Source organism: Anoplophora glabripennis, unplaced genomic scaffold (genome assembly GCF_000390285.2).
Source record: "Anoplophora glabripennis isolate ALB-LARVAE unplaced genomic scaffold, Agla_2.0 scaffold602, whole genome shotgun sequence".
Taxonomy (NCBI): Eukaryota; Metazoa; Arthropoda; class Insecta; order Coleoptera; family Cerambycidae; genus Anoplophora; species Anoplophora glabripennis.
This window is the reverse complement of record NW_019417005.1, coordinates 205,183-277,271: the sequence shown is the minus strand read 5'-3', so window position 1 is coordinate 277,271 and position 72,089 is coordinate 205,183. Positions and strand designations below refer to the sequence as shown.

The following is a 72,089-nucleotide window of genomic DNA, read 5'->3' as shown; positions in this document are numbered from 1 at the left end:
ATTAACAATAAAACAGACGAAATTCGTAATAATGATTTAAAGTCAGTGTTCGAAGAATCGACCGTTGACACACTTTAAACAACGTTTTCTGAGAGATCTTCGAGTTTGAATCAACATATTGGGATTGGGTTTGACTTCGTTGGCAGCGATTTGTATTCTTTGCCACAACTCTTCAAACGAACCAATAGATTCTTCCAAATAGAAAAATGAAGAGGATTGAAGTCCGGACTTCTGGGTGGCCAAATAAAAATGCTTCCACGGCTTGAAGAAGTTCCACTTTATTTAAGAAAAGACATGTGGTTCATGCACGACGGAACTCCACCGCATTTTTCTTGTCCAGTGCGTGCATATTTAGATGCAGTTTTTCTAAATCGCTGGATTGGCCATGTAAGCATTTTTGTTTGGCCATCCAGAAGTCCGGACTTTAATCCTCTTGATTTTTCTATTTGGTCTCGAATGAAAGATATAATTTACAAAGAATCTATTGGCACGTGTGAAGAGTTGTGACAAAGAATACAAATCGCTGCCAACGAAGTCAGACGCAATCGCAATATGTTGTTTCAAACTCGAAGATCTCTCAGAAAACGTGTAAAATGTATCAGTGTCAACGGTGGATTCTTCGAACAATTACTTTAAATCATTATTACGAATTTCATTTGTTTTATTGTTAATTGTTGTAATAACACGAAGAAACACTTGGTTTGTTTCGCTTTTAATTTCTCATATTATCAAAACATAGTGTTCGTTAAATCGATTTTTCTTGAAAACGGATCGAGATACCGAAATGAAACAAGAGTATATAATTAATGGAAAAATGATAGCTCTTTCAGGTTTTGAATCAAGTTTCATGTTCAATATACAGGGTAAAACGTTATTAACTAAATTTTCGGTAAAATTGGTCGTAAGTGGCGCCCTCTATGAGCAATGCTCAAATTACAACACGCATCTTATTCGTCGCCTAAAAATATATAGTTTCTCACATTTTCAAGTTCCTAACCTACATATTTTCAGAATAATCGTAAAAAAACGATTTAAAATTTTAACTTTCAACACCCTGTATTTCCGAAATTATCAACTTTCGGATAAGGCATGTTTGCGCCAGTGGTCACCATTTCACGTGTAGTATCTTCAGCGTTCGACTTTCCCATTGTTATTGAATCACCCTGTATGTTCTCTATAAAAAAATAACACACAGGGCTTTCAAAATCTACATATCTGAAAATGATCTACATTTTTTGATTAATTTTGAAAACCTCGTATTTAGAAAGTGATGCGGACACTTATAGAGGCTTTTTGATAATTTACCAAATAAAATCTACTATTAAAGTTTGGTCAGTCTCCTATACGTTTGATAATAATCTAAGAAATATATCTGTAATTCGACATAATGCAAACTATCTTGAATGCAAAGCTTTTGCGTTTTATCCAACATTTCTGCTTGTTTTCTTGCTGTTAAAATTGAAGTAAACTCCGGAGCTGAAATATATTCGCGACATAATACCAAGAAAATTTCCATGTAAAAAGAGTTTTTACCAACCATACTATAAGAAACGGAATACATAATACGTCCTGCACTTAAACTGTTGCTATAAATATTAAATTTTCCTCAGTATCAAGGCGGCCGACGCTGTTAAAGATTAAAAATAAACTCACCGAAATGTGTTTCTCTTTATCTCGAAATATGCAGTCAATGCTTCAGGTAAGATGTTTCTTAATCAATTGTTTGACAAATTTAGACGACTGAAACTTGTGTTTATCCTACACGAAATGGTCGTAGTTAAGATGTTGGTAAATATAAATTTGTTAGGTAAACAATAATATTTTTAACGTATTTGCTTCTCGTTGAGTGGTTCCAAGCGTTAGAAACAATGACTACTGTTTAAAATGGAACGAATATTTAATANAGATGCAGACACTCTGATTGTGCAAACAGACCAGTCCCTTGGTGAAGAGTACGAAACTGTTGTAGTGGAATTAATAAAAAGTATATTTCTTGCAGAACGCAAGCTGTCAAAAATATTAGTAATAAATTATCTATCATATATGAAATTCCACAAGGAACAGTTTTAGGACCTCTACTGTATAATATTTATATGTGAAGTAGACATTAAAATTATTAGGCAATAATTTTTAAAGCTTATGTCTGGAATGCGGTTAACGAAAAAGTAGAGACAAGCTTGATCATGGGCAATGAATAATGTGCAATAATTTACTTTTAGTGAACATAAAGAAAACAAATTTTATTATACAGTGTGTCCCCGGATGGGGTACCGTAGACTTGTGTATTTTTTTATTGTTGACTTTTCGAGAAAAAGCTATTCTTGATAACTGTTTTGCTTATCTTGGAAAGCCATGGGCAGTAATCAAATATGAAATAAATTATATAGGGCGTCCAAAAAATTGCAAAATATGAAATTCTCCCCAGTAAAGTGCCTTTAATTTTTGTTTCCGTTAAAAACTGTATTTAACAAAGTTGTTCGACTCAACTCAAAAAATTCTTAAATACGGGGTTTAGTGAAAAAAGAACATTGATAGTGAATAATCACATTTTGCAAATAAGACGCGATTTTTAACTATCTTAAAGCAGACAGAAATTGTAAAAAATAAGTAAACTTTTATTTTAAATTTAATATAATACAAAAATAGCTTGTAGAACCATTTCCGGGTTGGTTGTCATGTCGTCGGTTTAGATTTCTTGACGTTTCGAGAGACATAACGCTCTCTTCATCAGAAATAACTCTGAAAGTTTTGAGTTTTTGAAAAGAGCGATATGTCTTTCGAAACGTCAAGAAACCTAAATCGATGACATTGCAACCAACCCGAAAATTCTATAGCCTGTAGACCAAATGAAAGTAGCTTTTCTAATTAAAAAATAGAACTAGAATAGAATAACAAATTAGAATAGGAATTAACAACAACAACGAAGCAAGTCCTATTCAACTTGTAAATCTCCAAGTAATACACATTTTTCTAATATTTTTCTAAATTCCTTGTACACAGGCGATATCACTTATTCGTTTATGGTGGCAACGACTTCCTGAATTGTTTGCTTGAAGTAAATCAATGTTATCGCCAAAATAGTTTGAATACAGTTTCTTCTTTAGGTATCCCCATAAGAAATAATCTAATGGGGACAAGTCGGGTACCCGTGCAGGCCAAGGTATTTGGATGTATTTAGAAGTTACAATATCCAACGGGACAAAGTCCCAATTACAGGATAAGGTAAAACAGAAAACCTTAACTAAATTTTAAAAGAAAAAGTCAAACTAACATTAAATATAAAAATATAAATACTACATAACATAGAGCAATCAAAATATAAAATTCAGACAAAGAACTTAAGGATAAACAATAACAGACAAATAAAACAAATAAGCTAACTAACATATACAAGATAAGGATTACATTTACTAGGCGAACATTTTTTTTATGTCATTCATACAATGAAAAAATATATCAACTCGATCTTCATACTTCTGGTAATTGGAAATCATTTGATATAGGGGAGAGGCTATTAGTAAATTGGTACGAGGTGTGGGTAATTGTAAAACGGAGTGAAATCTGGAATTAAGCCTAGGAACATGATATAAAATCCTTGAGACTAACGAGTCTGCATTTATCGTGTTATTTATGATTTTAAAAAGGAATATAATTGAAAACATAATTCACCTACGACAGAGCCTATTAAAATTAAAACAAGAAAGCAATAAATGTTGAGGTGTACCACGAGGAGGATAACTAATGAAATGAATAGTTTTTAAAAATCTCCGTTGTACTTTCTCTAATTGAATATTATAAATATTATAAATGGGACTCCAAACAACCCATGCATATTCAAGTTTGCAACGCACAAATGCTGCATACAACATATTTAGAACCTTTACGTTCTGAAAGTCCTTAGAATTATGCAAAATAAAGCCTAAATTTTTATAAGCAGATTTGGTTACTAAACTAATATGGTCGTCAAATGATAATCTGATGTCGAAAGTAACACCAAGGTCAGTAAATTGCGTAAAAAAGATTCACCAATTTTATAATCAAAATCTAGATTAGTTTTGCGTCGACTGTAAGTCATAAATTTACATTTACTTACATTCAGAGGTAGATTATTATATGAACACCAATTGTTTAATCTGTCAAGATTATCTTGTAATGTAGTACAGTCAGTAGAGGATTTAACTTCCAAGAATAACTTCAGGTCGTCCGCATAGGGTAAATAGTTGACATCGAGGCATTCAGTTGTCATTAATAAAAATAATAAATAACAGTGGTCCCAGGATTGACCCTTGCGGAACTCCTGGAGATTGATGGAATTTAGATGATTGAAAGCCTCGATACTGCACAAATTGGTACCTATTACTAAAATAGGAGCAGGGGATATACCATATGACTCCAATTTCAAAGTTAATAAATTATGATCAAGCCGATCGAAAGCTACACAACATCAACCTGACTTCCTGCATCCAAAGCTTCAGCAATAAATTGGGTTTTCTCAACTAGATTTGAGATAGTTGAACGACCACTCATAAATCCATGTGGTGTGGAAATATAGATTTTTCAATATGAAAATAAAGTCGATTGTGTAAAATTATTTCTAGGATTTTTGAGAAGTAACTAATTTAACTTCAGTTCTTATTTCTCTAAATCTGCTGCAATCATCAATATTATTTATAGATTTATATTTACGCCAAAGTTTGTTGTTCCATAACATCCGATCCACTCGTTCGGGAAGTGAACGTCAAGCAAGTTGCTCACTAGAAGTGTAGAGTTTCCAGGGCATCCGTCTTGTTGAAATATTAGTTTTCTTCTGAACTCTAAATTTTCACTATCTATTCATGCCAAAACAAAAAAATTGAGTATTTCCAAATACGAATATTGATTAAGCTTTTCTTCCAAAAAGTAAGGATCAATTATTTTATGCTACATTATGCCACACCAGACATTTACTTTTTTAAAGTTTTGACTATTATCAAATAGAAAATTTGTATCTACAGTTTTGAGAGGAAACCACGCCACTAGTTGTGAATGTTGTTTCGTCAGTAAACAAAGTGTATATTGTGATGAAATAATCTATTTTCAGTTAGTTTCTCGTCCATTGTTAAACAAAAGTCCAAACGACGACCATCATCTCCATCAAGCAATTTATGATTAAACACTGGTTTGAATGGATAGATTTTGTTCTTTGAATATGACATCCGCTCATGTCTATGTTTTCTGATCTTGAATTACATCTTTGGATTGTCTTGTACAGAGTCCATAACTACAACAGTAGCAGCATCGATATCATTATATTATTTTTTTTATCTTTTTATTATTCTTTACATCACCAGTGTTATCGACTTTTATAATTGCTTGAGAACTGCTCAACACGTTACAGTTGCATATGGATATTTTTCATTAAAAATTTGTATTGCAACCTATATGACATTACCGATTCCATAACATTTCACAAGATAAATTCGGTGCTCCAGGGTTGGCATTATTAATAAAAATTATTCGGTGGGCAGTTAATAAAAATAAATATGTTGACTTTGACATTGATGCGGTACCCCATCCGGGGACATACTGTATGTTATTTAAAAGAATCGTGATCTCCGAAAGTTGAATATTTGAGGATGCCGAAAAGGATATTATTATTACGGATGTGGAACATACAAAGTATCTTACCGTTATTATAGATAAATACCTTCGCTCGAATGTCTAAACATATACAAAAATTAATAGGTATAATAATTAAACTTTAAATTCAAAATATTCTTTCGAGTACGGAACAGAAAAAATCTATATCACTATCACTACATATTATAAAACAAAGTCCTCCGTCGCGTCTGTCTATCTGTCTGTTCGCGACAAAGTCAAAAACTACTGCACCGATTTTCATGCTGTTTTCACCAATGGATAGAGTGGTTCTCGAGGAAGGTTTTAATATATAATTTGTTAAGTTTTTGTATACATTAACGATATTTGTTGGAGGCGTCGGAAAAAAATAAGCCGTCTGGGAGCTTTCAACGAAAACGCTGCCTAAACCCTTTGAGATATAACAAAATAATGTATGGTGGAATTGTGTATCTTATATAGGTCTACAGAAAAGTCCGCGATGGCATATGTCTATCTCTTAAGGATAACATACTATATCCATTTTAATACTTTAAAAAATGGGCAATTATAAAGCGGTAATTGGAAAGCTATTTACACAAATACGGTATTAATCCTTATCATTTTAAATACGTTAGTTGGCTTGAGCATTTCATGAAGATTATTTTTTCCCTTTACACCATGCAAATTAAATGAATACCTTAGGAGATATAGCAAAATCAAAATAATGCGCAACGAAATTAATTTCGTGTCGCCGTGATTCGACCGGGCCGCGCGGGCGCCCCGTGACCCCGCGCCTCGCGTCCGAGCCGGGGGGGTCCGAAAGTTTATGTAGTGTATCAATGTATGGTGGAATTGTGTATCTTATATATGCCTACAGAAAAGTCCGCGATGGCATATGTCTATATGTTAAAGATAACATACTACCTATATCCATTTTAATACTTTAAAAAATTGGCAATTATAAAGCGGTAATGTAAAAGCTATTTACACAAATACGGTATTAATCCTTATCATTTTAAATAAGTTAGAGGCTTTAAGCATTTCATGCACATTATTTTACTCTTTTACACCATATAATTTAAATGAATATCTTAGGAGTAATCGCAAAAAAATTACGGACGCGAGAATAAAATTCAAGCGCCTCGCTTCGCTTGATGCGATCGCCGACCCTCCCCCCGCACCGTCTTGCCTACTGTTTAGCTAATAAGCCGAACGATAACGCGCGCGTGATCCTTTAATAAACTGACTTGGAGCGAATGGAGGTGACGACTGACGACTGTGTTTTCTTTCTGGGTGTTGTTGGAAAGTTATAATTGCGTTCGATATTTTAAGGTCACATTTTTGTTTTGTATTTGTTGTCTTTAGGTAGTCGGAACATACATAGATACTTGCAAACATACTTTTATTTCATTGAGTTTTAATAATTTGTTTGTTTTTTTCTTATTGTGAATCATTTAAAACTTCATAGTCGCATTTTTGTTTCGTGTTTGTTTTCTTTAGGTAGTTAGATACCTAACTACTTACTTATTAATTAAAATTGATAGTCCTGAACATAGGTACTTTAATTTAATTCGTTTTGTTTTCACATTGTTGGTAGTTACCTATATTGTTTTAAATTTAAAGGTTTTGCATTTTTAGTTTTGAGTTCGTTTGTTGTCTTTAGGTATATAGATATATCGTGAATTATTTTAAAATTAATATTAGGGTCGCATTAGATGAAAGATGATTGATTTTTTGTTTGTTACGATTTAACTCAAAAACTACTCAACCAATTTTACCGAAAGCTACATCTCCTCGGAGTAACATAGGCTATTTTATATTTGCCCGTGCGAAGCCGGGGCGGGTTGCTAGTAATACCTATATAATTTATCATGTTTTGATGATTAATGTTACAGTGTGGTTTAATTGGCGGGGGTGCCACTTATCCCTTCCTCCATAATCCATTTAAGACTATGTAATTAAAAGGATAAAACGTATCATTCAGATCTACTGTTTTAAGATACTAAAATCAAGCTAGAGCTACATAAAATATTTAAAATTAAATACCAAGTAAAAGAGGTTGCCACATTTATAGTAACTACAGGGTGTCCCAGTACTTGATACAAAAAAGTCGAGTACAAATAGATGAGGTCAAAATAATATCAATTCTTCATATAAATTTTTTTCATACGGGCCTTCGTTAACAAGTTACGGGCCCTCAAAGGTGAAAATTAAAAAGTTATTTTTATTTACAGTCTCTAAACTATTAACTTTAGCACGATGCAAATTTGGTGATCGATAACACATGAGTACAGCTTGTTTTTTATGTTGTATGTGCAATTTCATTATGCCCAGAACGCCAGGGACGGACTATGTCCAATGGTTAACAGCCCAGAATTTTTACATAGAAGATGATCGCAATCTGTCTGTATCAAAAATCAGTTCCGTAAAGAATTTGCCAACGATAATGTCCGCTTGGTTCAACTCGGTAAAATTAACAGTTTAGGATATTTGTGATTTTATGTCAAGTGCTCATCGAGCTGCGCCTCCACCATTTTCTGTTTTTAATTTTTAATTGGACATAATTACTATGTTAGAAGCGTATATATTTTTAAAATAAAAAACTAGAAAATCTTACTGTCTGCTAATGTAATTTTCACTAACAAATTTTGACAAACACACTTTACACATAACACAAAATAGAAAAACTAAACAATAAGTTAAAGTTAAAAAAATAATTTAAAAGAAAGAAATGTCCATTCAGATGTTCCTCCTATCACCCTTTTCAAGAAACGCACTTATTTCAGAACCACACCCTATATAAATTTACCAAAGAATATAAAGGACCCTTCACCGTCTTTATGAAAGTGAGGGCTCGGTGAAATTGGCTGAAATTGTGGTAAGTTGTTGGTTTTGTGTTAGCGACCAAAAGTCTCCACAGTACTTCAGTCCAAAAATCAATTATTTCCTATTGCAATAAAAACAGTAACTTTTCTAAAATGTTTATAGAAAAAATTAATCGGAGGACTCGAAAAGTTGCCAATTGACATTTTTGACATGTGCCAAATATCAAACTGACAGCATTGTTTGTTGGCAACAGTAGTTTGTAGCTTGCATTCATACATCTATATGAAATAATTGCTCATAGGTTTACCTAGGTTACTCTGGCTCTGACACACATCAAAAATATTAATTAGCTATTTTTCGAAGTTATCCGATTAATTTTTTCTATAAACATTTTACAAAAATTATTATTTTTATAGCAATATTCTACTCATACTACTTTACAACCATCATCAGCAGAACTGACTCAGGCCGCTATAAGTAGGAAAGATATGATTTTCGGACCCAAGTACTGTGGAGACTTTTGCGCAGTAATACTTTATATGTTTGGAAATGGATATCCATCAATATATATGTTTATATTTTTGCTGTTATTAAACTTCTGAAAAATTATCTATATATTGTTTCGCCGTATCACAAATTCCTTTATTATCTCTCTGGGAAGTTTTGCAGTCACCCCTAAAGCTATATATCTAATACTGATCCAGATTGACATGATGTACTATTATACAAAAAAAAAGAACATACGATTTATTTTAAGTATTTTTTAGAGATAATAAAAAAATTCGTATAAAGTTTCCAAATAGATTAGGGCTGTATTATTTCTAAAGCTTCCAAATAGATTAGGGCTGTATTAACTAATCAGATTTTTAATACCAAATAATCATATCTTTATGTTAACGGCTTACAAATTTATATACCACAATGATGTTTTATAAATATTATCTCTATATTTACCTTACAATTGTTCTTTAAACAAGGATTATAGGTAGGTAACTCTTTTTTTGGTTAATATTCTACCGATTAATAGCTTATATTGATGCAAACACAATTTTGTTTTTGCAGTCACATTAATTCCTTGGAAAAATACGTATCTTGAATATATTACTCAATAATAGTTAAATGTAGAGAAAATTTCAACCCTTAACTGGTTTTACATACTCAGACTGGAGTCAACAGTCACTTACTTGATAGTTAGCAGAAGTTTGAGTCAAATTCACTCACTTCTGTTGTAATAGTTTCATTCCTAAAATTTAGTTGTACTCACACCAATATAGTGGAAATTTCACTCAATCGGATGTGGATAGAAATTGATACATTATTGAGTGAATTTTTTTTACATTGTATCTCTCATATAGCACTGTTCAGTGAACTAATAATCAAATTGAGATGCTGTTGTGTATGGAATTATTAAAATTAAAATGAAAACAATAATATTCAACATTTTAACTAATGATATTATGGGAAACTCTGTGGATAAAAACCGCGACCAGCATTGAATTTCACACCTGTAATATTCAAGAAATTGCTAAGTTTTATGAAAAAAATTTTTTGTATGATATATTACCCTGGATATTTTTTCAAATTTGGTGCACGCCTTCTATTCATCGAGATGTATTTTTTGATGTACAAACAATTTTATTATTTTTGCCAGTGGCGTCTTAAAATTAAAAGTTTTGAATGTGTTTGAAATATATCCTGCAAAGTATGTTATATCTTCATTGTTACTACTGCTTATTGCCTACTGGTACAAAACATTGCTCGATATACCGGCAGAGAGTGATCTACTAATAGCAGATACTATGAAAGCGTGACTGGGTTACACTGGGAAAAATAAATGTGGTAGTAGGAAATAGGTAACAAAGCTATCAGAGTGTTTCTTAATAACGTGCTAATATTTAAGGAGCATATTCTTGGGTCCATTTTAAGATAAAAAACTTCATATGAACATATATCCTAAAAGTCTTAACTTTTGAACTTACAGGGTGCTAAAGTTTTATGAAAAATCTCTTTTTTATGATAACTTTGGTATTACTCTAGATATTTTTCCAAATTTGGTACCCTTTTATTCATCAATATGCATTTTCTGATGTACAAACAATTTAATAATTTTTGCCAGTGGCGTCTGTATAGGTTTTGTATTGAATATTTTTGAAGAAAAATATGTTACGCCACTGATTTTTCTTAAAGTAAAAATCATTTTTGAAATCCTCATTCCTTTCCAATAATTTATTTAAGATAATAACTTTTAAACGTTGAACTGATGAAATTACAGTAATTTACATACATTTTGGAATGGTAAAAGAAAATTACCCTGAATGCACAAAGAAATAAATTAAATCAGATGTTGGAAATGTCCACCTCCTGCATGCAAATATGCATGCCTCTACTCTTCTTCTCATGGACTCACGTACTCTTTGGAAAATGCCGGGAGTGGTTCTAATAGTTTCGCAACAAACTATTATGCGATTTCTCAACTGCTCTTCAGTATGAATTTGTGTGCTGTAAACCAATGTTTTGAGATGACCCCACAGGAAGTAATCTAAAGCATTGAGGTCCGGGGACCTAGGTGGCCATGACTGTGGTCCGCCGCGACCTATCTAGCGATTATTGTAATTTTGGTTTAAATATTCGCGCGCCAGAGCACTGAAGTGCGCTGGTACTCCGTCATGCATAAACCATAGTCGATTTCTTACTAAAATGGGAACAACCTCCATCAAACCTGGCAATTCTTCTTCGAGAAGTAATTATGTCCATTTAACCTCTCATGAAGAAAATAGGGAAAAGAAATCATTGGCAAAAGTTTATCCGTAATGGAAAGCCGCGAGGTAGTAAAGCTTGAACCCGTTGGATATGGTAGGGATATAATAAAAAGTCATGGAGAATTTTCCAAATAAGAATATGTGAGACATTCAAATTTCTCCCAATTTTTCTTATACTTAATGCTGGATCTTCCTCAATTGAATTCAAAACCGCTATAATAATAATAATAATAATAATAATAATAATAATAATAATAGCTTTATTGCTCAACAGTTACCCCATTTACAGAGCAATTTTATTTTACTTCTAAAAATTATAAAGAGTTACTTAATCTAAATACAGATACAATACAAACTTAGTACATTAATTACGAAACAATTAGGTATAAAAAAAAAATACGAAGATAATCCACATATCATCAAAAGATACGTTCCTGACTTAGTAATTGTATAGCAACAACCAATATACGTTCAAAATTATCAAAATGAATGTCACACAAGTGGCATAATTTATTAAAGTTACAACACATTACATATAAAGGTGATTTTAAAGTAAGATTCGTTCTAGGAATGTTAAGAAAAAAGGTTTTCGTATGTCTTGAGTGTTCTCTGGGTATATTAAATTGAATTTGAGACAGAAAAACAGAGCAATCAATACTATTATGTAATATTTTGTATAAAAAAGACAGTGAAGAACATTTTCTTCTTACGTCTAAACTGGTAATATCAAACCTTGTCAGCAACGTATTGTATTGAGTATCAAATTCTGGATAATTTCCAACGTCTTTAAAATACAAAAATTTTAAAAACTTTCTCTGAATTTTTTCAATACTGATTTTATAACACTGATAATATGGATTCCAAATGACGCAACCATATTCTAATTTAGACCTGACAAACGAATAATATAATGTTTTTAAAGTTTTAATGTTGCTAAAGTTTCTACAGTTTCTTAATATGAAGCCATACGATTTTGCTGCCTCATTTATTTTAGTGAATATGTGTTCCCGAAAAGATAAACTATAATCAAAAAGTACACCAAGGTCCTTAACGGTTTCATAGCGAGAAAGTGCAATGTCAGTAATAACATAATCAAAAATAATAGGTAGTCTCTTCTTGGTATAAGAAACAATTTTACATTTGGGTATATTAAGATGCAATTTATTATTTGAACACCAAGTTTGCAAATTGGTTAAAGACTTCTGTAATTTTAAGCAATCACCTATGGAATAAATCGATGTAAAGATTTTCATATCATCAGCAAATAATAGCTTATTGCAGTCAACTACTTGACAAATGTCATTAATAAAAATTAGAAATAATAAAGGCCCTAGGTTTGAGCCCTGAGGGACTCCTGAAGTTGCAAAATAATTCGGTGACACAAACCCATTATATGAAACAAATTGGACTCTATTATTTAAGTATGATTTAAATAGTGATAACGCGTTGCTATTGAAGCCAAATTCGACAAGTTTCTTTAAAAGGATTTGGTGATCAAGTCTGTCAAATGCCTTTGCAAAATCTGTATAAATGGTGTCCACTTGACCGCCTTTATCTAAAGTATCAGATACAAATTGAGTAAATACTATCAAATTTGTAACAGTGGACCTGTTCATCATAAAACCGTGCTGTTCCACCACTAACTGACCTCTAATAACATTGTATATACGGTTATACAGTATAATTTCAAAAATTTTAGAAAAGTTGGAAAGGATAGATATAGGACGATAATTTTCAATATTCACTTTGTTGCCATTCTTAAAAATTGGACACACCTTTGCTTGTTTCCAATCAAGTGGAAATATATTTGTCTTCAAACATAAGTTAAATAATATTTTTAAAGGAACAACGAACACAGATATACAATCTTTTATAATGAATGAGGGTAATTTATCTGGCCCAGATGTCATCTTATTTTTTAATTTTTTGGAAGCTAATAAAATTTCAGATTCAGATATAGGTTCAAAATTGATGAATGCTGAGTTATTGTATGAATTATTAGAAATATTGAGTTCAGAAGTAGATGGAATAAAAACACTTTCAAAAAATTTTGCAAAAGCATTGACGATGTCTTGAGAATTATCTAAACAAAGATTTCCATCCCTCATTTTGCCGGGTATTCTAGTACATCTTTTTTTTGAATGAATAAAAGACCAAAACTTTTGAGGATTGTATGAAATTGAATTTTGAACATTGTCTAGATACTCCTTATAAGCTTCCTTAATCTGATCTTTTATTAACCTTCGCAAATGTTTAAATTTATTTAAAATGTGTGAGCTCTGACGTTCTTTATGCTTTTTAAAAAGTTTAGCCTTAGTTTTGATATTTTTTATAATTTCAGGAGTATACCAAGGTGGATATGTATGACTATAGTTTCTATATAAAGGCACATGGATATCAAATATTTCATACAGACGTTCATAAAAAATTTTTAAGGCCGCATTAATATCATCATAATCATTTAAAAATGACCAGTTGGTATGAAATAAAGTATTATACAAATCTGGGAAATTAGCTTTTTTAAAGTTATAGAGTTTTTGATTAATATTAGTTTGACAGGCACTCTCATTGATAAGTATATACTCGAAATCTATAATTAACGCAGGATGATGCAAGTCCTCAAGAACAAGAGGTCTATCTCAAGTTCTGGAGTTCTTACAGTACGGTGTACTCCTTTTAGATGATTGTCTGGTTTAAAACTTCCCTTTTCGCACAACCTTCTATGAATGTTGGCGCATCTTCATACAACCGCCTGGCTTCCAGTGCCTTACCATCAGCAAGCCCATACATGTAGTACATGTCTGCAAACTCAGAATTCGACTTTTTACCTACTAGATCGTTATTAATTTTTATTAGTAGGTACCTAATTTCATACCAGCGTACAAATGAATGAATTTTACTTTTTTATGCGAAAACTGTACCTCAAACGAAAAGAATTCAAGACACCACATTTGCTCAGAAAGGAATGAGGATTTCAAAAATGATTTTTACTGTGGCGTAACATATTTTTCTTCAAAAATTTTCAATACAAAACCTGTACAGACGCCACTGGCAAAAATTATAAAATTGTTTGTACATCAGAAAATGCATCTTGATGAATAGAAGGGTACCAAATTTGGAAAAATATCTAGAGTAATACCAAAGTTATCATAAAAAAGAGATTTTTCATAAAACTTTAGCACCATGTAAGTTCAAAAGTTAAGACTTTTAGGATATATGTTCATATGAAGTTTTTTTCTTAAAATGGACCCAAGAATATGCTCCTTAAATATTAGCACGTTATTAAGAAACACTCTGATAGCTTTGTTACCTATTTCCTACTACCACATTTATTTTTCCCAGTGTAACCCAGTCACGCTTTCATAGTATCTACTATTAGTAGATCACGCTCTGCCGGTATATCGAGCAATTTTTTTTACTAGTAGGCAATAAGCAGTAGTAACAATGAAGATATAACATACTTTGCAGGATATATTTCAAACACATTCAAAACTTTTAATTTTAATGTCAAATATTTAGGACCAAAATCTGTCTTGTTCAGTACTCGCCGTTTAATAAATTTCTCTTGTCAATGCATCATTGCAGAACTTCGCTGAGACTATAACAGTATTTTATGCAAGATGCATTCTCATTTTCTTCGTAGATATCGCTGGGTCGTTGTTTCAAATAAATCATTAGCACGTAGACTTAGTTTGGGAAAGTGCGCAATAAGTAAAGTGAAATGTGCTCCTGATTTACAAGTTACGCATAAAAAAGAGCTTCAGTGTAAACCGAACGATATTAAGTTCTTGTTTGTTCGTCCAGTATTTCCGATAAAAGAATCGGTATGGGTAAAAATTATGTGATAGCTAGGGCCTAGAAAGGTTGGAAAAAAGTACGTCTTTATAGTTTAAGTTCAAAAGAACAGCAAATACAGTTACGAAAATTTTTGCCATGCTGGTAAGACACTGACAGGTGCGTAGGTTCGCAAAATCTAGATGCTTTATTATTTGTTTAAATATAACAATTGCAAATTTCAGACTATATTTCAGTAGGTTTATTTCAAGATCACGTCTGAAATTATATTACTATTTGCGGCTGTTTATTTGGGTATTTTGCCGCATACGAAAAAAGGTTAAATCTCATAAAAACAATCTTTAACTTATAATTTTAGCCAAGGATTATTAGATTTAAATAAGTTTTATTTTTTTCCGCTGGTAGCAAAATACCCAGAGAAGAACAAAACAGAGAGATAAAATGTTATAAGGTCATTGTTTTAGTTTCGAGTATTTTTAGTAGAAAATAACTATGGTCTATAAATAATTTAATATTTTCGATTTCTTTAAAATTCAATCTTTCAAACAAACTCATTATTTTTTTTTTAAATTTTTACTGTTAAAAGGAACTTACAGAACATACTGGATATAACTTAAGTTAAAGAAAAAGCATTCTAGGTTATTCTGTCAATCATTTTTCACTGAGATTTGGAAAAATAGAATATTAAATTTCTATGAAGATGTTTGACGTACTCTAACAAAATTTAAGTTGATAATTTGACTTAGTAAAGAGAAAAATTTACTGACCGGAATTTGTGTACAATTATGTCAACCAGTGGTGGAAATACTGTGGGACATCGTCAATAAAACCCCAGAAATTTCGTCGATATATTTGGCTCCTAATAGTTTTTCTAAAAAATATTGTTTGAAAAACCGATTATACGATTTTAAATAGAATGTTATTATTAAAAGTTCAAGTATGGAAATTTTGAATTTTTGTAAGGAATATTGCCCCAAAAATAATTAAAATTTCTGTAACAGTTTTATAATTCTTGACAATTTACTGTACTTTATAGTAAATTTAATTTAAATGAATAATAACTTGATAGTGTTATCGTTTTCGAATTGAATTTCTAAAATACTTTTAGGCACACGAAATTTGTCTCCCATTTTCTCCACCACTGTTTGACATATATCAGTACAGTAAATAAACTGAAGTCTTAACTCTCATCACCCAAACCTATTTAGAGAAATTTTTTGTAAACGTTATTTTCTAATTTAAATACTAAACTCTTTAGAACCAAAGAATCACAACATGTTAATATTTTTACCTACTTCAGATTCGCATTATATTATTTAAAGGTTAAGATGACTCGAATTACATTTTTCTAAAAATTCTCGTCTTAAATTATCATCAAATGAAGTCAAATATACTCATAGCATCAAAATCTAAATACGAGTAATTATCTTTAATGCAAGAAGTAACTTTTTTTGTACACTTGCTTAAAAAATATAAAAAAACAAATCCTTAAAATCTAAAAGAATTCAAGATAATTTTTCTTACAATTTTTTTATAAAATTTGCGTCTACCAAGCGGCCCATTTTGGCGATGCATATTTTGCGAACATTTTAAACCATTATATTACCAACTTTACTTAATTACTGCTTATTTTAATCATTTATTATTAATGATTATTTACTTAATGGGGTTTGTAGTACGAGTTTTCGAGTTATTTATAAAAGGGAGATAATTTCTTTTATTTTTATACATTTTTTAAATATGGAAAAACGTTCTACCATCAATATTTTGTAAATAATTTCTCTGGGAATTAAGTTTTCTCTTTCAACGTTGCGGTTTCAAGAAGCTCTCATTTCCTTTTCAACTTTATTTTTTCTTAAGGGTGTCCTATTCCTGAACGAAAAGAGCATATTTAAGTTTTTCAGTTATGTATCAAAGGTACAAAAATAAAGAAAGTTGCAAAGAATGAGAGAGTTTCTCGGAATATGCAAAAAGTAGCTGTAATAAGTTTTTGGAAGAATTAAAAAAAAACCTACAGTGACCGCCTTTAAGATATCAACGGAATAATACAAAACTTTTTCTTTTATAATTTTGAAGATCCCAATAGGTACTATAAAAAGAATAAAATAAACATAAAATGTCGTTGTTAAGTCGGCGACTTCCTAAAACGCACAAATTATTAAAAAAGTGTTTAGAGAAAAGCATAATCCGACATTAACAGAAATGTGAACTCATGTACAGCGAATCTACTAAAACGCGGTATTGAGCAACTAGATTACCATGAATTGAAATCTGTACCTTATCAATAAATCCGCCGAAATTCCTCAAATTCTAACAATAATTTATAAGCGCTGGGCTGAAAAATCAGAAGCCAGTAATCGTCCGTGTTAACAATAGAACGAGTGAAAATTTAAATTCACGCTCACTGTTAATTGTTCTCTGTGAAGAGAACAGAGCAAAAAACCTGTTATTATATAGTTTAAATCTCTACGTATACTTTCCCATGCTAGTCTAATAGAATCCATGGTTACACCGTTATAGTATATATCTACAAGAATCTTGGGTTAATATTTAAAAGATAAAAATTAAGAAATATTATACCTCCGTAATATTTGAATAGTTCGCATTAGTAACTACGGATTTTCAAATTGGAAATAAAATGATCTGAGCTGGTCGTTGTAACCGTGTCGAAATTAAGTATAAACTATACGAAGAGAGTCAACTGAGAAGCAAGCGATAAAGGTTGTGTGCAAGAAAACAAGACATGTGGGCGCCAATCAGCTATACACTCGTTTGTGTTGTCACAGGTAAGTGTGGTCATATATTGTTATACATTTAAGATATCGCACAGCTTGGTCTATACTTTACCGGGTTTAGATGCTTGATGCACAAAATGCTCCTAAGTTGCAGGAAAAAAACGGTTTATCGCGAATAGAATGAAGCCGATGCCAGACCAGTTTCGTTTCTTTTTAACAACGCCGATTATCCGTTATCGTTAGATCGAGACCGGGACTGCTACTTATATCATAAATAATTAATTAATTTGAAAATGTTATTATCTAACAATGCTTTTAATTAGTTCAAAATTTATAGAGATAAATAAACTGTTTATATCCGTTTTTTTTTGTAGAATTGAAGGAAGATGAATCGTTTCAAAATTAAATAAATAATAATCTTCAAAACGTGTGTTAATTAGTTTTTTACACAATGTATTACAGTGCGTGCTTAAGTTACAATATTTTTGTTGGGAAAAACGTTAAAACACATGAATTTTAATTTTTAATTGTCCATTTATTTTTATAGACGTTTGAATACAGGGTGATCCATATTTAGATTGATTTTGAAAAATTGTCCACTTATTTTTATAGACGTTTGAATACAGGGTGATCCATATTTAGATTGATTTTGAAAAATTCCCTTAAAGATATTGTATCATTTTAGTATACAGGCTGTTATAAATTCGCTTCTCACTACAGGGATCTTGGAAACGGTAAGAGATACGAACTAACTTAAATGGGGGCAAAGTTGTGTAATCAGGGGACCATCTTTTACCTCTAAAAAATCATGCTAACATGATTAGTTTTCGAAATATTTGAAAAATATCCGTTTTTGTTTTCAACCTTGTTTGAGGTGATATTGGAAAAAGAATAATACATTCTCATGGCAACTTTTTGCCCTCTATCGAATGGCATAATCAATTCTTATATGTATCATAATCATCATCATCTTCATTTTTTTAAATACGACTCTGGAAATTTTATTATATTTTTTGCAAGCCTCATGGCCCCCAAAATAATCATAATTCAGGATTATTAGGGATGAGGAAACAAAAAGTTATCAGATAATATAAATATTACTGTTAACCTGTTAACGAGGAATAATTAGCTGAAATATTCCAGTTGCAATTTAAAGAAATGATAAGCATATATATAAATAAAATTATTGATGATCATTGGGATTAGGGAAACTCAAAAAAATATCAGCTGCATATTAAAAAAAGATAAATACTGGTATTAAGGTAAACGAGGAACAACGAATTGATTTATGCTAGTTGCATTTTAAGAAAGCGAGAAACATGTACTAAATTAAATACTTCGGGCTAATTAGGATTATCAAGATTAAAAAAACATTCGGAGAATATGAAACAAAAATACAAATACGAGAAACAATGAACTGAAATATGCTAGTTGCAATTTAAGGAAGAGATAGGCCTACATCAAATTAAATCCTTCAGGATTATTAGGAATGTGCTACTAAAGTTAAAACAATTGGATAAATATTTTATAGTTCAATTTGGAACTCATTAATTGATTGATTGATCGGAATTTTAAGTTACTTAGGCATTCTGTGTGCGTTTTTTTTATGTTAAGCCAATCCAAAGATTATTAACCTTAATATGCTTCCCATGCGTTTAATTTTAATTACTCATTACATGGAAAATTCCATTACCATATAAAGACGCTACAAGACTAGATAAATCAGTATGTTAATATTGCTTTCATTATTTTACGTCGGCAGCATAGATTTCTTTAAAAAATGCGTACATAATTTTATATTTAAACGAAAGCTAAGGAATTAGAAGAAAAAACAATATTTTTCTTATTATTATTTTTTAAACATCCATCACAATGTATTATATTTTTCCCATACCCATCTAAGACATTTAGAATAGCCTTCAAGGGATCAAAATATAAAAAAATTGGAATCTCCGCTAATATACCTAAATAATTTTTTCACGTCAAACAAATGTCAACGTTAATAATTAATAAAGCAGTACAATTCAAGAATCCACTTGTTCCGAACATTGATCATATCTATTAGGCATTCAAAAGTCGGGTTACGTAACACCAAAAAAAAATTGTCGGAATGGTTTTTTAAATGCCTTATTAAATTTGGTCTGATGACTGCCAATTTGCCAGAGGTAATAACCGGTTACAGTCATGTAATGAATATCCTGTAGCTAATATTTAGTTTAGATGTCCTCTTAGAAAAGCCAAAATTAAAAAAATAATATTTGATAGAAAATTAATGACAGTAATACTGTTTGAAACCGATACTACGTCGTTTCATGTTTCAAAATAAATAATTTCAGCATCTGAGGAATATTTTCTACTTTTAATAAGGATTGCGAAAGCATAACATATCGAGTCTTCTGAATTTTTCCGTTTGCTGTACAGGGTGATTCACAAACCGTGACCAAAAGTGAAACCTCGTATTCTTTGGTGAATTTTAGGACACTTCGTTAAAAAGATGCAGGGTGTTAAACTTAAAAAATGTTTTCAATTTTTTTACATAATATAGTAAGTATAGTAGTAGTAAGTGAAATAATTTGAAATTGGGCACATGTATATACAGGGTGTCCCTGAAAAGGATGGACAACGCTTGACCACAAGTTCCTTGGACTATTTAGCCTAACTTACCTATATACAAAAGTGCACGCCTACTGAGATATATAGCCTTCTAAATATAGAACAGAATAGAACCTAGTTTTTATCAAATAATTTGAAAACTGCTTTTCTTAGAAACTTCAAATTTGGTACACATATTTTTTTTATATAAGGGCAATGTAATGATAGAATTTGGTGAGAATACATATACAGGATGTTCTCTTTCTAGTGCCTGTGCGACACTGGTTATCCCGTAACTTTTTTGTATGTGCGCCAATGACGACAGAATTTGCCTGTTACAAAATTTCGATATCGTTTATGGATTTCGAGTAAAATTGACATTTTTTACACATTAAATAATATAAAATCATTTTAAGATAAATAGAACATTTTAGTACGAGGTGCCATATAGTAAGAGAGTAGTAATTTGTAGAAAATTGAAAGACGAATCCGAAAATATCATGATTGTTACCGTAAAGCAGTGGCGTACTATTTTATTTAGAAAAATATGCCGCCGACACCCCGTATCTCCGCCACTAAATTTTAGGAAAAGGCCTCAGATTTTGGACAATGTTTACGTAAATACATGTGCCCCATTTCAAATTATTTCACTTACTAGTTTTTAAATTATTTAAAAAAATTAAAAACATTTTTTTAAGTTTAACACCCTGCATCTTTTTAACGAAGTGTCCTAAATTTCACCAAAGAATACGAGGTTTCATCTTTGGTCACCGTTTGTGAATCACCCTGTATATGATTACATTCAGGAAATAATATATATATATATTCGAAAGTAACACTTTTTGAATAAAGCGAAAGATACCATTTCTCTTAGAAAACATTTTTTATTCAATTCCCAAAATACTCATCGAAATTTAGGGGTTTTAGTAACAGTGCATAACAGCATCTATTGAGCGATTTTTTGGTCTTAATTAAATAGTACGAATATAATCATTCTAGGTCAAACAACTTCAGAAATAGCTGAATAAATTTCAACACCCCGTATCTCCTAACTTCATTATTTTTGCTAGTTCTACATAACAAAGTAATTTCATTTTACCTGTTAATTAAATTAATAAGATAAATTGTAACTGAGTGGCATGATTATGGGCGAAAGTTGAAATTTTCTTACAATATTAACCAACCTCGAGAGTAGCAACTAAAAAGAATTAAAAAACGTAATTTTATTTTTGACTGACTATTCAACAGCAAGGCAATAAAACAATTTTTATCCAGACGTCCTCGAAGTTGTCTTGCAACTATTTGCCAATTTAAAAACTCAAGCGACAAGAAATGTTTAAATATATTAAAATAGTTTTTAACGCGAGAAGGAGAAGAAAAAGAATCTATAAATCTACTTATTATTAAATATTTGGTAGCCCTATGGACAATTATTTTCTTTATCTTGGACAAGACATTAGAAATAATATACCAATTACATTTATTTTGATTTTTATTACCGTTTGGACAAACATATATGTATATTTACTATATAATTAATAAAAAAGTTAAAAATCATTTAATTTGTTTTATATAAAACGACTTCTACTACTGTCAAATAACAATCACCAAAAAGTTGACTAAGTTAGAAGGTGACTACCACAATTTAGTAATTTAGTCAATTTTTTCAACGTTTGGGTACCATTTTTGTTCTTCTCTGGTATGGATTACTAACAAGATATAATTAATGCTTCCAATACGATTACTAACTATAAAAGTCACATTACAATCACCGATTGAGTCACTACGAGTATTACACTGTAAGAAAAATTGGACTTATTTTCACTCAGTTTTACTCAATAATGTTTCTGTCCACACCGAATTGAGTGAAATTTTTCTCTACTAGTACGCATACAACTAAAATTGTATGAGTAAAACTATCAGTTTTAGTTCAAATATTATCAAAAATGTATAAAATTATCAAAATGCCCAATATTGACTGAAAATGTAGGTACTGTTATTCTTCGCCCTATTGAGGAAATTATTTCGAAGACATTTTGGTGAAATCTACTTAATAGAGACTTTTAAGGCTAAGCTTTCATAGATAAGAAATCACACTTTTAGTGAAGACAGTGACGGAACAAGAAAATCCATCTAAACGATAAAAATGTTGAAATACAAAAATTCTTTTAATCTTTTGCCTTGAAAGATCATGTAAAATATGTAATAATTGTGATTAATGAATATGTTATATGACAGTGATTGTGTTTATAGTACTGTACGCGCTTTTCTATACGGGGTGGAGACTAACTGGAATAAATTCGCTACCGGGGAGGTGAATAAATTTTCGAAAAATTCCCGAGACATGTCAACGTTTGAATGTATTTAAGTACCTACCCTATTCAAGCAATATGCGAAATGTAGCCCTGCAAGGAGGGCGGAAACCACCCTCAAATGACAGAAAGGCTAATCTAGCGTACTGATCACATTTATTATTTTTCAAGAGTTTGAATGTTGCATAAATTAAAATGTAATTGTGAAGTTTATTACTTAATTCAATGTAACAATTGCTCAAAATGCGCGATGTGTCGGGAATTTTTCGAAAAATTATTCTGCTCCCCGAAAACGAATTTATTCCAGTTAACTTCTTCACCCTGTATATTCGACTGGCTTGTAAAGTTTAGGAAATGTAATGATAAACATAAGAGGTGAAAATATGATCTTTTTCCTTATTCTGAATGTATTGTTAGCTTTTAAACCAGCCCTGGAGAAAACTTGTATAACTGATAGGTACAGTGAAGAGATATTGTTTCTAACTTCCTTAGATTTTCTAAAACTTCCGTCAAAAAAATATTAATAAATTCACTGAAACTTGCGCATAAAAACGCCCTCCTTCAGGAGAGGGGACTTTAAGGCAATTTTCAATTTGAGGAATATGATTTTGAACGAGTCTTGTAACTACTTTATATGACAAATTTAAAGCAACTTTGATATTCTGGCGACGGTTGTTAAAAACCGGTAATATATTTTTTCGTCCAATGAGGCATTTATAGTTTTAATTCTTTTCACAGATCTGTGTTAGTTGGGATAGAATCCAAGTCTGGACAAGTTTTTTAGTTACACGCTTTACATAAAATATACTTTGTTTACATAAGGCTTATTAATAGCAAAACAACATTTACCATTAAAATTGTTTCGATGCATGTTTTTCACAACAAATTAACCTATTGTTTTCAATATCGAATATTCATTATATATACAATTAATTTGATATAGTCTATTCTGGTTAGAATCACGGAAATTGTATTCCAATTTGTTTAGTGTCACGAACTGTGAAGATCCGGCTATAACATTGATTAAATTAATTAATTCCCTATCCATTGAACTGGTGTAAACAAACATATTATAAACATTATATATTGCTATACAGGGTCATAAAGGGTGTCCAACAAGGAAGTGTACAGATTTTATTTTAAAAATAAGTAAAATGGTTTCTTACGAAATGAAATTTGTGAAGACATGTATTTTTTTAGATAGATACCACTAAATTTAACTTTAACCTGGATTATAAAATGTGCCACGTCATCTTAATATAATTTTTATTTTAGATACGTAGTTATTCTAGAAATTTCCCTTTATTTCGGCAATTTAAGTCAAGTTCTAGCTAAGGGCATAATTTTGAGTTAACAGTATAGTGCATTTCATAACTATTAAATGATAAAAAAAGTGTGCCTTCTACCTGCTGTGTACGTCTTTGTGATGGAAGTAGTAAAAATAGAAAAAAAAAAACAGATTTAGTAAGAGAAACTAATTTCCCCCTAAAATTAATATTTTTTGCATTTTTATTTAGTTAATTTAACTTAAATATTTCCAAGAGTCACATTTTTGTGTACCAACTGTTATTTTACTATCTTCTAAACATTACTATTAGCATTTGCTTTAAAACTCTGATTTATACAGGGTGATTCACAAATGGTGACCAAAAATGAAATCTCGTATTCTTTGGTGACTTTTAAGGAGAGTCTTTCCTATAAAGTTTTAACTTTTTAAATAATTTAAAAACTAGTAAGTGAAATAATTTGAAATTGGGCACATGTTGTTATGTAAACATTGTCCAAAATTTGAGGGCTTTTCCTAAAATTTACATGCTCCAGTGGCGGAGATGCAGGGTATCGGTGGCATATTTTTCTAAATAAAATAGTACGCCACTGCTTTACGGTAACAACCATAATATTTTCGGATTCGTCTTTCAATTTTCTACAAATTACTACTCTTATGTTTTTCGAAAAAAAAACAGATTTTCGAGTAAAACTTAAAAAACGAACTGAGAACATGCTTCGATATTCGAATATAATACTTTTTAAAATTACATAGTGAGCTGCGATAGCAACTTTGACATTCTGAGCAGTTAGAAGAAATAATAAATAATGCTTTTCATCAGATAAATTTCAAACAAATTACATTTTCGTTACTAAAAAGATGTCGGGCTTGTGTTCGTGGAAATGGAGGTATTTTTTAGGATTTACTCAAATAAAATGATGACTTATTAATTTCTTTATTCGAATAAATAACCGAATGATTAGTCATGTCGTTTAAGTAAAACTGTTTTCAGTTGTTTTTTTTCAGTTTTACTCAAAAATCAGGCTTTTTTCGAAAAACATAAGAGGGTAGTAATTTGTAGAAAATTAAAAGACGAATCCGAAAATGTCATGTTCTTACCGTAAAGCAGTGGCATGTACATTTTAGGAAAAACCCTCAGATTTTTGACAATGTTTACATAAATACATGTGCTCAATTTCAAATTATTTCACTTACTGGTTTTTAAATTATTTAACAATATTTTTTATCTTTTTATCTGTATCTTTTTAATGAAGCGTCCTAGATAAAAACTTTATAGGAAAGACTCCCCTAAAAATATTAGGTTTAATTTTTGGTCACCATTTATGAATCACCCTGTATAAGAGAATTATGAACGGACGACGAAAGGCTTAGTTTTTGATTGACAACTCCTTTTCAACAAAAAAAAAATACTGACTAAAACTTATATAGTGTTTTTCTTATCATACCTAATATGCAATACACGACTGTACATTTGTTATATCTATATTTAATCTCACTGCATTTTTAATACGAAAGTCCATATCGTTAATGATTTATTGCTTTATTCAGTAATACATATGTCACTAATGAAGTGTTGTCACGCGCCAAGCGTGAAGGCCTTGTTAATCTAGTTGGTAACGGTTACGACTACTTTGATTAGATGTACATGAAGCCAAATTAAAAATCTAAAAATGTTTAGGTAGAGGTTTCACGATATGTTGTCTTAGGACATACCGCAAATAGCCGTCAACGTCATTATTTTAAATGGAACATCCTCCATTTTTGTATTCGAAACAAGCACAAAATTTGCCGACTCTGGTTTCCTGCTCTCTTGCCGGTAGAATCTGCTAACATCTTTATTTTCAATGGGATACACAATACAGGGTATGGGGTCAGTTTTTTAGGGGTGTTCCCTAACTATACGAAATTATTTTTTCAAATAAATAGTTGAGTTATAATTAGTTTTTTAAATTTTTGTTGTAAAAAACGAACATAAATAAAAATAGTAATCCGATTTATATAAATTATTTTTTAAAATCGTTTCAAGTTTTTACAAACATTTATGTGATTCTATTTGTTTCAAGCAGTGTTTATATTTAATTTTTGATTCTCAGTGTCAATGACTTCTGACATTGACCTAGTAGTTTAGCTGAACCATAGACAATATAGCTTATAGCCACAGACTGCGTATTAAATGCTGGAAATTGGCAGCCTAAAATGGATGCAGGCTCTTGTTAGCCGGCGTTCAGCTATAAAATTTAGCTTTTCTACTTGGTAATAGGCGGCAGTTCTAGCGGTGGCTTTGTTGCCAAATAATAACTGCCAAATAAATTTGATGCATTCAATTATGTAATTAAAGAGATATGGAACTTATCTTTTGTTTGGAAATCACATTTGTGTTAAATACTAAATAAAATAAATCAAGTTAGAATTAAAACTATGAATTTACCTAATTAATTATTTATTTTATATCACCTTGGAATGGGAGAATTCAAAAACTTGAAATTAATGTTTTTAGATTTGTGCGTCGACTTGCAATTTGGTACGATATTAACACCTATGTTTAAAAAAATTGCATTATACAGGTTGTACATCTTTAGATGGGTACTGCTCTCTTATTGTTGATTTCTTTAGTTAGGTATAAATAATTATTGACACAAGTGTATCATGGATGCCATTGGTAGTGCTCATATTTGTGGTACAAGGTGTTCAAAAATATTAACACAATGTAAAATTGCTGGAACCTCAAGGAGTAATTGAATACGAAATTTATTTAATAAAAAAACAACAAATCATCAATCATTGATCCCTTACAGAGATAAGATAATGCGTTCACTACTGGTGTTGCAGTTTTTGACTAATTTTTTTGTTTTTCGACATACGGACTTCGGACCTTTTCCATTCAACGCAGAACGGACAATCAGATCAGAACCAGGGGTGTAGGGGAGATTTTTTGATTTTTTTTATTATAATTTCGATTCAACGCACCGAGTTATAAGACCTTTTTACTGTGTCACCTCACACACCTCTTGTTTCCGAAATTTATTTTCCACATATGGACTTTGAATCTTTTGCATTACACGCAAAAGGGACAATCAGAACCAGGGGTGTGAGGAGATTTTTTCAATTATTTTTTCGATTGAACGCACCGTTTCCGAGTTATACGGTTTTTTATTCTATGACGTCACACATCTCTTGTTTCCAAAATTTATTTTCGACATACGAACTTCGGACCTTTTGTATTCAACGCAGAACTGACATATAGAACTAGGGGTGTGGGGAGATTTTTTCGATTCAACACACGTTTCCGAGTTATAAACACTTTTTTATTCTATGACGTCACATACCGTTGGTCCCGATTTTTTTTTTTTTTTTCGACATGCGGATTTCTTACGTTTTTCATTCGATCACCAATCAGAACCATGGGAGATTTTTCAATACTTCGAGTTATTTCCGAGGTACAAGCAAATACTGTTTTTTTTTCTTTCATATATTGAGACACCCCGCTTTGCGTCACCCACCGCGAATGCACTCCTCATAACAACCAAGGGGAGATTTGTTTATATTTCCAGCCATTTTCGAGTTACGAACAAAAACAGTTTTTTTTCTCATACGTTGTGACAACATAGCTCGATGACGAAGGCTAAAAAGGCCACGCGTTCTACCCCATACTCCCACTCTAGGTGTTCTGAAATGCTGGGGAAGCCCCAGAGACTCCTAACAACGACAGCAAAGAGAGAGACAGAGAGAAAAGCCCTCTATGAGGACAAAGTCACACTATCTATCGCATACTATAACACTATCCCTCTTGCACACAATCAGACAAAAATGACAGAAACGAACTTTCCTTTAAAAATACGTGGGATTTATCAATATTAGAATAACCAATTTTAGTTTAAAAAAAATAAATTGTATTATTCAAATAACAATAATGTGCAAAGGTTCTTCAGGAATATCGGCAAGTTTATTTTTGAGGACGAATCCCGTCAACGAACAATGTAAAAAATGTGGCCAGAAAACAGCCCCGATCTCAGTCCTTTAGACATATCTTTGTGAGGACACTTCAACAAAATATATTATTAAAGACCTCAAAATTTACAAGTATTGAAAGAAAAAATACAGGACGAAATGTTTGATAATTCTGAACTTGCATGTTGATTTGTAAAAATTGTAGTTATGTTAATGTTATTTCGTTTTTAGGTATTGTCCTTATGTTGTTGTAAAGGTTAATTATACAAATCGTTGTTTGTTATTTCAATAAGGATGAATTTTAATTTTTTTAATGATGCCAGCAGATTTTGATGAATTTTGATGTCAAAAGAAAGGAAAAATCGTACATTTGTATTTAAAGTTTATTTTATCTTTATCTATAAGTGGATGTCAAAATACAAAAAAAAAACTGTACCTACATTCCGCGACCTACTAATAACCCACCCATATTAAATAAATTTATCATCATCATCAAATATTAAAAAAATTATATTACAAGCTGTGTAAAATATCATTATGAATTTTGTTTATTTGGAAATATATTTTCTGCAGTATTTCAATACCAAAAAATAAAAATAGTAGCTAATTAACGAATGATTAAATAACCTAACTGTGACACTGCTGCAGAATATCATATGAAACTACATAGATATTCGTTGATTCTTTAAAAACATTTTTATTAATATCTACATTATACGTTTAAGCAAATACAGTAACGCAAAAAACAGATATTGATAAAGAAGTGTACAAAAGAAATCCGTCAGTACGCCTGGCAACATTACCAAAGTTTTGTTTATATGTTGCTAGGATACGCGTAGGAATGCGGACCGCTGCATTTGATTCTTCCTAAAATTCTGCTGGTGGTGTACTCTATCGGTAATTTGGAAATTTAAAACTGCTTGCCTATTCCAGTAGCGGTCTGTGAAGATAGCTATTTTGTCTGTGGCTAAACTATACAACTGTCACTGTTACAGTTTAAATTTAAGCGGAATCCCACCATGTTCCGAACGCTTCCGTAGTGAACGGAGGATGGCCACAGTTGTGCTGCTGAAATACCATACCGTATATGAGAGGCGGCAACTGTAAATTGTCTTCACACCTGGAATAATATGACAACATTTTTTTTATAGTTTTCGACTTTATCGGTTTACGAGAGGATGTTCGTAAAGTGCCATTGTGTTGTGTAAATGTATAACCTTATAAAGTGATTTATTTCAGTATTTAGTAACGTATTTTTTTTAATTTTAATTTTCAAATTTTTGTATATTATGAAAAAGCATGTATACGAATCAGGAAAAAGTTGATATGGATAAAGCTTACTTTTTGTCCAAAGAAAACAGAAGACGACATAATATGGGTTATCCCGATACCGAATAAGAAAATGTTTGTAAGATTGGTTCAACATTATTTATGAAGTTATGGGAGCTTTGAACGGTAATAAGCTAATATGGGATGGGAACAAATTCAGAGAATGAGAAGTGAGAAAATAAGTGCCATATGATGTAAGAATTAGGTGAATAAACAGATTATTTACTTATTTTTGTGTATTTCATTTATCATTATTGTTTACTGTTTGAGTTTTCTGTTAGATTACTTGTTAAATACTGTTTCATAGTTCATCTTATTTAAAATAAGTATCTCACGGCGTGTGGTGTAAAAATTTGCTTTTTAATAATCTTGACTTTAAATTATGAGATTTGACAACAATGCATAGCCCAGTTCTCAATTGTGCATGCGCTGAGACTAACGCGTGCCGTTGTTTACGGTCTACGTAAGGTGGAGTATACAGGGTGTTAATGATAAGTTTCGGCAAACTTTAATGGCTTATTCTGCCGATGAAAATAATCAACTATTTCCCTATAAAATTTTTGATAGGACGCTTCCCTACGTAGATACAGGGTGTTAAAAGTTTCAAATATTTATATGATTTTTCCTGTAATTTTACTGGCAAAAAATAATTTGTGATAAAATTTGGGGGATGAAATTTTTTTAGTAGGGACTATTTTTTATGGATAACTTATTCCAAAATACACTCCAGTCGTGTAGCTATTGGGGGAGTAGGGGACCTTTTTTGAAAAAAAAGAAAATCGTACGTCACTGGTTTTTTAAGTAATTTTAAATGTTTTTAAAATGTACATTCAATTTGTGGCAATAAAGTATTCTTGTAAAGTATTCGTAATATTTACTGGTCTTTAGATAATTGGGAAATTAAATAAGAAGATACTTGAGTACCTACGTTGCTATTTGCCATTTTCTATTGATTGCTAAATGTGTAACAATAAATTCAACATCTAATATTTTTGAGAGATTTCAGAACATTATACAACGCCACTGTTTTGTGTTGCAAAAAGTTTGTTATTTTTCATACAACTAAAAACAGATTTTAATAAAAAAAAAAATATGGTATTCAATTCATTTCAATTGTAAAGTACCAATACCGTTGGTGACAAGTTGTTGCTAGGAAATTTTGAAACTGTCACACACTTTTGTCGCGTTTGTTGGCTAGTATGTTGCGTTATATCCAATTAGTAGATATACATTTTACTTACGGTTGAGCGAATAGCAATGCTAAACAATCTGAACGATTTTATAGACAGACTTTTCCAAATCGAAGCGTTCACCGTCGAGCTCGTGAAACTGCATGTTTGTCGCTACCAAAACGTCGAGCAAGAGAAAGATCTGTTCGTACAGTTCATTTACAAGACAGCATTTAGGAATCTCTAGATGAAGACTCATCTACCAGTACCAGACAAATATCAACAGATTTGGGTGTATCGCATGTAACAATCCGGAACGCCTTACGTGAGCAGCAATTACGCCCATATCATATTCAGCGAGTTCATGCATTAAATGAAAATGACTATCAACCGAGGATTGAATTTTGCAAGTGGTTTTTACAACAATGTGAACAGCCTGATTTTCAGTTATTAATATTATTTACCGGTGAAGCCAGCTCGTTCCCTGACTTGAATCCTGTGGAATACTTTTTTGGGGCTATCTCAAAACTATGGTATATTGTACTCCAGTTCCAAATGTAGAAGTACTTCGACATCGCAACCATACACAATACGGCAGGAATTATGAGGCGTGTAAGACGATCAATCAAAGACAGCATTTTGAACATTTCTTGTGATGTTATATAGTGTTTTGAAAACTCTCAAAAATTTTACGTATTGAATTTATTGTTACACATTTAGCAATCAATAGAAAATGATAAATAGTAATAGGTACTTAAATATCTTCTTATTTGATTTCCCAATTATCTAAAGTCAAGTAAATGTTACGAATACTTTACAAGAATACTTTATTGCCACAAATTGATTGTACAATTTAAAAACATTTTAAATTATTTAAAATCCAGTGACGTATGATTTTTTATTCAAAAAAGGCCCCCTACTCCCCCAATATCTACGCCACTGGAGTGTATTTTGAAACAAGTTTCCATGAAAAAATAGTCCCTACTACAAAAATGGCATCCCCCAAATTGTAACACTCAATCTTTTATGCCAGTGAAGTTACAGGAAAAAAAAATAATAATAATAATAACAATAATAACAATAATATTAGTAATAATAATAATAATAATAATAATAATAATAATAATAATAATAATAATAATAATCTCTATTCCTCATTCTAACTACGAGAATTAGTCCAGAAGTCGGAGACTTGTGCGGGAGAGGAGGCGGCATATTATTATTAAGCAGGCCGTATTTGCGCCCAGGAACGACTTATGTTGGTAGGCCCTAACCACCATTCAGTTCAGGAATGAGGGAGACTTGGATAACCTCATTAATTAGGGGGGTGGTCAAATGCCAACTGGTGTCAATCTCTCACATTGACCCAAGCTAACATTCTGCCACCCTACCATACCTGCACAGAGGGTGCCAATCCTCCGTACAAGCATAGCTAAATATTATAAATATTTGAAACTTTTAACACCCTGTATCTCCGTAGGGAAGCGTCCTATCAAAAATATTTATAGGGCAAAACTTGATTATTTTCATCGGTAGAATACGTCATTAAAGTTTGGCAAAACTTATACAGCTATACCGTTATACAGCTAAACAAGAAAAAATATGGAGATTCTTGCAAACCATTCACATCTGTCCAAATTTTAACAAAGTTGTAAATATCTCTAAAAAACTGAAATTTTATGCTTCTTCTAAATCTCCAAAATATATCAATACAAACATATTTATTATATCCACATTTTACAATTACAGTTGTTATTGTTAAACCAGGTCATTCATAAAAAAACTAGACAAAGATAACTAGTATTTAAGGCATATATAATGTTTTCTAAAACATGTGCAAGATGCATACATATAACAGAAAACCAAAACACCTAATTAGGTGATTAAAATAAGTTGATTTTTGTTATCCTTTAGAATTTCTTTATTACTGATATTGTGGACCCTCAGATCTAAAGACGTTAAATTTAAAATTATTGTATATGACGCAACATTAGCTACTGATGTAAAGAAATAAAAATATAATGCCATTCGCAACGTTCTAATATGAAATCCTCTGAACACACTCTAGGATAAAACCTTGTATCATTCATGATTTAATTCTTTTAGATTCTACCACTTCTGGTTTCTGGTATAGTAACAGCAAGTGGGCAATATTTTCACTGAAGAGAACATATCGAGAAACCACCGTAAAAAATTTTACGTATCAACATTAGTTTCCTTCTCATGTACTTTTAACCAAAGTTTGTCATATACGGTTGTAATGGAAAATGTTAACACCAACCGGTACCTAATAAGAAATAAGCATACCTATAAATTATTGCTTCCGGTTTTAGCTTCAGAAGTTTGTTCATATATCCTCTTTTAAGGAACTGTTAATTAAACTTGGTGACACTTAACATTTCCTGTCGTTCACCTTCGCCAACTTAAAACTATTTTATGGCATCTTTAATATTCAGCTTTGGTACGGAGGACGATTTTGATTTGTCATTAAACAAGGTTATAATGTCACCTTTTATTTCTACTTTTGGTATTCTTTAATAGCTTAATAATAGTGGATAATAACAACAAGGCAAAAACAGAGGAATCCTTGAAAAATATATTTGCGCAAGCTTTGTCTCTTTGTTTCTATCAAATTACTTGCAAAGTACTTATGTAATTATTCAAATCTAATTTCATGCAGAGTTACACAAGTCACGTGTAATCTGGACTGGAATATATGAAAATTTTCCGCTGTTACGTGAAAGTGCATAGGAGTTTCGATTTGCATTCTACAAAAATACTCTCTGATTGCTGATATAAATTACTATACAGAATGAAACTACTATATAAAAACTTGTAAATCTTGAAACATATTATACTCTACCAATCTCTAGTGCTTCGTATTAATTTGATTATACACAGTATGTTTCATATTTAGCCAGCAATTCTGCGTTAGATTATCGGAAATAATTTATCTGCTGATTAAAGTACAATACACAACCAATGGACAATTAAAACTTGTCATAAGTATAATGTGATAGAAACAGGCGAAAACAAATACGAACTGGGGCCTGAGAGACAGGCCCCAGTTCCTGTTATTGGTGAAATGTTGGTTTAATAAAAATGTGCAGGGATGGCCAAAAGTACGGAATAAAATTCATATCATTTGAATGAGTTAATTTTTTTTGAAACGCCGAAACACGTTAACTGATTTTGATTTTTTCCCATCTTTTGGTTTGATAATATCTCATTTTTCTTCAACCCCCTAACCCCCAGCTACCCTTACTTTTTTTTCAAATGGAAACATAAGGCATAACAAGTGTTTTTTTCATTTAGAAATTGAAACAACTAGATAATTTACAAAAATAAACTCAATGTCGCAAATGCTGAAAATGTCCTCCATTCACTATTTGGCATTTTCCAAGACGATAGTAAAAGCTGTCCACAGCATTCTGAATGACTTCAGCTGGTAAATTATGCATCTCCGCCCTAATCTTGTTCTTTAAATTCTCAATATTATCCGGTCTGTCCTGGTAGACTCTTTCTTTCAAATATCCCCAAAGAAAATAATCCAGGGGTGTTAAGTCGGGGGATCTTGGCGGCCATTCAACTGTACCCCGTCTACCAATCCAGCGATTTGGAAACATTTCATCTAAGTATCTTCGAACATCAATACCAAAATGTGGGGGAGCGCCATCTTGTTGGAACCAAATTCTTTCATTCGGTATATCTGGATCAATTTCATGAGGGAAAATCACAGCTAGAGCAGGTATCAGGTCAAATGTTAGGAAATCCAGGTAGCGTGCGGCAGTAAGATTTTCTTCAAAAAAGAATGGGCCCAAGATTCTGTTGTTGATGATACCTGCCCATACATTAACTTTTTGTGGATGCTGCGTATGCGATTCGCATGTCCAGTGTGGATTTTCCTGGGACCAAAAGCGATAGTTGTGCCTGTTAACCACTCCATTTAAATAAAACGTAGCTTCATCCGAAAAAAGTACGTCTCGTTGAAAACCATTATTGTCGTCACACCGTCTCATCATTTCCTCACAAAATTGTAATCGCCTATCATAATCGTCTTCCAAAAGCTCTTGGACAAGACATACCTTATAGGGGTGGTATTTCTCTTGTTTCAGAAACATTCGAATTGCAGTTCGAGAAGCATCGTGATTGCGGGCCAATGAAACAGTTGAAGTATGAGGATTTTCAACAAGTTCTAATGCAATGTCTAATTTCTTTTCTTCATTCAAAGCACGTGCCCGTCCAGTTTTGGGCAAAGTCTGTACTGTACCGTGTTCCTCAAATTTGTGAAATATTTTACTAACTGTCCCTTGCGAGATTTGGTTTTCGGGATATTTCGCATTAAATAAATCGCGCACTTCAGCCTGACTTCTTATTTTGTCTCCACATCCAAGCAATATCAAGATTTCGATGCGTTGCCTTTCCGACAATACCATTGCAATTCAGTAAATAACTTGATTTTGACACAATAGTAACGTTTCGAACTCCAATTTACAACTAAAGCGAAAAATTAACCAGAAAGCCTGGCAAGTAAGTGGTGCCAAAAAAACGCAACATAAAAAATATATCTTTTTTGCGTTAGCAGTGATAGGTACAGTTTCAAATTCTTTATTTTATTCTGTGCAAATTCATGGAGGATAACACTGAAGATAATTAAATTTTATTTCACTTGTTAAGTAGGTGTTTTATACAACCCTAAAAACCTTGCTATTGAAAAAATAAAACTTGTTTATTTGGTATGGCTGGATTCGGTTTTCTATAAGCTTTTCAACGAGCCCCCTCATGCCTTATGTTTCCATTTGAAAAAAAAGTAGGGGTAGCTGGGGGTTATGGGGTTGAAGAAAAATGAATTATTATATAACCGAAATATGGGAAAAAACCAAAATCAGTTAACGTGTTTCGGCGTTTTAAAAAAAATTTACTCATTCAAAAGATATGAATTTTATTCCGTACTTCTGGCCATCCCTGTATAGATGATACTGCGACCATCACTATCTGTCTTTGCGTTAATTCCATTTGCCTCCCTTAAAATATAACACATTTCTGAAAAAGTACGTTTTTATGTTTTTTTTTAAATCTAATACTGTTGTTTCGTCAAAATTGATGACGAACAATGATTAGCCTGCACACAACTGTGTTTGTTCAGTCTTACACCACTTTGTGTGTAGTACTTCTGTTTTTTTAGTTTTCGATTTATTTGACCTATACATGGTGTCTCATAGTTAGTGTCCAATAATTTACCACTTGATTCTATTGCCAAAAATAAGAACATTTTTTCATATAAACATGGATCGATAAATGCTTCCTATAGTCCAAGCATTATAGAGAAATGTTTACAGAAATTATTACCTGGACAAAAAAAATATGACCGTATAGAAAATTAAATTTTAAATTGAGTTTCTTGTTCTTTAAACTCGATCCAATATGGCGAACATGGTTAAAAAAAATCGCAAAGTTGAAAAAAACGGTTTTTCTAAAATAACTAAAAAAATATAGCACGGATTGAAAAATTTTAAATGAGAAAGTTGTAGGTTTTAAAAAGATCTATCGACTGATTTTTTGAAAGTATCGATTGCTTTGTTACTTTTCGAGATATATCGAAAAAACCGTTAAAAATCTTCTCTTTTCTCTTCTTCTATAACTCGTTTACATTTACGTGCCCATATTTGCTATTTACTGCAAGCATAGCCCGCGGCAAGCCAAAAAAGTACATTTTTGAAAAATTTAAAAATATTAATTATTTTTCGAGATATATCGATTTTTTGAAAAAAAGGCGCTCTCGAAAATTGGCTAGATCTTCTCAGCGGATAGCCCTACAGTAACGATTTTCGGTTTATTTTCTTCGTAAAGAGTTATATTATCATGCTGTTAAAAAATGTTGACGATTTTATTAATTTTAAGGATCAAAAAATGACTTTGAATAAGTTGCACTTTTTTGGGTATGTTTTTTTCAAATTACTATTTCAATTTTTATTTTATGAAAATGACTTTTAAAGAAAGAAAACTAAACATTTACGGGTCTATTTTGCTTCTAAGGCGAAAATGCTATAATATTCGTGTTTAGCTACCCCAGATTAAGTACAAAAAAATAATAAAAATTGAAATAGTTATTTGAAAAAAACATACCCAAAAAAAGTGCAACTTTTTCAGTCATTTTTTGATCCTTAAAATTAATAAAATCGTCAACATTTTTTAACAGCATGATAATATAACTCTTTACGAAGAAAATAAACCGAAAATCGTTACTGTAGGGCTATCCGCTGAGAAGATCTAGCCAATTTTCGAGAGCGCCTTTTTTTCAAAAAATCGATATATCTCGAAAAATAATTAATATTTTTAAATTTTTCAAAAATGTACTTTTTTGGCTTGCCGCGGGCTATGCTTGCAGTAAATAGCAAATATGGGCACGTAAATGTAAACGAGTTATAGAAGAAGAGAAAAGAGAAGATTTTTAACGGTTTTTTCGATATATCTCGAAAAGTAACAAAGCAATCGATACTTTCAAAAAATCAGTCGATAGATCTTTTTAAAACCTACAACTTTCTCATTTAAAATTTTTCAATCCGTGCTATATTTTTTTAGTTATTTTAGAAAAACCGTTTTTTTCAACTTTGCGATTTTTTTTAACCATGTTCGCCATATTGGATCGAGTTTAAAGAACAAGAAACTCAATTTAAAATTTAATTTTCTATACGGTCATATTTTTTTTCCAGGTAATAATTAATTTAACATTAATCCGTGACAGAATGCTTAGACTACTAAGGCAGCTACGCCTCCCTAATTGAGGCTTCAAAAAATTAATTTTGTAAATATTTTTTTCGAAATTAATACCTATTTAACAATCATTCCTTTACAAGATCAGCCATTGCATACTGTGCAAAGATTAGAGATACTTGATTGTCCATTGGGATGCCCAAAATTTGTTTGTAAAAAGTATTAGAGATGTTTTAAAATCTTTCTTTGACCTTCATATGCGCAGAAACATAATTCCGACCGTCGCCTAAATTATTCTACGTTCTAAAAACATTGCACCTATTATTCACAATCTCTCTCGAGCTCTAGCGTAAACAAGCCTTTGATCCGATTACAAATATCATAATAAAATGCCCTATTCTTTATTATTTTAATTTAAACAATAAAAATATATACATATAACGAACGTTCGCCAGTTGACTTTATTGATGCCCGAGCGCCTTAGTTCATTTCTAGTTGTAATGAGGCATGTCGTCTAATTCTGAGTCAATGTTTTCACAACGTGCTTATTAGAAGAATTATGGGGATACGCCACGCCTTTCGCGCATTTCGCGTCTCATGAGATATTAAAGATCTCTACCATAACTGAAAACTGTGGTGTCAAATAAGAAATTTACCAACTGTAAAAATTTGGTTTTAGTTAATTTGCAATGTTTATTGATTGATTGTTTAGATAAATCTAATGTGAAATTGTTAAAAAGAGCTTTGGCATTTAAACTGACAATAACATACTTTTTAAGTAGACGTTACATAATGTTGCAATCAAACGCACCATCAAAAGCAACACTTCCCGCAAACACACAGTATACTCTGCATGTGTCATATCTTAATGTTTTGATATACATTAGTCTTAAACCTTAAAATAGAATACATAAAACTAAAGAAGGTGCTTATCTGAGGTCCCTTTTGGCTTGGTACCGTGGATATACAGGTGGTGCAGACTACATGGAGGAAATGGCCAATCTCCAGTGATGTGGTACAGGAACTGATTCACTGGTGAAGTTGGAAATCTCCTTTGCCCATGGTGATAAAACAATAGAAAAATGACTTTAGAACCTAAAATCTAAAGTCGCTTACGCACTTACGAACATATCATTTGATGAACATATAATTTGTATGATGGAGTTGAACGCTGTACCCTGCCAAATGCCTTGTGGGAACAAATTGTTAATCTACTTTAGGACAAAGCGATCAATGACCCTGAAATCAGTAACCTCTATGTAAGGTCGATATTTTCAACTGTCCACAACTACGCCAAACATTCTTTTTCGGTAACGATATAATAACGTTAATTTGGATTCAGACAGCGGCCAATGTAGCTATTTACCACTTTCCTATCTTCGCATCCACCTGAGTTTGGACAGTTCTTAATCTAAAATCGTTAGCATCGGACTGGACACATAACTGGCGGGAAAAATCTGGACCAAACTTATTAGGGGAGCTAATACTAATAGTCCCTTGATATTCGAAAATGACGTATCATAAGACTCGGTCTATATAAATTATACAACCTTTACGTTGTAGATTAGTAAAGGGAATTAAAATGGAAGCAAAGGTGGGGATGAAGCATCGGCAGCAACTGGTTATGCTTATTATTCTGCGAATTGCTAAGACATTTTTGGGAATTAAAACATTAAGAAATGCGGGCGACCTAACCTCTGTCTTTATCGACTACATGCATAACTAAGACACTAGAGTTTGGACCTACAAAAACTACACTTTTTCCTTTAGTCGTGCTTAAGTATAGTAAATACTTTTTTAAGTATTTTCAAGGGTTTTTTAAAAAGTAGTTGTGGTCTCAATTATGTCATCTAAATACACGAATACAAATGGCTCCATATCCCCTTCAACCTTGTACATTTGTATTCACTACGTGGCGTTGGAGTACTACAATCCCATTGTCATACTTCAAAACTAGAAAAGGTCTCTTCCTGATATAATAAAAACTGTTAAATCTTTAGATTCCACAGCAGCGGTACTCTTCATATTAAGTGATGAAAGAAACATGGCTTTCCGAGTTTATTAAGTGTGCTAGAAATACTCGTAAATAGATACGTTCTATAACTCGTTATATAACTTTATTTAGTTTTAGGAAGTGCACACAGAACCGATAGCTATTGTCTTTCTTACGAATCATGACAATAAGTTGTGACCATGGAGATGAGGAGGGTTCGATAATGCCTTGACGTAATATTTCATTTAGCTCCAAATTTACATGTTTCTGTAACGCAGATGACATTAGATGAAATATTTGTTTTATTAATTCCAATTTAGTATTTATGACACGGCACTAAAGAGATACAATCCAAACCTTCGGAAATCAATGAAAAATTCATTCACCACTTCTTCGACGGCATTTATCTGTGTCGAAGTAAGATGCGTGTTGTCGATTATGGTAGAAGAAGACTCCGGCGAAAAGTCCAACTATCCTGTCGGAGATTGGGTACAATTCCCATTAATATTGGTGTAATAATAACAGACTAATATTAAATGTGAAAAAATGTAATGTCATGTCTTTCTCCAACAAGTTCACTCGCATTATGTTCAATTACAGCATTGATAATGACGTTTTGTCAAGACTGAAAACATTTCGAAAACATTATGAAAAACTATCATTTAATATTGATACCGTTGTCTCCGAAGCTAATAAAGCGTATGGATTTATAGTTCGCAGTTGTCGTGATTTTTCAAGCTTAGATGTCATAAAGCTCCTTTACTTTAGTTACGTTAGATCGAAACTTGAATATGCCTCTCCCGTATGGTCTCCACACAGTGGCGTCCACATTAATAAACTGGAATCGATTCAGCGTCGATTTTTAAAATTTTTAAATTTTAAATCTGATGGCTACTATCCACATATCGGATATCCGCATGAGGACCTTTTGAGTAGACATTCCTTTATTAGCCTTGAAACTAGACGGAAATACTTTTCGCAGGTGTTTCTTTTCAAAATTTTACGTAATTTGGCTGACTGCCAGGAATTTATAGCCAAATTATCATTCTCTATACCTAGACTTAGTTCTAGAGAAAACGAAACATTTTATTTACCAACTCCTCGTACTAATGTACTCAAACATTGACCACTTTATGAAATCAGTAACAACTGTAATAAAAGTTCTCTAGATATCTTTAACAGCAGCCTTAATGACTTAAGAAAATTCTATTTTTAACGTCTGGTAGTTCAAATATGTAATTTTAATCTTCATTTATGTGTATTATTTAGTGTACAGATTTTATTTATTCCCTTCTTTTTTATAATGTATTTGTATTTTTTTTCCTTTTAATTTTGTTTGTAATTGATGTACTTTTTTATTATTGTCTGTAAAATCCCTCTTCTATAATTGGGTAGTACCTATTGAACAGTGTATTAAATAAAATAAAAATAAAATAAATAAAAATTAAGCGTCAAAAATCTGCTGCCAAGATGAATATGTGCGGAACTGATGAAATAACCGATATTGTGACCACTTTCATCCTGTCAGTAATCCAATAATGGATATCATACTATGCAACTGCTTCGCATACACCATAAGCTACAAAAACTGTTTGTGTGACAGACGGGAGCAGCTTCGATCTTAAATTGTGAAATAAAATATTCCATGTCGGTAATAGTATTAGATTCTCTTGAATCTAACCCAACAGCCTTGATACGTTCACTTTAAGGAAAGAGCTTTCGTCACCAATAATATTTGTCAAGATAAAATCTAAAGTTCCTTGAATTCATTTTAATTTGTTACTCGGAAAGGTTGTGACCAAGACGGAGTTTACTGAGTTCCTGATTCAACCCGATCCGGATTCGGATGATCGTTTCCCGAACAACTCTTGCAGGTCTCATTGAATTGCTAACAGCGATAATTATCACTTCTTCGAACATTGTATGCGATTGGCGAAATGTCCAAAATTGGAACAATTGTAGCACTGTCTGTTTCTAACTTTCAACTTGATCACCACTCTCCAACCTGGAGTGATACTGGAATTTATTTAAAAAAAAAACTATGTTTATGTAATATCGGAAAAACTGTGCGATTTGTAAAAAATCTGAGTACGCCAATGGCTTCCTCATAAAAAAATAGAACAAATAATGTTCAAACTTTTTTCTTCTAAATTTAAAGACAACGGAGAGAGATTAATGTAAATGGGCAATTTAAAAAAAAAACCTGTATGTCAAAAACTAATCAAGTTAGCCAAGATCTTTTGGTACCAGGGAAGTAAACTAAAAGAAGAGGACAGGTCGTCGATGCCAGATTTTTTATATCTATCCCCGTTTTGGCTGTACCCTATAAAACTATTGGAAATCGACCACCCTGTACATTATTGGGAATAATCTTCTTGCACTCCGTATTCGTGACTTTATTCGTATTGCTGTTACCTCCGCGTTTAGATTCTCAACCAGATTGATCAATTCATCCCGAAGGGTAGCTTCTCCATTGTTTTCAATCAAAGGATCTAGAGACAGACTCAATTCATCTAGGGTTTAGCGGATTTGGGTACATCTACCAATTAGTAGTTCTTTCTTCATTTATAGACCTTCCACGGCTTCAGTGGCCGCAACACGTGTAGAATGCCAGTCATTATGCGGCTAAGTTCGCCTTTTGTATTGCTTTTATTAACTGAAAAAATGTCTACTGCCAACTCATTTAACTTCACAAACCTCAATATCATCATTCCCATTCTAAATCAAATTTAAATTGCTACGAGAAACTACTCCTTTTGTCAAATATAATCTCTTAATCTTCCTCTATGTGGATAAATATCCACTGTTCTATACTCCGACACGCCTCAAACGCAAAGGTCGTATACTAACTCCTCTGCTCTCAATCTACATCCATATTGAATATCGGTAATATCAAAAGGCTATATTTAATAACTGTTTTACATTGACAATTTATTGATGAATAAATTGACGAAATTCTTCATGAATTAATTCACGAATTTATTGGTAAACAGTGTGGTTTTACACTGCTACAGACTTTGTCAAGTTTTTTGGTGTATGAATCAATTCTACCAATGAATCAAAGAAGCATATAAATTTCAAAAATGTCACCTTTCCACTGATAATTGTAGTGATACAACAGCGTTACCGTTCTGACACATATTATATAAATATTAGTTTTTTTAAGTAACAAATCAGTAGAAACAATGCAAAACTAGCACGACGTCACACAATTATTTACATATTCCAATAACATAACCTCATTGCTGATCTGAGGTTGGAAATCTGTTGGGATGGTACTTCCGAACTTCACGAAGAAATTGACGAAAATTAGAACATGCTCTAATATTCTATAGTTTTTTATTTATATACTAATTACCTTAAAAAAGAAAAAAAAATCATATCATTTCTATTGTTTGAATTTGAAATGAATTAGTCCCCACCAAAATATGAAAAAATATATAGAAATCCAAAGATCACTTAATTTGAGAGATCGGGATCGACACGTAACATATAAATGGTTGTCACTAAAACTAGTTTCATTAACTATTATTGAAAGACAAAACAATTAAAATAAACTTAAAACTTTTCGCGTTTACCTTAACATTTTTTACGTGAAATTTGGATTCAAGTTACCAACCAAAATGAAATAACAAACCTGAAATGTATTTTATCTGAGAATAAATAACAGTATATCTTCATTAAAAAATATGAATAAAGTGTATGTACTAAGATGACTTTATGAATCATGAAGCTTTTCTCGCTAATATCCATAACGTCAATGCTGATAAAGATAGAAAAAAGATAAAACTAAGCATTGTGCCGACAAATATATCATCTAAGCCAAGGACTAAAGTGTGTGCCTATACTTGAAGCCAAACTGCTGTAATTTAGAAAAGCCTTTATTTACCACCCTTAGTTAAAATTAGTATTTGGGTGCTATTGTTACTGTCTCCTTTATTTGTAGCAAATCAATATATACCTTATGTATCTTATGTAATAGGCCAATCAATAGAGCAAAAAGTCATATCTTAACAAAAATATTAACAGCATACCACCTGTGCCATCAAAGACAGTCGGTAGATATACTCTGATGTGTTTTCAATTCGCAACTCTCATTAATTAATTTGTTATTAACATCTTAATGCAGAAAAACGCGTTTCTTTTAGTTTTGTGCTTATAAAATCGAAACTACTATAGCAATCTCAATTCCGTAAATGGAAAAGTTGTAGGAAATTAAATTTTGAAGAAAATGAGAGGTCGAGCGATTCGATCAGTTGATTAGAACCGGACAAAATTCGGCATTTTTTTTTTTTAATTCATAACTTTGTCGTTTATCAATATTAGGAGCTGAAATTTGGCACAGAAGTAGATAATTATATCAACTTTAAGTATGCAAAAGCCATGCGCTGTCGGACCATTTTCATCCCAGACCGGAAGTCTGGGCAAAAGATGCATACAAAATTTGAAATTGCAATTGCGCAAAAACTAATGTTCCGAGAGCGCCTGCCTTTTGCACACTTATATAATTATCTATCTGTGCCAAATTTCAATTCTTCTTCTTCTTCTTCTTCTTCCTAGTGGTTGGTCCTAATAAGTCCTATAGCACCGCGGCCTAATTAGGCCTATTGTGCGTCCCACTTCTAGTCCTATTCAGCAAGTAGTTTGTTCTTTTGACAAAGTCCAAAAGCTTCCTTGCTGACACTTCTCTCAGTTCCTTGGGTTCCAAATAAGGTCTCCCCAGGAGCACCATTCTACTACGTGCAAATTCCGGGTACTCGCCCAGGATATGCAGAGAAGTTTCATCCGCCGATTCACATCCTCGGCAGACCGGACTGTCTACAAGCTTTAGCTTATGTAGATGTTTCCTAAAGTGACAGTATCCCGTTGTGAGTCCTGTCACTCTCCTGAGCCGGATTTTGTTCAAGCTCAGTAAATCGTTTGCACTTTCCTTCAAAGGATACTCCATGAGCTCCTTAGAATGGCTATGTCCTGGCCTTGAAGTCCAGTATTTCCTGTGTTCTGTCTCAGTCCATTTGCCAAGAGCCCGCCTGACCACACTGGGAGATATGCCACAGAAGGGCTTCGGGCCAATGAACTCTGTCTCGGATCCCTTCCTAGCAAGTTCATCCGTTTTCTCGTTTCCACAAATGCCTTTGTAGCCCTGGCACCCAACACAGTCTAACTGTATTATTGGTGGTCAGTTCAGTCAGCATTTGTAAACAATCCCACACCAGTTTTGAACTTACCTTGTGTGCGCCTAAAGTTTTAATTGCAGCTTGACTATCAGAAAATATATTTATATGAGTTTACGTTTATAACCTCTACGTACATTCTCTGCTAGACACGCCATTATCGCGAAAATTTCAGCCTGGAATACGGTAGGGAACTCCCCCAGACTGTAGCTTGCACTCCATCTGGGTCTGAGTCCATATATTCCTGCACCCGTCACTCTAGTCATTTTGGAGCCATCTGTAAACCATACTAGGCTCCACCTTTCCAGGGTATTAAACCTTTCCACACATTTGCTTTTATCTTCTATTCGAGTCTCAAATGGCTTGTGGAAGTGAAACCTTGGAACCATCTTGTCAGATACCATCCCAAAAGTTGGTTCCGACATAGATGTGTCCATGATCCTGGAATAGGAACTACCCCTCCAGTCGTTGTTATTCCTGAGTCGATATGCTGCTAGCCGCGCTTCTCTTTCCACCACTATATAATTTCCACTCTTAATCTTCATAAATGACAAAGTTATGAATTTTTACAAAAAATGCCGAATTTTCCGGTTTTTCCGGATTTTCTCCGGTTCTAATCAACCGATCGGATCGCTCGGCCTCTCATTTTTTTCGAAATTTAATTTCCTACCACTTTTCCATTAACGGAATTGAGATTGCTCTAGTAGTTTCGATTTTATAAGCAAAAAAAAAACTAAAAAAACGCGTTGCGAGTCGAAAACACATCAGAGTATATCTACGGACTGTCTTTTAAACGATGGCATAGGTGGTATATTGTTAGTATTTTTGTCACACGAAAAACCTATATTGGCTGGCCTATAATGTTTTCACAGTTCACTTATTGTTAGTTCCAAGTAACAAAAAAAGTCTCGACTAGTTCAGTTATTGTGATTATCCGGTGAATTTGGAAATCTCCTCTACCCGTGGTGGTCAATGACGTACGCACTTTAGAAGCCAAAATCCGACTAACAATAAGTCGTGTACACTACTCATGTACAAATAATAACGAAGCTAGTGTAGTATAGTAGTGCAAAGTTTTATATCTCAAGATAAATATCACAAAACTCCGTTAAAACGTCAACGGCTACTGTACAAAATCCTAGCCTTGATATCCTAGCGATCACATCAACCCTCGCCTGTTTGCTACTTACCGCAAAATAAATTCTATTCGACCCACATGTATTCCACTTTCTAAGCTAAATGATAGGCAACTGGAAATACACTGTAATAATAATTTTTAATTTCACACTATAAACCTTGAAGAAAGATTCTATTTAAATTTGACAAAATATATTATAGGGCATTTTGTAAAACATACATTTTAACTATATTTCTCGTAATAGAGCGATACAGAGTTGCTGGTTTCTTTGCGATTGAACAGTTCACAAAAGAAAGAGGAGTATTTCATCTCTAGTTGGAAAAGTTATTTTTTTACTAATAAATAATTTTATGTTTATTTCAAAATGTTCTCTTACATAACAAATTATCAACTAATTTTTAGCCACATTTATATCACATGCAATCCGTCAATAGACGATGACGTTTATCAATTGAAAAATTGTGATCTTATATTTAAATATTTTCAGATATTATTTAAAGAGTGATCGATAGATTTTGGAAAGGCATTTTTCTTGACGACTTAAATGTAAGATAAATAAATTTTAGTGATATATTCACACCACTAGGTGGCGCTCTGGTAATTTTCCACAGAAACAATCTCCTGTTTTGATGCTAGCTGTAAAGACTTTTTTCATTATATAAAACATAGAGTTTGTGTTACAAAAGATATGATGTAGAAAGACTGAGTAAGCTGCCACTAAAGCTTAAACGATAAGAGAAATAATATACATGTTTCGTACAACTGTTTTAAAATACTAAAAGCTGACATATTATTTACACAATAATAATAAACAAATTTATACATAATACTTGTAAAACAATTAATTGTGAATTACACAAAGCCTTATGAACCCTTAGTTCTTCAGAGTATTATAAGTAGATATAAAATGTCGCAACGAAAAAAAATATTTTTAATTAAATGATTTATTATTTTTGCGTGATTAAAGTCTACGTCCGTTTTATTTATATATTTATATTCAAGTAGGTACATTGATTCACTTTCATATGATTAAAGTCGAAAGTCTGTTTATCCTATTTATAAGTGATAAAGTTGATTTGCTAAAAATGAGATCATAAGATTGCTGAAATTTAACTTACGAAAATAATTACAAATACAAAAATTTGTACTGATTATATACGTACAAAGATAGATACAGGTTCTTTATCACTATTTCTACTTTTGCAGTACAGCAGCACAGTATGGATAACTTTAAAATAATGACAGTGGGTGTGACAGTTTCAGGTATTACCACCAAATGTCATAATGTGACCAAAAATTTGCTCTAGGTATATTGTTTTGTTACTGTATGAAATCATTATTTAACTGTCGATTATAAAAAAAATTAAATTAAAACGAATTTGGCTGTGACTTGCTAAAGCTAAACCATCGCGTCGTCTAGTAATAAGAAGTTCAATTAAAATATTAAAATATCGTACCACTGCCCTTCTTTTATTTACTGAGAACAGTACCTAACTTAAATAATTATAATTTGATTTGAAATGTTTCTCATGAGAACGGTAAAAATAGTCCATTAAAAAAACTTGGCGTTATCAACATGCATTCGAGTACTCCGAAAATAATTTTAAAGATGCTCACGCTGAATTTTAACTTTCTGTCCCATTCAGAATTTATATACTCTGGAAGATTTAACATTCAGAACATTTTTGAGATATGTAGTTGGCGTAAGCTAAGAGCTGTTCGATGATACAGTTTCACACGAACTGCAAAAATAATTGGTATGCTTCGCACTGACTTAAAAATGGAAATCGTACATTAAAATTTGCGACGTGCATGATTTAAAAAAATTAGAGGATTTGCATTCAGGTAATGTGAGTTATACTGAATTGGATAAAAAATGCATAGATTTGTTGCAGGACGTTTTGAGAAAAATATTGTCCAATTTGCAATGTTTTATCAAGACCGTAATTTAGTGTCGTAATATTTTCATAAAATATCTTTAAAAAGTAATTTTACGAACTTTACGAAATTTTTCAATTGGTCCGTTCTGAAAAACTTCGCAATATTTCACATCATCCCAGAGACTGATCTTGCCAATAAATTGCACGCTATTTAGCTTTAATAATGTTTGTTAACTAAAAAGGAATGGTACCTAGGTACTTATATTTTTCGCAGTGTTAAGTATATTTCTGGATTAGAAACGCTTAACAAATAGAACTATATTAGTACTTCATACACATACTTCGTATGTAATATCATTTATGTTATAAGTATAATTGTACAGGGTATACTATTAAGCAGGGGCGGTTTCTATATGGGTCAATAACCTCCCACACATGTATCGGGTCCGCCATTAGTGTGTGGACGGAGGATAGCTCCTAAGCCTGCAGAGATATTAAAATGAAATTTAGTCCAGAGGCGTACATCTATAGGGAGCACATTTTAAAATTATTTTCATTCTTTTATACTAATCATTGACTCAAACTTGCATATTTTTTAAATAGAACACCCTGTATATTTTTGCATATTTGGATAGCCCTATTAAAATGCAGCAAAATAATTAAAGGTTTATGGGCGTTTCGACGGGCCTAGTCGAGGCTTATAAATCTGAAAACAGACTCCGATGCAGCCATTTCTAAACACTCAGTATGATGTAGTTTTAATGAATCTGCGACATAAACAATCATTGATAGTCTTGCTGTTTCTTAGAAACCACAGAAGTGTGTTATTCTTTAGTTATACAGATGATCGAGGTTTGCAAATTAAAAAATTACTAAAAATTTTTAAATGAAATGGCTTATTTTTATTAGCTAATATGAAAAGCAGATAGAATTACCTTTCCAACAATACCATATTATGTGGGGTTATTTCTGATATATTTCATATAAATGAACTTTAAAATTAAATTTTCTTTTAAAATTATGTATTTATAAATTAACAATTTGTTTTTTTAATTGATGTTTCCATATGCGAACTAGTTATTTAATTTTTTACTAAGAATTAACCTGGTAGATCCGTTTTTGGGTTGCGGATTCGGATTCAGCATCAAAAAATACACAAGATCTACATAAACATATCTCTGGTACAGAACCGTTTTTGTGGGGCTGTGTAATTTATGGAATTAAACAAGTTTGGCTTCAGTAATCATTTAATTGTTTCAATTGTTTCACGCAGTTTGATTTAAAAATTAAAAAAGCTTTCCTCAAGACGTTTTCAAATTAATCAAAAGTAAAAAAAACTAGCTGAAACTGATTGAAAATATTTTAAAATACAGATTTTTTACAATAGTAAAGGCGCGCCCTTCCTATGACAATAGTCCAAAGTGACCGTTGATTTTCAACTAAAAACATTTGTAAGAAATACGATGAGATAAGAAAGGTTAACTGCTTTGGTATAGAGAAATTGTTGATAAAATAAATGACTTCAACGTGAACCACTTCACATATCTGAAGGATCGGAGGATCTCGAGTACGTAAATATACGATTTTTAAATGTTCACTATTTTTCGCGCCCTCCTAATTCGCATTATAGTCGCTGGCAGCTAACTTCCTCAAGCCTCCAAACATTTTACTAGACCTCTATTGGATGCGTGGCCTTGAATGATGGTACAATTATCTGGATTCGAGCTTCAGCAGTCGATACGGAGGCTTGTTGCCACCTTCCATCTCTTTTTAATAAGCGAATTCTTCAATATAGCCCTTCTTCTCTACCACCTCGGCGCTCGCAGTTCGCACGCAGTTTAGTTTTAAGTAAAGTTTGCAACGGCATTAAAGAAGTGAGAATTTTTTTTCAAATCTTTCCGGATTTTCGTCATTTTTTTCCAAATTTACTAAAAGATCTGACGTATTAAATACAACAATGCAACACAGGATTCCAAGTAATGCTCCCACTCGTTGAAATTTTTCTTCTAGAGCTGTTTTTACGGTCAAAACTTATAGAAAGAAACTTATTGAGGTTTTTGATTTCATATCGGATACGATATGAGGATCCTCACGAGGATTTTTAAATGATAAACAAACTTTAGGATCCGCTTATGGATTAAAACAATTGTTGTTGGACAAAAATTTCAATATTTTCTTGAAAACCTTTGCAATGATTTTTGAACAAATCGTTGTGTTCCAAATTTTGCAGAATAAATTAACTGACGTAAAATTTTCTAAAAAGAGAATTAATTCACTTTTGTCAAAATTAAATGAATTATGTATTAATGAGATACATTTCAACACGTTGTATGCAATTTTCTTAAAAGACACTGACGAAACCATTAACAATGACCGGCCCTCAAAGAAAACAAAGACAAGTTTAAAGTTTTTTTTTCAAGCCTCCTCTGCCAAACATACCACGAGCCGCCACTAGTTCAGGTATGTTAACTGTTTAAAATTGACCTGCCTATTCTTGATCTACGAGCTGCCACTGTCATTAAGAATGGGACACAACTTAATGCGAGATTTAATAATAGCCTTCTCCACAATATTCGTACAAACAAAAAACATAAAAGAATGTGTACAATTCGGAAAATAGCCGAGAATCAGATAACTAAGCAGGTTAATGCCCAGCTTCTTGTATTAATCTTAAGTTGAACAATGCAAATATATATATATATATATAAAATTCCATTTATCCATTTTCGTTATGTAAAAATAATTACCAATACAAATGAAACAAATAATAAATTAGCTAAATCTATTTTGATTGATATATACAATTAAAAGAAGTTTCTACTTTAACGTTTTTTTATTGACAAATATTCTTAGTCTTAAAATTAGAAGGTAATGAGTTATAAACTTTAGTAATCTGATATGGAAACAATAATTTAAACAATAACTGTATGAAATAAACACTTACTGTGCAAAATATTCGGATTGTCTATACAGGGTATCCCTGAAAAGGATGGACAACGCTTGACCACAGGTTCCTTGGATGAAAATAAGACTATTTAGCCTAACTTACCTATATACAAAAGTGCATGCCTACTGAGATATAGCATTCTAAATATAGAATAGATAGCCCAGTTTTCTTTTCAAATAATTTGCAAACTATTTTTCTTAGAAACTTCAAATTTGGTACACTTATTTTTTTATATAAGAGCAAGGTAAATATAGAATTTGGTGAGAATACATATACAGGATGTTTTCTTTCTAGTGCCTGTGTGCCACTGGTTATCCCGTAACTTTTTTGTGTGTTCGCCAATAACGACAGAATTTATATTTTAAAAAATAAGCACTATTTTAGAAGATTTTTTGCCTCTCACAAAATTTTGATATCGTTTATATTATATTTGAAGCAACTCAGAACCACCCTCGTTTTTCTTTGGTTGCCCGTCTAGGGGGTTGCAAAATATTATTATTTAAATAAATTGCTTATAGGTCCTTCTCGCCACGTATTTCGAAATTTTTGTGGACGGGAACATTTAGATGGGGTAGAAAATTTTTTTCGGCATAAATTTGAAAATTCTGCTCTAAATGTTTTTTTTAAATGTTCAAATAATAATATTTACAACCTCCTAGACGGGCAACCAAAGAAAAACGAGAGTGATTCTTAACAGCTTATAGGTCGCTCTCGCTGACGTATTTCGAATTTTTTTTGAACACGAATATTTAGATGGGGTAGAATTTTTTTTCCGGCATAAAGTTGAAAATTGTGCTCTAAATGTTCAAATAATAATATTTTACAACCCCCTAGACGTGCAACCAAAGAAAAACGAAGGTGGTTTTGAGTTGCATACCGTGGCTGGGGAAACCGTGGATAACATCACACAAACTTCGATCCTGAGGTACTTTTGCAGCCTGGAACTATACAATAATTGTACCATCCTCGGTTTCGACCCATTTAGACATAAAAACAATGATTAACGAAACTGCCAAGCGAACCACACACCGTATGTATTAACATAGAATGGGATGAGAGCGAGCGCGAGCGGAGTGCTCTGCCAGTCGCCCGTACCGTTATTATGACGTCAGGCATGGTTGCTCAACGTTTTTCCGCGCTCTGTTTTCATTAATTTATTTCACACATTTCTCGTTGAAACAAAAAATTGATTTTTGGCATACTAACTAATTAAAGGGTAAACTTTTAGAATATGCAAAAAAATTTTACTGAATGGGCCTATTGTGATAGAAGAAACAGGTTTTTAATTGAAAATACACATATGCATTCTTTTGTCGAAATGTCCATGACCTTTTTGCATAAATGCAACGGAATCTGATTGCTCAATTTCCTTCTTAAACGTGTGGGTGGTTGTGGGCTTGTTGGCATAAACCTTTGACCTCAAGAAACTTTAAAGAAAAAAGTCCAAAGGCGTTAAATCGCATCATCTGGGATGACAATTTTGATGATCAAAACGGAAAATTACACGACCAGGAAATGATTCGTGCAGTAATTGAATTGTATGACATGTGGCACCGTCTGTCGTCTACATCCATATCTTGCATAAAAAATTCTATCATGTGGCAATAGCGAGCACCATTAACTGTTATTTCCTGACAAGCCATATTTTCGAAGAAGAATGGTTCGATGACGCCTCCAGTCCAAAATCAACAGTCATTCTGGATTTTCTGAACATCAATTGCGACAATTTTGTCGATTAACGAAGAACTGAAGATGAGATATGTTGTTCAATAATCAATTCAACTGACTCTCTTCGCTCTACGTGGTCAGCAGGCTTCAGTTCTTGAGTCAATTGGACTTTGTAAGCATGAAGGTGCAACTCTCTCATGAGAATACGCTAGAGAGTGCTTCTCGAAATGTCCAATTCTTAACCATCGACTTTGGTGTTTTGTGTTGAACGACTTGTTGCAGGACAGCCAGAGTGTTTCAGATGACTAATTGATTCAGTCTACCTGATTTTCTTTATTAATCTATCCACAGTTGATGAAGGTAAATCACTGTTCAGACCTTATTTTGTACGAAAATTGCGAATTGTAGCTGTACCTTCATTACTTTTATAATATTGTTAATAAAAACGCGTTGTTCTTTCGAGTAACGTTGACTTTTATTTTCGTTGGTAACACTTTACCTCACAAATGGCACAAAATTCAAATCTTGCGTGAATTTTGAGACACCCGATAGTTAATATCATAACGTTAGAATACTGAATATTTTCCAAAGTTTAACAATCAAGAGAAATATATCTAGAAAACAATTTTAGTTTTAAAACCTTATGATATCCGATACCGTAAAAAATGGATTTTAATTATCAATTGTTACTGCATAATTACGAGAATCATAAGTATGTCTGAACCATCAAACTGATATGAAATCATTTTTTTTTGTAAAACAATTGATACTTCATATATATGACCTTGGCATTCCTAGCAAGATTTACTAGAAATATTTTTCATTATTACACAAACCTGGCATACTTCGCAAAATTTAATGAAGTGGTACAACAATTTTTTTTAAATGATTATAATGGGTATATTAAAATTATAAATTCTTTAATATTAGCGCTTATAATTTTATTTTATGTATTATGTATTAAGCTCGTTCAATTACCTTCAAAAAAAATCTAAAATACTCATGAAATGAAGTCATAAATATGCTTCTTGATAACAAATATTATCTATTATGCTAAAGAAATAACTTGATAGAAAATGGAATTAGCTTAATACCTATAAAGTCAATCGTACGCAGCTCCTATACATCAGGGTGTTTCATAACTCTATCGACACAGAGCAGGCACGTGTATAAGATCTTAAAATATGCCGATTTGTTTTGTACCATTTTTTTCTGGGATGTACCTTTGAAGAGATATTGGTGTCTGAAAATTTTGTAAAACAGTAATACATATTTCAGCAATACCTTAACTAGAGTAAAGAGAGCAAAGAGTAGGTAAGTTTAAAAAAATAAAGTTAGGTTATCTTTTGAACAGACCTCGTATAAGGAATAAGTTACAGCTTATGCATATTAACCCATACGTTACAAAAGAAATACAGGTATAGCATAGATATCCGTGGCCATTTTTATGGGCGCAATACAAACGGAGATAAATGAAAATATCTAATAACAATAATAAACATATTTTATATATACCCACTCCATATTTTTAACCATTAAAATTAAATTTTACATAAAATCCAGTATTAAATGTAAACAAATTGGAAGGTGATTATATTCATACAAATAACGACATAACTCTCTTTGACATGAATTTTTTTAGAAAACTCAAATAATAATTTTACTCTACTTTTTTAATTGCGATAAAAAACAGCTTATTATTAAATATCATTGAAACATCTTACAAAGCGGTTATTTTTTTCCGTGGTAATATTAACCGTTTCCGAGAAAAAATAAACTAATTTGATCAACCTTACAAAGCAGCTAAAATGTTCCCATTTTGCAGTATGATTGCAACAGAATTTCAACATAAAAACCAAAATTTTATTTTATACAGTAACTGTAAGTATTAAAATCTGCCAAATCAACTTCAAATGCATAAATTTAAAACGTGATGCTCGCAAAATATTAAACGACTTTTTGGAATCAGTTAGTGCATGTCTGATGCTTAGGCTAATGTTAACATATCGAAAGAAAAGGACATTTTGTAATATTTTTTGGATTTTTGGTAATCTTTAAGTTGAAATTGTTTATTTTATGGAAAAATCGCAAATAAAAAAGTTATGCCCAATTCTTTAGACAATAAGGACCATTTTTAAACCCTTCCCTTTCCTCAAGTCATTTTCAAATTAATTAAAACTGAATATTCGGCCATACACTAAGTAAAGCACAATTAAAGTATTTTAAAATAGACTTTTTCTATAATAGTGAAATAAAAGTGAATTGCTAAAAATATAATAAAAACATTTTTAAGTAATACAGTGGGACAAGTTCTTTAGCTAAGCTCAATATAGAATAATTGGCAATAAAGCAGACAAGCTCCTTCAACGAGAATGTCATTGACCACTTGGCATTCAAAAGGATCTGAGGATCGATCGATTTGCCATATAACTTGAGGTAACCATTTAAAATTGGCCTTTCTATTTCAAGATCCACGAGCTACCACTGCGCATTATTATTGTAAACAATGAACATAAAAATAAAAAATGAATTATCAATTACTTAGGTACTAATCTGAGTCTTTCAACATATATAAAGTTAAACAATACAAAGAAATCGTAAATTTTATTCATTTCTGTATAGAACAAATACAAACTATAAACCTTTAGTTGTCACTTTAAAGATTAGTTGATTTATAAAGTATTTATCAGAAGCTGCAAAGTCGATATCATTAACTCATTAATATTTTTAAATGGGATTAACTATTTTGTTTTACTGCCATTATAAAACCATTAGATAGAATTATAAAATGATTTAGGATTTATATTATTTTCCTTACATAAAGCTTTTTTTAATTGTAGAATATTTCCCAATAACAAGTTATTTCTAACATTGGATTAATAACAAACAGTCGAGTTACAGTAAAACAAAATTACAATTCCAAAGATTCTCAAAAATGTTTAAAAGCATAAACCATACACTCTACACTTCGTTCATTTTCGAGGATTTTACTCGTCAGGTAAAATTGTTACAAAACTGAGTTGTATGGGTGAAAACCAACGTGCTGGCTCGTCGATGTTTACCCAGAACAATAATTTTGCCAAGTCTGTGGAGGCTCTACCGCATTCTTCTAATCAAAGCATGGATGAATCCTTATATCTGGCCCTTTTTATCAATGTTTCGATTTGAACAAATTTCTTTTCGAATTGGAGGAAATAAAGAACTGTATTTAGTTATGCGAATGCTGTTACGTATGCAGGGTGATTAGAAAAACCGCTGACAGACTTCTAGGATAGATAATACATGAAAAATTAAGACGATTTGCTATGCGTAGTTAGCTCCTTAAGACCAATGTTTGATGTACTGCTCAAAATTTTATGAGCAGCAGTGTCATAGAAACGGTTTTTTTTAAATATTTTCTACGCCACTGTTAATTTTGTCAAACGGGCATTATTTTCGTGTAAAGTGTACAATTGTCTATCGAATTGGTCTCTTGCAAAATTTTGATTAAAGCAACCATTTTTAAGAAAAACACGTTTATAGAAAATTTGTGAATACAATTTTATTTCATTCATTTAGTTTCGCATAGTAGGCTTGTGCTATTCAAAACAAAATTACACATCTGCTGTTACTAATGTCAATAAGTGTAAGTGTACAAGTGAGTTAAGTAAACTAGCTTATAAGTTTTTTTGTGTCATTTTTACGGTTATTTAAATTACTTCAGCTACTTCACTATTTTCAATAACAGTATGAATTACGAATATTCATTTGAAGAGATGACAGATATGCACCTATGTTATGGGCTAGCGAATTTTGTTTCGCGTGATGCTGTTAGGCGGTACAGAGAAATGTTTCCTGTACGAAGAACACCAAATCAGCAAATGTTTGATAATATCGATATAAGATTAAGAGAAACGGGTAAATTAAATGCAACAAAAATTAATTCTGGACTACGCGACGGTGTTATGCTAGAACTCCGGAATCTGAGGAAATGGTCCTGACAGCAATAGAAAATAACAATATGTTAAGTACCCGACAAATTTCTAGAAATTTAAACATGTCACAGTCATCTGTTTGGAGAACACTTCACGAACAACAATTGCACCCTTATTAATATCAACGTGTTCAACATTTACTACCTCAAAATTACCCACCAAGACTAGAGTGGTCACGATGGCTGCTTGTCAGGCTTTCAGAGAATCCCAATTTTTCCGCGAATATCTTATTCACAGATTAAGCATCGTTTACGAGACGAGGAATAATTAACTTCCACATTAATCATTTATAGAGCAACGAAAATCCTCACGTCATTCGAATAACAAATTTTCAACATGAGTTTTCAATTAACGTTCATACTGGCATTATTGGCGACACGCTCATTGGTCCTTTTAGGCTACCAAATAGAGAGATGGCCAGTTTACCTTAATTTTTTAATGAATAATTTGAACAGCTTGTTAGAGTACCACTGGATGTGCGGAGGAGCCTATGGTTTAATCATGACGGCGCTCTGGCACATTTCGCTCGACAAATAAGAGATTATTTAAATATGACATACCCAAGCACGGTGGATTGGACGTGGTGGGCCAATCCAGTGGCCCGTCCATTCACCGGACTTAAATCCTCTGGATTTCCACACTTGGGGTCATGTTAAGGAGCTGATTTACGTAACTCCAGTGAATTTGATTGATGAATTATGGCAACGAATTCAACAAGCCTTTCAAACAATTCGTAATACGCCCGGGATTATTGAAAGAATAAGAAGATCCTTAGCTTGGAGGGTAGAAACGTGTGTCAAATCACAAGGTGGTCACTTCCAGCAACTACTCTGATATTTTACATTATTTCCAGTTATACAATTTTATCATTACGTTTTCACCCTTAAATTTGTTGTTTATTGTTTACGTTATTTCATTCTGACAAAATTAGTTGAAACCTAAATTACTCAAAATCTATAGCTTTAATCAAAATTTTGCAAGAGACCAATTCGATAGATAATTGAACACTTTACACGAAAATAGTGCCCGTTTGACAAAATTAGCAGTGGCGTAGAAGTATTTTTAAAAAAGGGTCACGTTGACCCCGTCTCTACGACACTGCTGCTCATAAAATTTTGAGCAGTACATCAAACATTGGTCTTAAGGTTCTAACTACGCATAGCAAATTTGAAATAGAAATGTTCAGGCATTTTGAAATTATTGCAGACAATGTTTAATTTTACAGAAACTTTGACGCCCAGTATCTCGCTAAGTAGGCATTTATTAACACTTTTCGTCTTAATTTTTTATGTATTATCTACCCTAGAAGTCTGTCAGCGGTTTTTTGAATCACCCTGTACAGATTACATATGATCTATTTCCATCTTGCACGTTTACAAATAAATAGAAAACGTTTTAATTATTTTTTATACCTTTACTAAAACCTTGTTTTGCAATAAATTCTAGATAAGTATCGAAATTAATCACGTCACAATTCTAGAAATGGAGAGAACATAATCCTCAGTTTTCGGTATCTAAAAATACGCAAATATGAATTGGATGAATATACATGCAGATGAGAACGTTAATTTCCTTTTTATTTTCTCATAATATATTTTGCTTCATTGTGAACATTGTTTTTATGAATATGATTAAAACGAGCTTTGGTATTCACTCGTTTGTTTACAGAAAAAAAAATATAATCAATCACGTTCTTTGAACCTACTTTAGATAAATACCAACATATACGCAAACATTAATAAAATTATAAAATAAAATTTGGTGACACAATACATATAAAATCAGTTTTTAACTATTAATTGAACCACTCGCAAATTTCTATTTCGAAACGACGACGATACAAGTACTGCAATTGATAGTTGCACTGTTTAAGATTATAAGTATATCTAAATGGCGATAAAAATCTAATAATAAAAATGAATTAACAGATTCCGAATAATTTCTCTAATTAAATCAATTTAAATAGTAGCAACCGGAGGTTTAAAATTTCCGAAAAAAAATATTTTCTCAGAATAATTAGAAAACAAAACTGGTAATTTCGGAAAAATTTTATTTTTATTTTAGGAGATATATTCCATATACCCATATTCTAAAAAAAAAAAGTTCTCCCATTTCATAACGTTCAAATTTCACTTCTATAAATCATGCAGGATGTTTGCTTTAGTGAGGACAATTTTTACAAAGCAGTATTTGGAAAGTCCTTCATAAAGGACACAATTAATAATATTGAGCCTTTTAGGATAGACATTCTAAAAACATACGGTGGTTGTACAAAGCCGCACAAAAATAGCCAGTTATTAAATAAATGCTAATAAAAATTAAAATACGTTATTTTCATATTGGGGTGTATTTCAACAAAATATATTTCGAAAATTATTGCAATAAGCATTTTATTTCGAGTTTCTTTCAATTTTCTCATATTTTCCAGTGTTTTCAATATTTCATATAAGCGAAACAAACCTTTTTGTAATATGTTACTCAACTTTTTGATAGTACAAATATTGTTTTATATTTTGTTGCCACCGCACTCTTGTAAACTTTTTTATTGTTGATTTTTCGAGAAAAAGTTATTCTTTTTAAAAAGTTTTGCTTATCTTGGGAAGCCATGGGCAGTAATCAAATATGTAAAAAAACATACAGGACGCCCAATTTCAAAATGTGAAATTTTTCCTAAGCAAAGTGCCTAAATTGTTGTTTTCATTAAAAACTATTATTTGATGAAGTTGTTCGTGAACTCAAGAAAGGAAGAATAATCACATTTTGCAAATAAAGAGACGCCGCAATTTTTAACGTACTTTAATCCTAAATTTAATATAATATAAAAATAGGTAGAACAATTTCCGAGTTGGTTGCCACGTCGTTGGTTTAGGTTTCTTGACGCTTCGAGAGATAATTCGCTCTCTTCCTTAGAAGCAACTCTGAAAGTTTTCGAGTTTTTTAAAGCAACGGTATATCTCTGGAAACGTCGATGTGGCAACCGGCCCGGAAATTGTTCTACCATTAACAACTACTTAATTTATATCGTGATTCAAAGATAATAAATTTACTTTTCCTAGTTTTATCAACATATCGTTATCTCGTAACTAATTGTAGACATTATCAAGATCCTTATTTAAATGATCTAGTGTGTCTGTCATATATTTTCCAGCAATATATAACATTGTATCATCTGCAGACGTATAAGTAACAATTTTTAACATCATTACATACTAAATAAAAAGAAGTCCAAGCACCTTCTCCTGTGGTATTTCGTTATTATTTAAAATTCCTCGTATAGGTACAATAGTTTTATATTTTACCTGTTGTTTTTTATTAAATAAATATTATTTAAACCACTCTAGTACATGTCTTTGAACACCCATTTTGTGTATTATCCAATTTTTGTTTTGGCAGTTAAAAATACTCAGACTCTTCCTAATTCCAGATTAATTTTCGTTTAAATTAGATAGATACACTGCACTGCATCACTTCTGATGTCTCTATCTTTAGTGGCACTTAGTTTGGTAAAAGCCTTAATCTAATTTTGAAATGTTATTGTTGTTTCTATTTAACTTTTTAAGAGAAATAAGCCTCAGAAATTGTTGCAACGTCTTTGTTACACCCTCCATAAACATGACTTCAATATTGATATCTGAACAGATCTTCCTACAAGAAATTGTGAAAACGTAGTTATGTTTTATTTAATTTAATATATTGTTTCACGTCCTCAATTTTTTTATTTTAATAATTTTAACTGAACTGACACATTTATTAAAACTATCCTTTTTTTGCAGTCAACCTATTGGCCACAGCGGGAGATGTGGCGCTGACCTGGACTTCACCGATCTACCCCAAACTTTATTCTAATGATTCGTCCATCAACCCATTGGGCAGACCCATCACCGAAAGCGAGGATGGGTGGCTGGGATCTCTGGTCAACATCGGGGCAATGGTCGGTCCATTTCCGTTCAGCTTTATAGCCAAGAGATTCGGAAGAAAAGTGGGTCTACTGAGTCTGGCTATACCTCTCATCGTATCATTCGTTGTCTTCGCCTTCGCAACGAACATTTATGTCTTTTACTTTGCTAGAATTCTCGGAGGACTAGCGATGGGTGGAGGCTACAGCTTGCTGCCAATGTATATAGCAGAAATATCTGAGGACTCCAACAGAGGGATGATGTCGTTAACTCTGAACATCTTCTGGGCCATCGGCAACTTCTTACCGTACGCAATTGGACCTTTTATATCCATCACCTTATTCAGTTTAATTCTAGCCTGCATACCAACGGCATTTTTTATAATTTTCTTAGTCGTAGGTGTGGAGACGCCTTATTACTATGCAGGGGTAAACAAGGCGGACAAAGCAGAAAAGTCTCTGATGAAACTCAGATGTACAGGAAAGGAAGGAGTTCAAACAGAGCTCGACAGCATCAAAGCTCACTTAAAACAGGACGATGACGGCCACTTTTCGGATATCATTAAAAGAAAGGAACTCAGAAAAGCTTTCATCATATGCATAATTTTGATTATAGCGGAAGAAGCTTGCGGCTCGTGCGCCATCACATTTTACTTGCAACCCATCTTCGAAGCAGCTGGTACTACCTTGTCTTCCGACATATCTGCACTTATTGTTGGAGCTGCTCTGTTAATATCAAGTTTTGTTGCACCGTTTGTCGTCGACAGAGTTGGAAGAAAATTGCTAACAGTGGTTTCTTGCATTGGGATGATGATAGCCTTACTGATGTTGGGAGTATTTTTCTACATTCAAGATTCTACCGAGTATAGCACAGACAGTATTATGTGGGTGCCTATATTTAGCCTAATTTTCTTTATAGTATCCTTCAATCTTGGTTTGGGGTGTATACCTTGGACTCTGTGTTCAGAGCTTTTTCCAAACAATGTAAAGCACATCGCAGCGTCGTCAGTGTCTAGTGTGTGTTGGATTACGAGCTTCCTAGTCACGAAATTTTTTAACGACATGAATGACCTTATGGGTCGGGCGGGTACCTTTTGGTTCTTCTCCTGTGCGTGTTTTGCCGCCGGCATATTCAGCCTCATCTACGTGCCAGAAACGAAGGGAAAGAGTTTTAGTGAGATACAGGACATGTTGAAGTACGGCACACAGAAGAAAACAGTCCATGACAATCAAAAGGCAGATATAATCCTCAATGATAAATTACGCACAGATAAAAATGGATGTGAAAACATTGCTTATCTCCATTCGCATGAATGACAAACAATTATCAGTTATTTATATGTATCACAACAATATTATTTTAATTTATTGAATGCGTTGTACCGAACAAATAAAAATATTAAAAACTTTGTCCTCTTTATTAAGGTATTATTATATTTCAATTATCCAATTTCATCTACATATCAGCAGGAAAAGTCAAATGAGTTCAATTTAATAATTTTCAGCATTTTGAAATACGATATTTTCAATTATATGCATTAATTATTTTCTTAGACTAATTTTACTAATTCTTTTCATAATTACTTATCAAATGAAGTTATGTAATCTTAATACCAAATATATAACTAAGGAGACAATTCATCAGATTGTCATCAATAATTATTTAATATATTGAATTAAACAATAATGTGGCAAATCCAAACAAAACATATACTTTAGACAAAGACCAACACAAAATTCAGTCAAAATTTCATTATGTTGAAAGGGTAAATATCTTATAATTGGATAGGTAAAAATATAGATTCATATTCTTATGCATATTGAAAACATTATTGCCACTACAGTTTCAAAATTGTATTTCCTCTAAAGATGTATTTTATATACAGGGTGTTACAAATTAGTAGGTCAAGCAGTTAACCACATATTCTTTGGACTAAAATAATGGGACTTTTCTTTTACCACTTTTCGCTGCTTTATCTAAAAAAAATATTCGGGGAGCATAGACGTACTCAAAAAAAAATTGGTTGTCTGTGGGTACTTCAACCCCCCTCCCCTCCGTTCGAGCTTTGATATTTTAAACCAAAATTACATAAAAAGTGTGCCGACTTAAGATCAAAATATGTGTTAAATTTCAAATAAATACCTCTACAATCACTGGAGTTATCAATAAAAATCATTTTTTAAATTTTAATTTTGACATTTTGTATTTTGAAAATGGGGCTCCGAAATTAAATTTAAAAACGTCGACTAAACTGATGTCACGTAATCAAAAAAGTAGCAAATAGAGCTCCAAATTAAAATTTTGTTAGTTAAAAAAATTGAATAAAGAAACGTTGTCTCTAAAAAAATATTCTGAAACCATAGGCGTACTAAAAAGAATTGAGGGTCCATGGGTACTATAACTCCTCTTTCCTCCATTATTTTAGTCCAAAGAATATGTGGTTAACTACTTGACCTACTAAGTAGTAAGTAATTTAAGGTTTTAGATTATTTTAGTTTTAGAACTATTAATTTCGGCATCATCGCATTTCATAACTTTTAATTTGTTTAAATATAGTCATCATGTTCTACTAGTATCATTTAAATGCAGTTTTATGGATTAATAAATAGTTAAAGAAATAGTATATAATTATGCAGGGACGCCACTGATGTAGAAAACTTGTTCTCATGACTTTAACCTAAAAAGACGTAAATTTTTCATGCAGGTTTATGTGAGGGAGTAATAAGTACATAATAAAGATCAGTAATAGGCAAACATCATGCAAGAGCCATCTAGTTGATGTGATTCTAACTAGCCACTTTTCTGAATCACTATACAGGGTGTTTATTAAATACTTGTACAAACTTTAAAGGGTGAATCTTTGACTAATTTTAAGAGAAAAAGTTCATATGAACATTGGTCCGCAACGGCTTGGTTCTTGAGATATAGAGCTTCTGAAAAAGTTTTCTGTTTGGTATTTTGATTATATTTTTGTTCAATAACATGGCAATTTGACGAAATTCGGGAAACTGGGAGTATTGATGATGAGAAACTCAAATATTTACTTAGTTTTATGTTTAATGTTAGGGGGCGCCACATACAGCGTTGTACCTGGATTTAAATAACAATAGCTTCTTGTGTCGCGTAACATACATGTCATTTTTGACTAAACATACCTATTCTCAATTCAATTTTATGTACAAAAGGTAGATACTCTTAGTATTTGTCGCTGAAAGCAACAGTTTAAAAAAAAACTGCATGGGTATTTTGTAAGTTGAATCATTAAGAGTTTTTGAAAAACAAGTGAAAAAATGTGTTTCTTTTATTGAATTATTGATTGTATGGCGATGTGACAAACTTAGATCATTTTCAAGACTAAGACTCAACTACTTCTACAAATAAGTTAATAACATTTACAATAATCGCTGAAACAATTTTTTTTTTTGGATATCAAGAACCAAGCCGTTGCGGATCTATGTTCATATGAACTTTTTATCTTAAAATTAGTCAAAAATTCGCCCTTTAAAGTTTGTACAAGTACTTAAACACCCTGTATAACAAATGTTTTTATTAACCTGCTTGCTTTTGTCACTAAAAATGATTCTTGTCTTACGTACTATTCTTTGATTAATCAATTTGTTCATAGGTAAATTTTTAACTCATATCGATTAATTCATGTCTTTGCCGTCCAGTCACAAGAGTTTAATTAAAATTACCTTATAAAGAGAAAACCGTTTAAGAAATACCACCTGAAAAATATTATCGCAATCCTAGAAAAAAACTAAACTGTTTTATAAAGCCGGTATTCTAGAATCTAAAATTAATGACCAACTTAGAAGTTCAAACTCTCATTTATTCAGATTAAAGATGGTAATACTTACGAATCTACATAGATAGAGCAGTGTAAGTGAACTACTAATTTGATATTTATCATTTCAAGTCTAAAGGGTCAACAAAAGCATTCTTACATCACATTGCCCGAAAATCTTTAAATCTTACTAAGTTGATCACTTTTTAGGTATCGCACAATATTGTATATTTAGCGCCATCTATTATTTTTCTAGATTCAATCCTGACAGGAAACTATACATTTTAAATTTTCAATAGATCTTGCTTTAATTATACCGTCAGATAAGTTTTGTTTATTGAGTTTGTGTTTCTGTTAAAGAAAAAGGCATTGGAAGTGCATGCTGGATGAATTTTAAATTTTGTAGAGAATCGTATAAATCGTCATTTCCAATTAGACGGTAATTCTGTACCTGTAAGGGAATGGTTAAATATCCATTTTCAAAATCTATGGATAGAGCGCAACAATCCCTTGAGCAATCAGCCGGGACAACTTAGGAAAGTACAAAAGTATTTTTGAAGCGGTATGAAAAACGTATTGGGTTCCAATTCTCTTTGTTTACCTTTTTTAATGTAATTTGTTGAAATAAATGTTATTAGCTATTGATTTTACGTTAATACTTTAATTTGTCAAGTAAGTAAAGGAACAGTATTGTAGATTAACAATAATTTTAATTTTCATTCATTCCAAAAAAAATAAAATAAATTCGCAAGTGTTTTAGACGTGTACCGTTTCTCAAATTAGTAGTTGTTACGTCACAAATTGAATCCTTTAAAAAGCGGGCCTATTCCATTTTTAAAAGTAGACGACGTGAGAGAACGATCCTTAAAACCCAGAAATATTGTAATACTTTATGGTGGCTAAATTTCATGTTCTTCAAAATGATACTATTGCTACTAGAAACAAGAATATAAGATATGTAACTTCTTTGAAGATTTGCAGCATTATTCAATAATTTCAATATGTTAGATAATTACCAAAGACAAGCTTTTGTATGGAGCTATTCCCTTATTATACCTTTGATCTAAAGAATCATATACACACTACTCTTTGATGAGAATTAAGAGATGTAACTTAATACCTTTAAATTCAAGTAAAATATCAATAAATCTTTTTTTCAAAATATTTCAGCGATAACAAAATTACTTTGTAGAATATAGTCCTTCAGGGACTGTTGTCTACCAGCACGATTATTTGTCTATCTACCTCTTTTCTGAGAAGAAGCTGATAGGATGAGTATGGGGATAGAATTTGTTAAAACTAGATGATATTGTTTGGATACCCTCTGAAGAAGATATTTAATATCGAAATGTACAACAAATCTCAACTCCACATATCATATCACACAGAAGAAATAGCTATATTCAATAAAATCACCTTATCATTTTCTCTGTTTAATTATTTCATTTGCAAAAATTGTACATCCTACCTTGAATCTTATAAAATCAAACCGGTGTTATTTTTGTATATAAAAAATATGTGAAATAATTCCGATTCATTCATTCAACATAAAAATGAATTGGAAAATTATTTTAATAACTATGGGAAATACCAATGTCCAAACGTTTTTGTCGATTTTACACAGCTCCAAATAAAAAGAGTGGGAGGTCCGAAAGACGCTACAATGTGATAAGGTCAGTTCAAGGTCAAATGTAGAGAATCAATTGTCAATAAAGTAAACCAATATATCTATACGTTTTTGGGGCCACTGAATTTGAATCCGGAGTCCGTTTGACCCGATCAGGTCTGCTAAATACTCCCAAGTTCTAAACTCAAATACTCAAGTTAAGCATTTATGCGTATAAAGTTTGACTAACAAATAAGATTAAAGAAAGAAAGCTTTAACACTGAACCCGTGACTCTCGAGTTAATTATTTTGACATGACAAAATTCTAGTATCAATAAGCCTAATTAAGTAAGCTTTAAACCAGTGCGTACTTAACTTAAGTGTTTTGAGTTTGGAACTTGAAAGTATTTAGCAGACCTGATCGGATCAAACGGAACCCGAATTCGGATTCAGCGGCCCCAAAAACATATAGATACCATGGTCTTGCCTTTCGCACCTACCACTTAAGGTTATTGAAAAAGTTAAATTTATATTTTTGCGCAAAATGAGTTGCATAAAAAAAATTATTATACTGAAGGTTACAGATCTTTGTTATACAATGACTTAATATCAAACGTCAGGAGATAACACTGAGCTATTTAGCTCATTAGTTGATAATCAGTGACGTATTAAATTATTATCTACTCAACTGATATTACTGAAAAATTAAGTGGCACTTGACGTATCAGATTTCAGAGAATTGACGAAACAGTGTATTAGAAGATTATTGTATCTATGTTAAGTAAGGAATCGTACCTCAACTTCTACTAATTTCTTTATTTTTTATTGTAAAATATAACAAACAAATAAATCCCGTTTCTTTTGATGATAAATAAACGAATCGCTGTCGGTTATAGATTTCTTCTTTTTGATAGTAGTTAGTTTTAATCAAGTCCCATAGCACTGCGCCCTTATCAGGTCTATTGTGCTTCCCACTACTCAGTCCTATTCAAGTAGCTTTGTCCTTTTGGCAAAGTCCAAAAGGCTCCTTGCCGACAGTTCTCTCAGCTCCTTGGGTTCCAGATTGGGTCTTCCTAAGAGCGTCATTCTACTACGTGCAATCGTGGGAGAATATGCAGAAAGGTTTAGTCACATTGTCAGCGGACCTGACTGTCTGCAAGCTTTAGCTTATGTAGATACTTCCTAAAGTGACAGTGTCCCGTTATAAGTCCCGTCAGTCTCCTGAGCCGAATTTTATTCAAGTTCAACAATACATTTGTTCTTTCCTTCAAAGAATACTCTATAAGTCCTTAGATTTGCTTTGCATGGCTTTCAAGTCCAGTATTTCCTGTGTTCTTTCTCAATCTATTTGTCCAGAAGAACCCCCCTTGATTACACAGGGAGATTGTACTGCAGAAGGGCTCCAAAACAATGAACTCTATTTCGAAATGGCCTTTAAAGTCTGTGATGAATTTGCTTTGACGTCATCAATAGTTTGAAAACGGACTCCTTTCAGCACTGATTTTAATTTCGAAAATAAGAAAAAATTACAAGCCACGTCTAGCGAGTAAGGCTTTTGTCCATCGTTATAATCCTTTGAATGAATGTTTCATTTGTCATTGAATTGTTCAAGGAGTTGCCGACAAATGTCCACACGATTTTGTTTTTGTAATTCGGTCATCAAACGAGGAAGAAATTTCAAAATTTTATGAAATCTCTCTGACAATCAATCGGTGATTTGCACGCACCAGATCTTTGACTTTCTGAACGTGGAAATTATCAATTGAAATTGAGGGCCTTCCTGGATGAGGATCATCTTCAATTAACTGACCACCAGTCGTGAAAACTATTGTATAGCAGTGGCAACTGATGAAAATGAAAGAGATTTTTACAATGACTTGTGGGACTCATATTGTTTATTAGAGAATAATTTTCAAGACCACATGGAGTATTCTTATGATAAACATTTTTTTACTGGAAACTACTTAGTGGGACCATATATTATTGTGCACCTTATTTTATCAGGGCAGTAAGAGCTTATTTAAATACTACATTTCCCGATCGATGGATCAGTCGAGGTAGTCCTTTTCCGTAGCCGCCTCGGTCTCCCAATCTTAATACGATCTCTCGATTTTTTCAAACTCCTATATTAGTAGGGAAGAATTATTAAATGTCACTCGACATCATTAAAAATGATCACCACATGTTATTTCAAGTAGAGCAGAGGGGATTGAGCAATTTCAGAAAATCCATTGAAATTCAAGGTGCACATATTGAACATCTTACTTAAAAGTTCTCCTTTTTTAATTCTATAGAAACCAAGATTTTTACAAAAATGTTAGTTATCACATTTTTCATACAATAATTGTTAATAAAATTCAATTTTTTCAAAAAACGGTGCAAGATATCGACTGATATACGGTATACCTTATTTTTAGCGAAGTAAGAGAGGAATCGAACTATGAATGAAAAATGTCAAATTTAGTAACGCCGTAAAAGATGTATAAATTTAAATGGATAATTTCGTCTGCTCCTGCATAATCCATTCATATTGAATATCATTTTAAACTTGGAATGAACATTACCATGAATTACTTTAATTGTCCAAATTTCATTGTTGTCATGGTAACGACTTAGAAGTTTTAATTGGAATTTGTGTTTCATACTTCTTTCTTTGAAGGCGAATAACTCCACAACGAAGTCCGATAGGAAAAAAATATATATGAAGTATTACAGCTACTTTGACCTCCTCTGTACACCCCTTCATTTTTGACATGACCTTTCCGGACACCCTGTATATTAATGGAACATTTCTTTGAACTTACTGTATATGTGCAATCTTTTTCTTTGAAATCTATGGGTTAGCAGTATCTATTTTAATTTATTTTGCAATTTCTCTAAAAAACAATGTGCCTCACGCTTTGTTATCAAAACGTAACAATTTTAATTTGCACTAGCCACCACTCTTATCTAATTTAATATCTAATCTGTACTGAACTTGACGTAAATTCACAGATTAACAATATATTTCAGATTTGTAATTACTTTAAAAATTGGTGCAATTTAAATATGAGTATGAATAAATAATTTAAACTACTTTTCACAAATCTAATTTATTTGTTTAACAAAATTGAACACTAATTTATTAAATTAATTCAGTTCTAATAGGTATATGTAAGTTAGTAATAATGAATTTGTATGTATTTTTCGCTAGAAAATTTTAAAAAAATGAAAATTTAAACAACCGCTTGTAACAAATAGATTCTTTTAAATAAGAATTATTAACTCGTGTATTTTTTACTCTGTTTTAAAGGTATTAAAATAATTCAAACAAATCCAAAACATTTTTTTATCTTATCAAATAATGTCCTTTGATATAAGAAATCTGGGTACGCGAAAGAAGAACTTTGTTTGAATTTGCTTTAAAATAGAGTATAAAATGCGAGTACTTGAATGAACAGGGCGTTTATTTTACTGCAATCCTTTACGACTATTCTTCTGTAACTTTTTTGTACGTTTAAATTTTTACACGCAACTATCAGAAATTGGTAGAGAATTTTATTCTACACAAAAAATGTAAACCTATCAAAAGTCAAAATTATGCTAGGTTATAAAGATATTACAGAAAATATTTATTAACACATACCTACCTCATTTTTTGGAAATAACTACGTATCCATAACAAACAGAATAAATAACATAATTAATAACTTAATCAACTGACGTTCCTCTAACTTGTCGTACGGCGTCTTTTATTCTATCCCAAAGTTCTTCTCCCATATTAGGTGTTACAAAGTTGTAAACAATTCCTTTTAAATGAACCCAAAAGAAAAAGTGTAACGGATTAAAATCCGGACAACAAGAAGGCGAAGAAAAGTCACTACAATTTGAAAATGATTGATTAATTCTCTCACCAAATGGCTGTAATGAGAGGGGCACCATCGTGCATGAACCACATTTTCGTCGTCTAGTATTAATGGGTGCTTTTCCGAAAACCCCAGTAAGTTCTTGCCGAAGGAATTCCAAATAATTTTGGTTGTTCAATCTTGCAGGTAGAGGGATAGGCCCCAAAATAAAATTTCCTATAATCCTGTACCAGACGTTAACTGAAAATTCGCGTTGGAAGTGTGGATTTTCTTCGCTCCATACGTGAGAGTTTTCCAATTAAAAACACCTCTATGGGTAAAAACAACTTCATCTGTAAAGGCAATTCTCCCAAGAAAAGTGTGATCCGTGTTGTGTAACTGGAGAAATCGTTACGCAAAATGTTAAACTCAGCGAACGGTCTGGTTCAAGCAAATTTTGTACAGTGGTGAAATTGAAAACATTGTAACTGCTGCGTGTGGAGTATAGTTGAAACGGTTTTGCGGCCAATTTCTGTGACTGCTGACAAACGACGAATACTAATTTCGGAATTTTCTTCTAATCTTTCTAGAATTTTTTCTTCGTCTTGTACACTTCCATTTCGTGAATTAGACCGAAAGTTTCCTGTTTCTCCTAATCTGGTAAATAATTAGAAGCAAACAATGTATGAGAAGGCTGTCTGCGATTCAAATAAAGTTCTTCATATGTTCTCTCAGCAGCGCATCCACTAAAATATTGAACATATACCACTATCATGTCTTTCATTTCATAATTCGTAAATTCATTGTGACGAGGCATTTTCAGAAACAAACTTTTACAAAATACAAACTTGATAGTGACTTATCGAAATATTTTCTGTAATATCTTCATAAATGAGAATACTTTTAATAGGAATACATTTTTTGTGTAGAATAAAATTATCTACCTGTTTCTGATAGTTGCGTGTAAAAATTTAAAGGAACAAAAAAGTTACAGAAGAATATCCACAAAGGGTTGTAGTAAAATGAACGCCCTTTATGATGGAACAATCGCAATCAATACTGTTAAAATAAGATTTCTACAAAATATAACTGGAGAATAGAATCCATACCGGAAGTCGGCCATATTGAGAAGCCACTTCACTACCTTCTATCGTTTTTTATCTCTTTATTTATTTCACATTATATTCTCCTGATTTTTCTCCAGCAGATTTCCATCTCTTCCACTGTCTATCGAACAACTTTTGTAGAAAATAAAAAAGCGTGTTAGATCATTGGGAGGCGATCATAAACAATGGATGCATGCATTTTGCTTTTCAAAAAGAAATAAATTTTAAATTTAGTAAAAAAGCTTACAATACGAAATTTTTCATCAACCCTTATTAGTTTTTATCGATTTTCAACCTGTTAGTTATCCTCAAATTGTAAATAAATAAATAAAAACATTATGTGATTATAAATATTGGATTATGATATAAATACGGTTGATATAATACTTTGTTTCCTTAATCTACATCTTTCTAAAGTTGTATGTTTTAAAATCTATAGATAATCTTGTATAATTCGCACTGACTTTAATATAAAGCTCTATTACCCATGTATGCACTCTTAAAATCATGTTTTAATTCAGTTGATAAATAAAAAATCTGAAATAATCAGGGAAATATCAAGCAACCAGAAACATAACCTTTATTTTACACGAGAACTTTTTTTTTTTAAACTATTAGAGAAAATGTAATATACACGCCCTGCTACTTAAAAATAAATGACATAATTGAAAGGTACAATGCAATAAAATGTTAAGACTGTTAATTAAATACACAGTATTTTAATGTAGAAAACAGTTATGACCGTTTGCATAATAATACCCTTGCAGAGCAACCTTTATATCATGAATTTAAGAACAGTAAAATATTAACAATATACATACTTTTATTTGACTTGCTCAGTATATAAATAAAAGATGCCAAGTATAATAATAAATGTATGGAAGCATTAATCTGTAATCAATTATTTTAAATAATAAATCATTCAGTTTGCATTAAAATTATTTACTGCACCGACAAAAATGAGCAAAATTCGATTTTCTCTCAAAGAGCTAATCTAATTTTGACAATTTTTTTCTTGGTTTATCTTATAGGTTCATTCTTCAGTAACGATTCTAAAATAGAAATTTTTATTGGAATTTCAGGGTTCAGCTGGGTGCAAGAGACAAAATTTTAAACACCCTTCACCAAAATTCGCCGGCGAATAAACTTAAATGATACCATATTTTCTGAACAATTTGTTTTTTGGTTCTTGTCGTCAGTAATTAATAACACATCCCGACAAAAAAAAGTGTGCGACAAGTTTTTGGGTTCACTGAATTCGAATCTAGTGTCCATTTGACCCGATCAGGTCTGGTTAAGGTTAGTTCAAGGTCAAATGTAGCACGTTTTTGGAGTTGCTCAATTGGAATCCGGTGTTCGTTTGACTCGATCAGGTTTGGGTTAAGGTCATATCAAGGTCAAATGTAGAGAATCAATTGCCAGCAAAGTAAACCTACATATCTATACGTTTTCTGGGTCTGCTAAATACTCTAAAGTTAAAACATTTTATAAACCTAGGTTTATAACATGTTCACTGACTCGTCAAAGAGACGCTGTTCTACTGGATGATACAAATGTTTATGCAGCTATACCTGTAGCATATTCGGTGATATTGAAAGAAGACTACTGTAATATGCGGTTAATCTTAGATAGGATCAAATACAAGAACATAAGTGGCTTTGTGGGGATCTTAAAATTATCACAATAATACTGGGCCAACAATCGGGATTCACAAAAACTCCTTTTTTATGTGAATGGGTTAGTCGGGATCGTAAAAAACATTACGTGAAGAATATCTTGCCACCTAGAGAAACCTTCGATCATGGAATTAAGAATACAGGTATAATACAAAAAGCACTTGTTGATCTATTAAAAATCTTTATTCCATCTCTGTACGTCAAATGAAACTCATGGACTCATGAAACAATAGGTAAAGGCTCTAAACAAAGATGGTCAAAATGCTTTAAATATCTCGTAAATCAGTTCCCCAATTTAAATGATGCGAAATTGCGGGAAGAGATTTTTGATGGGCCTCAAATCCGTAAGATGTTA

The 72,089-nt window shown here is 32.0% G+C and overlaps 1 protein-coding gene across 1 annotated transcript; it reads left to right on the top strand.

Annotated features, from left to right (window-relative positions):
* The first annotated feature begins 17,514 nt into the window (after positions 1-17,514).
* LOC108912493 (facilitated trehalose transporter Tret1-like) lies at positions 17,515-61,143 on the top strand. The gene is made up of 2 exons (XM_018717725.1): positions 17,515-17,764; positions 59,613-61,143. The coding sequence occupies exons 1-2, from the start codon at positions 17,722-17,724 to the stop codon at positions 61,049-61,051; spliced, it is 1,482 nt and encodes a 493-aa protein (XP_018573241.1). The 5' UTR covers positions 17,515-17,721; the 3' UTR covers positions 61,052-61,143.
* The last annotated feature ends 10,946 nt before the right edge of the window (positions 61,144-72,089 follow it).

Excerpts from the sequence above, each read along its gene's own strand:
- LOC108912493 (XM_018717725.1), top strand. The coding sequence starts at position 17,722 with ATGTGGGCGCCAATCAGCTATACACTCGTTTGTGTTGTCACAG. Across the intron at positions 17,765-59,612 it reads ACTCGTTTGTGTTGTCACAG|TCAACCTATTGGCCACAGCG; the intron begins GTAAGTGTGGTC and ends CTTTTTTTGCAG.